Here is a 71,941-nt window from a genome sequence, read left to right on the forward strand (position 1 = left end):
GGGAGACTGAGGCTGTCATATATTTGATAGTTTCCCACACAGAGCTATATCACCAGCTTTATTTAGCTGTTGGCCAGGAGATTCCCCGACCGAAAGCTAAAAGTAAACAATAAGGTGGGGATACAGATGGTGTCATTACCTAAATATGGGCAATGTCCATATTTGGGAAATGACTTGTCACTGGATGGACAGGCCTGATGGGGAGAAGCGAGAGATTAGTTCTTCACCAGGTCTGCTCTACTTTTTACTGAGAGTGCACCCTTTATGAATTCCCCCGTATGTGTGACCCCTAAAGAATATTTGCATGCAACACTTGATATTTATCATGCAGACTTTATTACTTTTCATTTTATGGACTGATTAACTTATTGCACTCATTGTTGATTCACAAACTAGTTTATATGTTTGTACCTATTTACCACTGGAAGTTTTTTTTTTATGTTTTTTTTTTGTTTGTTTTTTTTACAGGTACTGATTTGTAACGCACCTATTTATTATAATGCAGCACTTTTTTTACATTCATATTACAGAAGTGACTTTTATTCAGCTTTTCAGGGTCAGATTTGTAGTTAGTAATGCACAAAGACACATTCTGTAGGTGGGATTCATAAAAGTTGTTGTGAACACCATTTAGAGCCGCACTGAAATTGTTGCTGCTTGTGGCGGATTCATGTACTTGTCACAGGCAGGTCCATGAATCTGTTCATGGCTGGAACTGAAGTCAGAATTCCACACCTTGCTCCCCCCTTCACTCCCTGGCCACTGCACCAAACACACTGACGGATGCATGGCTGGGGAAATTTGTAGTAGGGGTTGACAGAGCCTGAATCCCCATTACTTTTCGCATACACACAGATGCCAGTTTCCCAGCACAGGCATACCCCGCTCTGAGCACTGGTGTACCTCTGTACGCCAGCTCAGAGCTGTTTTTAATTACCCCCAGTTTCCTAATCTGAACTGGTGGCAGTTCTTTAACTACTTAACCTCTGAAAGATTTACCCCCCTTCATGATCAAGCCATTTTTTGCTTTTTGGCACTGAGTTATTTAACTGCCAATTGCACAGTCATGCAATGCTGTACATAAATTAAATTTTTATCATTTTTTTCCACACAAATATCTTTCTTTAGGTGGCATTTGCTCACCACTGGGTTTTTATTTTTTGTGCTATGGCTGAAAAAATACCAAACATTTTAAAAAATAATATTTTTACTTTCTGGTATAAAACATATCCAATAAAATTTTTTTTAAAAAAAGTCAAATTTCTTAATAAATTTTGGCCAAAATGTATTCTGCTACATATTTTTGGTCAAACAAAATCCTAATAAGTGTATATTGATTAGTTTACGTGAAATTTATAGCGATACTGAAATTTTTATTTATTTTTTTAATACTAGTGATGGTAGCGATCAGCGGCTTATAGTGGGACAGCGATAGTATGGTGGGCAATTTGACACTGACACTTGATATTTTGTGGAAACCAGTGACACTAATACAGTAATCAGTGCTAAAAATATACACTATCACTGTACTAATGACACATTCAGGGAAGGGATTAAACATCTAGGGTAATCAAAGGGTTAAATATGTGCCTAACCAGTGTTTGTGTGCACTTTGAGGTGCTTTCACAAAGGGATGTGACGATTTTTATTTCCTGTTTTGCAAGGAAACAAAAACCCGCACATGCCCACTAACAAGACAGAGCTCTGTGTTGTTTACATTAACAGAACTCTGCCCTGTTCTCCTCCTCGCCGATTAGCGGGTGCCGGCGGTCAATCATTGGATGGCACCTGCTGATCGGCTTGTGTTGTGGTTAATCACAGCACAGCCAGGGTGCTGGCCGTGCACCCTACCTGCAAGTGGTGGATCACATACTAGATATGGGAGGCGGTCAGCAAGTGATTAAGAATCTGTCACTGCCACAGAGATAGGTTCTTAAAGGGGAGCTAAAGTCACAATTTTAAAGACTGGGAGCAGGCAGGCTCTTTATTATTATTAATAATAATAAGCATGTTATACTTACTTGCTCTGTGCAAAGGTTTTGAACAGAGCGGTCATTAACGTTCGCTTCTTGGGTGTCCTGCTGGTGTTCTTGGCTCCCCCTCTTCTTTGTGTGCCCCCTATAGCAAACCCCTTGCTATGGGGTCACACATATGGGCTGTGTGCATCTATTGACACACAAAGTGTGGTTCAGCCCTACCTCCTGCTCTCTGCTCACAGCATTTCATTGAAAGCAGCAGGAGCCAATATACATGTGATTTTGCATTTCCGGGTAGGGGGCGTGCATGAGCTGCGTGCGCCCTACCTATGCCACCATTCGTGGATGTGAATCACCGGGTCCCGGATGGTAATTACCCGCTGGCTCCCGACATTTACCGAGCATCTCTGATGGGGAGGAAAATTGCTTTGTTTACAAATAATCTTCCTCCCTGTCAGCTTGAGCACACAGCTTGATCAGTGTGCTTACAGTGAAGAACACCCCCCCCCCTAGTAAAACACACACAGCACACAGTTAACCCACCCTTTGATTGCCCCTCACATTAGCCCCTTCCTGCCCAGTGCCATTAGTACAGTGTCAGTGCTTTTTTTTTTTTTTTTAGCACTGATCACTATTGGTGTCACTGGAGATATCAGTGACACCAATTTAGTTCCCCTTCAGTGTCAGAATGTCCGCTGCTGTCCCACAAAAAGTCGTTGATTGCCACCATTACTAGTAGAATAAAAAAATCCCATTAACTATACCGCCATTTATAAACGCTATAACTTTCACTTAAACCAATTCATTTACACGTATTGAGATTTTTAGCAAAGACATGTTGCAGAATACATTTTGGCCTACATTTATGACGAAATTTGATTTTTTTAAACTTTTTTTACTGGACATGTTTAATAGCAAAAAACCCAAAATATTGTTTTTTTTTTTCTCAAAATTGTTGGTCTTTTTTTGCTTATAGCGCAGAAAATAAAAAACACCCAGGCAATCAAATACCACCGAAGCAAAGCTCCATCCTTGGGAAAAAAAAGCACAGAAATTTCATTTGGGTACAGCATTGCATGAATGCGCAATTGTCAGTTAAAGTGACTCAGTGCCGTAATGCAAAAAATGGCCTGGTCATGAAGGGGGGGTAAATCCTCAGGAGGGCAAGTGGTTAATATGCAGGCTGATGTGAATGAGCCCTATGAGCTCATACACAGACAAAAAAAAAAAAGCCCAGAACCGGAAATGACATCGCTCCGATCCTCCAAGGACATAGAGATGAGTGGAGGCCATCTTTTCTTCACTCATCTCTATGCCCAGCACCGGGATCATTCGATGATTTCTAAGGTAAGGCAGAGAACTACCGAGCAGCGGACGGTGGCGGCAGCAGTGGCGGCGAGGGGAGGGTTTTTTTTGGCACCTGTATTGTTGCTTTTTTTCATTTTGGCCGAATCCTTTTGGCCACCGAAATTTCAGTGCATCCCTATCAATTATTCAAAGTAAAATACTGAATCTTAGGTAAATACTGCACATTTGTTAAAATAGTGAGATAAATACTGCGGGAGAAAAAATTAGATAAATCGTTAAAGTCAAGTCACTAAGAAACACACATTCGTTTTTATCACCTGGTGTTTACTGGTGGTATTTTAGAAATGTACAAAACAATTAGAGGAACTCTGTACTGGCCAGTAAGTGAAAAGTATACAGTACAATGTATCAATGTGAAAATGTTCTCCTCTGAGCTCAGGAATGAAAATAAATTGTAACATTTCATCAGAGAATGAAAGCACACTAGAATGTTTTCACGGTTTCATAATATTGCTGTGCACCTTAAGTGGAACGTCACTCACTCAATCAACATTAACAATTTTTAATTCTTATGCTGTTAGTATTAGTAAATGGATAGGAAAGTATATCATACTTACTTTTTTTAAACTTTCTTTACATTTCTTCAGTTACTTCCTGGTTTCCATGCCTAGGCAAATTATGTCATACATCCCAGCAGGGGAGGGAGGATTCTCAGCTCAGCCAATGCCTGAGCTATGGGCAGATGGATTCCAGGAAGTAAATGCTACATGAATCATCTGCCCTTACTCAAAATGGCCACTGCCAGAAATGCTAGGGGTGTTTTTCAAAATGATTTCTTAGCAAAATCAAGCATGGAGATATGAATGGATGGGTGAGTTTGCTATGAATATTAACAATGAATTAAAAAGCATTTTTTAAATTAATTTATTCTTTGAGATAATTACCACATGAGTTATTTTAATTTAAAATTTCATGCAGTATTTATCGCTTAGAGAATTGACCCCATAGCGTTTTACAGATCTGAATGCAGCAGTGCTGTATGCTATGGGCCCAGTTTCCATTACTCTGCAAACTAAACCTGATTCACACCTGAGCATTTTGTAGCATGAAGCTTGAAGCTCCAAAACGCTCAGGGAGGAAAAAAATCAATAATGCTCTATGGAGATGGTTCACATTTCTACTCCAAGTTGCCTGAAGCCAAATGCCTGAAACGCAAAAAAGTTTTGAAGTTTTAGCTCGATTTGGGTATATTGGTGCATTTGTTAAGCGTTTTTTTTTTCCTCCATAGAAATGCATTAAAATTTGTGCATTTTTTAGTGTTTTTGTGCGTTTTGATGGCGTTTTACTGGTCAAATGAAAAAAAAGAGACTTTTAAATAAATGTTAAATAAATAGAAAGTAAATAAAATTAATCATACATGAATGATAAAAATAAATAAATATGTAATAATAAATGAGTAGCTAATAATAATTAACCTCTAATTTTAAACGGAATGCCACCCAAAAGGGGAAGTTCCACTTTAAGGCCTCCTCCCCTGCTGCTCATTTGCATTTGGTGCTTTTTTTGCGGGGGTGGTGGATACCTGCTTTTGACAGGTATCTGTTCCCACTTTCGCCAGGATCGCCTAGTTCTCCTCCTTCCCCTCCCTCCCTGCACATCACAGGTCCCAGAAGACTGAGACCATTCACAATGCGCACAATATGACTGGAGATCCTCTTTAACCCCCTAACCCTAAAATAATAATAAATAAATATTTTTTTAACACCCTAACCCTATAAATAAATAAGAAGACAATAAATAAAATATTAACCCCTAACCCAAACCCTAACCCCTAGTTTCAATACAACCTCTAACTCCCAACCCTAACACTAAACCATTACCCCTAACCCTAAATACCTTAACCCCAACCCCTAATCTTAACCTCTAACACCTAACCTTAACTCTAACCCTCTACCCTATGAAAAATAATGAATTAATAATAATATTAATAAGAAAGAAATAAAAGCTGATGGAAAAGCTAAAAAAAACTAGCAACAAATGATGAAACGCATCCATTTTCTCCATTTGCTTTTAAAAAACGGCAAAGCTCAAAAATGCTTCAAAAGAGCTGTACAAAAACGCAGGACAAAACACACAAAAATGCGATGCTCATGTGTGAAGGCCGCCAAATTTTTTTTTTTTTTAATTCTTTAGTCAATCTTACAACAGTTGACAAAAGAAAGCATGCTGAATAAAACCAGGTGCAAAGCACAAAGTACTTGTTTAAATACTTTAAAGTGGTTGTAAACCCTTACACATAGCCAGAGAAGTGACTGGCCCAAGGTGATACAGAGAAATAAAACAAATCCTCTTACATAAGTTGTACCTGTTTATCTATTGCCCTCTCATTCACAGCTATTCAAAGTTTACACATCAAAGGCTATTTCTCAGCTCCAGAAGGGACATCCAATGTCACACATTGCACACACAGCAGAGCTGAGTGTAATTTGAGACCCCCCCCCCACACACACACAAAAACACTTATCGAGAAACATGCACAGCCACGGCTGTCAAATTGTGTGTGTTTCGGGGGGCATCTCCTGGGATTACCTGGTGAGCATAGACTATCAGAAGTGACTTGTGCAGATAGCAGGGGAAGAAGAGCACAGACAGGATTCATCCTATATAATTTGGAAAGAGGCAAGTACACATTATGCAGTAGGATATGCTTTGTTCATTTTTAATTTCAAAGGTTTACAACCAACCCTCCCCAGGGCATTCATAGCTCCCTGTACTCCTTCCTCAATCTAAATAGACTCATTTTAGTTTTGTATTGTGGCTTACTAATGTGGTGGCTTTAGGTTTTTTAATCTCGTTTTTCACTTGATAATCTGGCCAGTAACATCTCCTGTATTGAAGTGTCTGCACTCTAGTTGAAGGACTAATAGTAAATCTCCCCTACAATGCTGCTGTCTCTCTAAAACTGGTGCACTCAGAATCTGGTGCAGCTGTACATAGTAGTCAGCTTCTAACTTTAGCTTGATCAGTTATGCTTTGGCAGTAAAAGCTGGGGAAGGGTGTGTTAGATGTATTAGCAAATTTAAACACACTAACGAATAGAAGCCAAATTTCAGCTAATACTTTATAATCAGTTACAGCAAACTTTTTTTTGGAGGGTGGGGGATAAAGGTTTTACATAAATAAAAGCTGGTCTTTTTAAGCACCATTTTCTAGTGTTAAATTGTCTGTCTCATCCCTGCAACTGCAAGAAAGCTTGTTATGTTGAAACAGACTTACTGGCCAGATCGCCAGGTGATTATAAAAGAAAGAAACCCTAAAAAAGAAGAACAATGCAGCCACCACATCCAAGAATTGGTAAACTACAATATAATAAAATGTTTGCTTTTGGAGTTAATACCACTTTAAAAGTAAGTGGGGATAAAAAAAATGATAATAATCAGAGCAGCAAGGGAAGGTAAAGAAGGTGGGTGCAAAGCTGAGCAGAGTTAAAGTGGAGTTCCAGTCACACTGACAAAATAAAAGCCAGCAGCTACAAAAACTGTAGCTGCTGACTTTTAAAAAAACAGCCACTCACCTGTCCCTCGATCCCACGGTGTCCTCCCCGCAGCCCATTTCACCGGCCATCTGGTGTTCCCAGTGCCGGCATCTTCGGTGTGGGCACCTGGCTGTGAGAGCTTGCGGCTTTCTGAATGGTCCCCATAGTCCTCTGGGACCTGTCACGTATCCCAGAAGACTACAGGGAAAAAGGCTTTTGTTAGAAACCATGGGGCCCATACAGCCAACCTGACAGACCCCCCCCCCCCAGTTTACTATGCTTCTGTTATGAATGAACACAGCAGGTGATCAGTACCGATCACTCATTGTGTTCATTCAGGAAAGAAAGGGGCTGGTAAACGTGACATTTACCAAACTCTTCCCCCACTCTCCATCCTGAAGGATCCTAGTGTGTGCTAGCTGCTGCCGGTGGGAAAGAGGGGAGGGTAGCCAGCAGCACTGTGGAGATGAGGACACAAAGGGGGGCCTGGGCATCAGGGGGAAATGCATGGTGCACAGAGAGGGTGACGGGTGTGGCGTGAGGGGCTGGGGCAATTACTGGAACCGATCCCCTGTATGGCTCTGTCTGCAGCAGCTTAAAGCTAGCAGAAGGGAGAGGAGAAGAAGCCAGCTTTCAGCTGCTGAAGAGAGAGCCTTACAGGGGATAGGTTCCAGTAATTGCCCCCCTCACTGAATTTTCCTTGATGAAGCCACATGACCCGGTGACATAACGCGTAGGGGAGGGGTTCTGATGTCACAACACTTAAAGCAATATACAGCAAGTATTCAGCAACATTGAAAAACTTTACTGTGGATTAAAATTTCAACAATTTTATGCGTTTTTAACTTTTAAAATGTGAGTGCACCACTTTATTTATGAAATTAATTTTAAAGAGGATAAGGCACTATATTGTTTTATTACATTTCATGGCTATTACATCTATGGAGAGAAATCCCTAAGGAAGCAAGGTGACCCCCTAGTGGGAATAGGGATATTTCCGTCCATCCATTCAGCTCCAGGAAAATCCATAAGGAAGCGAGGGGGCCCCCTGCTGGAAAAAGGGAACACTTCATCCATCCATCTCAAGAAAAGACGAATAATCCTATCCATTTACCACTAAGTCCAATTTAAGAGACACAAGCTTTGTATGACCTCACTTAATGGTTTGGTCATATACACCAGGTGAGAGCACAACTGGTGAAGGTGATTTCTTATGATTGGTGGACTGCACGGTTATAACGGACTTAATAAGGACAGTTTGGCAGCAGTAATATAATTGCAGTGATATTGATATATATTTTTGTTTATGCTGGACTATTATTTATTTAATTTCTATTTAATATTCATTTAATCACAATTTTATTATTCTACTTGGTAGTGGAGTGTGACACTATTTCTGACAGTATAAGTTAAAAAAAACGCCTGCCCTGCTGCATCACTTACTCACAGTATTCTGTGAATGAGGACACTACAAGTTCTGACAGTCTTTGCTGCTGTCGGCTTGTAATTCTCAGTTAACTACTATGGCACTGTGGAGCGTGTGAAGAACACTGTGCTCGACCTCTGCCCTTCTCACCAACTAGTGAAGAAGGACCAGCCAATGTCACACCACGCTGTCACTCACGTAACAATGCCACTCTCAGCTGCACCCTGCACAGATATTTTCAGGTCGTGGGACCACATCTAGATTCTGCAGCTTGAGAGTGATTATCACTGGGTAAGTTACCTAATCAATTAACTCTTTAAGCTACTACCACCTACTTTTGACTGTGAAGGAGGAAACTCATAAGCTTAGCAATAACTTTGAGTTTAGAATAAATATCTACAACACACACTGTCACCAAAGACAGGTATGTTCAGAGGATTATATTACAGTAGTACTCTTCAAGAGACAGGGTTTCTTTAGTTTGCATTACAAGCTTTAGAGACAATTTCAACACTTTTCCAAATAGCGTTTAATAATTAAAAAGGTCAAAAATGGTGCAAGTAAAACATTACAGAAAAAAAAAAGGCGTTACAAAGAAATAAAGATAACAATAGAGCAACAGAGAATGAAGAAGGCGTTGAAAATGAAGAATACTTGCAAAGTCCTTGGTTTTAGCAGAGTCCAATTGTCCAGAGACCATCTGACCAATCATCCGGTTAATGTCAACATGTTTATGACCAAGTTCCAAATATAGATTCTTATAATCCATATTTCTGAATACTTACCATTTACAGAAGGGGACTCCAAACTTTCTAAACAAAGGGCCAGTTTACTGTTCTTCAGACTTTAGGGGGGCCGCGCCATTGGGAGTAGAAAATGTCCCGGCATCAGTGGGAGTAAACAATACTCCATCGTTGGTGTCAATGAGGGGAATTGTGCCCCATTGATCGTGTGATTGGGAGGAATTGTGCCCCATTATTGTGGTCACTGGGTTCCTTTGTTGGTGTCATTGGTGAGATGTGTCCCATTGTTGGTGTCATTGGGAGGAATTGTGCTGCTGTATTGGTGTCAGCGGATGTAATAGTGCTCCAAGGGCTAGATAAAAGCAAGCAAAGGCCTGTATCCAGCCTCAGGGCCGTAGTTTGGAGACCATGGGTTTACAGTCTGCTACCATGCAGATTATTGTCCAGCATGAATTTAGCTTCAGAATGGATATAAATATGGCAGGTCCTGGATATCTATTTTTCATAGGAGGGGTGTGGAGGCCTAATCCACTCTGCTACCTCCAAGCATAGGGATGTTTTGGTTCAAAATGCTACGCAATAACTGAAGGAGGGAAATATATCTATATTCTGGGTGTGCTGTAATCATTTTTTGAGTTATGAAATATGCCTAAGTTTTAGAATCTTGGCTAATAACCCTTCCAGCACAAATGTGGAGTTGCTATTTCCTTCAGCTGAGCCATTTACATCTGCGTATCTGTTAGGCTCCATGCACACTGGGCATTTTAATAACGCTGGTAACATTAGCTGTGTAAAGTCACGTTAAAAACGTGAGTTTTTCAGCATTTTTTAATTAGCATTTTGCAGCGTTTTTTAGAGTTTTTTTTGGTCAAAAACCATCCAAAAACAGTGGTTTATGGTGATTTACCGTGTTTAGCAGCGTTAGAGCGTTTTCACAGGTAAAACATTTTTCTAGAAAGCCACTAGTTCTGGGTTTTTTTTTCCAGCCAAAAAATGCCCCTGTAAAAAAACGTTGACTACAGTCTGTGTGGACATGGAAACATAGGATAACATGCTGGGGGGTTTACTTGCTGTAGAAAAAAACATCAAAAACCAAAAACAGCAGCTGTAAAAACGTCCAGTGTGCATGTGGACATAGTTCTCTGGATTGCTCAAGCTAGCGAGGGTGACAGTTTTATTATGGTTTCCAGACTGAAATTGTGGATTGGGTAATGAAGATGTCTGTGTTTTTAATCAATGGATTAATAATAAGGTCTTGGCAGTTTGTGTATTGTATAAAGTGAAGGACGGAGGGGGGGAAAGGACTTGTGACAAAATGGCTGACGCACGCACGCACGCACACACCTATTCATGTGCCCTGTGCGCATGACCATTACAGAGCGCTGTGGTAGTTCATTGAGTCTTCCTATCAGTAAGTATCTGCTTGCCCGTATGGGATGTAAGGGCACGCAGACACAGAGAAACTAACAGGTCAGCAAGAGGCCTGCATGGCACCAACAATCTGCTGATCGCTGGCGCAATGCTTTAGAGGCTCCAGATTCAAAAAATATTAAATGCACATTTTTGTACCTGCAAAAAAAAATTAGCATTTATTATTTTTTGTTAAAATGTGAACTTATACCTTTAATTGCCAATGTGAATGTAGGCTTAGGGGTTAATTTACTAAAGGCAAGTAAACTGTGCACTTTGCAAGTGCAGTTGCACTCATTTCCATTTTTCCCCAGAACTAAGTGAGCCTAGGTTCACACTACAGCAGTACGGTAAATCCCATGTGATTCGCACAGGAACCGCACTGCATTCCTGTACAAATCACATGCGATTTGTATGCAGTACAATTAGAGCCATACATTTTGCATGACTCTATTCGCAACGCACCTGCACCAAAAACGTGCAGGACCCTTTTTTGGTCCGCACTAGAATCGAATTCTGCACATCGCACTGCGTTTTGCGGACCGATGTCAGGATGTTTTTAACTTAACATTCACACCCGCATCGGTTCATATGAAAGGGGTGCTATTGTGATGCGGTGTGGAATTCGCACTGAAAACGCTGAGAATTCCACACCGCATCAGTGTGAACTAGGGCTTAATGTGGTGAAGCTCTGCTGATTTCCATCATCCAATTATGTGCAAGCAAAAATACATTTTTTTTTAAATTTTCCTTGCACCTGATTGGGTATTCTTTCCAAACTGAAGCTTCACCACATTCACTAAGCTCTGGGGAAAATGAGTGCAACTGCACTTGAAAATTGCACAGTCTATTCACCCTTAGTAAATCAACCCCTTGATTTTGGTCATTTCTATATAAATTATGTGGATTACATGTGGCCTCCTCACATCATTATTACAGGTGGGAATTTCTTAGGCTGAATTCACACCTGAGCGTGGCAACTTTCAGGCATTTGTATTTCAGAGTTTTTGAGTGTAATTAGAAGTGTATTATTTTCCAACTTCACGTGTTTTTTTGTTTAGCCAATAGAAAGCACTAGGGGGAGGAGAGGTGAAGAATTGCTGTTTCGGCAAAAAACATGCTACAAAGCTCTTGTAAAACGCTCATGTTGTGCATTTTCAAGTGTTTCCTATTGAAGTCTATGGGCCCAATCTGCCAAAAAGAAGCTCCTCTACTTTTTTGAGCGACAGGTGTTTTGCTACAGGCGACAGAATGCTCAGATGTGAACAGGGGTAATTGAAATGAATGGGATTTGGCCTGTTGAGCATTTTAGAGCTTCAAGCAGAAAGTTGATCAGGTGTGAACAGAGCCTTAATGTCACTGAACAGGACTAGAGATGAGTTTAGGCAACCTGCGAACTCTTCTCTACCTGAAATCCTGGTAATTTTTACTCCCAATAAACTGTGAGGCAAGTCATTCCCACCTTGAGCCCTACCCTTTTGTTTACAAGACACGCTGTGCAGAAATTATCTGGTCTACATTTTGGCAAGGTAGGGGTATAGTGTAGGTGGGTGATGCTGAATCTTCTTCCATGCTCCCCATTAACTCATTGGGTGCCATGTCTGGGTCATATAAGAGGACTACCCCCAAAGTTGGTTCTTCTGGGCTACGCTAGGCACCTGTAACAGGAAAACTTTCAAAACACTGTGATATGGGGTAGTTCGCGCTCATGGTAGTTGTGCTTATATAGTGAGTCCACCCTAGACAGGAACTATTTTTTAAGGGGCCAGTAGCCAACTTTTATTAAAAACAACAGAAAGTAAAACAACAGTCCAATATAAGGTTTCCCACACAAGGCATCTTCTTCAGAATACAAATACTGGAAAATGCCAAGCCACCTGGCTCATAAGCTCACTCAGCTTCAATTGCAGTACCATGGTGCACCCCTTACTAGTCTCTTAGACTGTGTTGTCCAGCTCTCTTGGATACTTGGCTCTCCAGCCTTTAGTCACAACACCCTGCTGTATGGTCCACCTCTCGCCCATGGATTGGGACTCTCCTGACACCACGATAGGAACTGACCTGACTCCTGGAACTAAGACCTTTGTCTCTTAGCTTCTGGCTGGGCCCTCTGACCCCCTCAGTGAGAGGTTTCGTGTCACCCACTGAGAGCAGTCTCCAACTGGGAACACTGAGCTATGCTCAGACCTGACTATATAACAACACTACACACCTGTGTACGCAGCCAGATTGCAGGTGTATAGCAAAACCAGGACACAGGATTAACACCCCGGTCACATCAAAGCCGATTCTGAAATCAGACTTACAGCGAAGTCGCACGATTTCAAAATCGGGTGACCTGCCGATTTCAGGTGTGATTTGCAAGACATCTGACACAGATGTCTATGTAAATCGCAACAAAAGTAGTGCATGAACTACTTTAGAAATTGGTGCGGCTCCAACCAAGTCGGAACCGCTTCGATATGACTGCTCTGATAGCGAACAGTAGGGTGCGACTTGGCATATGATTTGCAAGTCGCCTGGCATGCAAATCGCATGCCAAATTGCACCCGATGTGACCAGGGGCTAAATGTTTCAATCCAGAGCTGTAGAATCCAGAGAAAGCTAAATCCACAGCTTTCCCTGCGCAAAAACACTAGTCTTTAATGTCGCAATCACCCTAAATTAAATCCTGTGTCCCATTTTCCTATCTTCTCACAGTGACAGAGTCTCGTCCTGTCATAACACATATAGGGTACCTTCAATCTGCTGTTTTCACCAATGCCCTGTGACAAGGCTGAGGTTGCCGTCGGGGAATACTCAACCTTAAGACAGGCCTTTACTATTTGGGATGAATGTACACCATGTACACTTGCGCCATAAGTTAACTCTCGGGTCCTCATTTCAATGTACATCTTCCCACTGTATCGTGCAATAAGGTGGGTCATGCCAAACACAGACCACAGCCACAGGGCCAGCGTTTTTCCACTACTGGTTCCAGTAGCAGCATGGGGCCCTGCCATGCACATAGCTCCAACATGCACTTCACTTTAACTCTTGAACTTCTGTAGCTCTGTAGAGAATGAAGATCTCTGCGGTGCAGTTCCGCTACAGTTGCTGTGGGAGACAGAAAGCGGTGTAGGGAGTGCTGACATCATCTTCCTTGCAGCTAGAGGCAGTTCCACGTATAACAGGTACACGTTTCCAAGAGGCTGCATATTAAACTTCCATTACCATCGGTAACCACAGACTTGCACTTCACACTGTATTAACTCTTGCGGAGTTGTCTTCATACCCCAATGTGTTACATGACCCAAACATTAAACTATAGGTGCTGGTTACTTTCATTACACCCCTTTGAGTAACTTCAGACCAGGCGGGAACAAAGTTTCAAAGCTTTACTTGGAAAAGTGCAGAATGAACATCTCAAAGTCCAATATAGGATTATTCATATGTCCCTACTCCTAATTCAGTGCTGCCCTGACATACATTTAGGTCCATATATATTTGGACACTGGCACAATTTTAGTTTTTTTCAGGTATTTACCAAAACATATTCAAGTTATAGTTATATAATGGATATGGGCTGAAAGTGCACACTCTCAGGTTTAATTTGAGGGTATATCCAAATTAGAAGAAGGGTTTAGGAATTCCAGCTCTTAAGAGTAGCCACCCCCCTTTTTTCAAGGGACCAAAAGTAATAGTCTTTGGTCATGTCCATGAGTTCCAGACTGCAGGCAGTCATTGCCAGTAAAGGATTCTCAACAAACTATTAAAAATGAACATTTTATTTATGATTATATTAAATTGTCCAATTATTATTATTATTATTATTAATAATACTGTATAATAATAATAATTGGAAAATTGAATATAATCATAAATAAAATGTTCATTTTTAATAGTTTGTTGAGAATCCTTTACTGGCAATGACTGCCTGCAGTCTGGAACCCATGGACATAACCAAAGACTAGGTTTCCTCCTTTCTGATGATTTGCAAGGCTCTAACTGCAGCTGTTTTCATTTTTTTGTGGGTCTTTCTGCCTTTAGTTTTGCCTTCAGAAAGTGAAATGCATGCTCAATTGGGTTGAGATCAGGTGATTGACTCGGCGATTGCAGAATATTCCACTTCTTCTCCTTCAAAAGTTCCTGGGTTGCGGCGTGTTTTGAATCATTGTCCATCTGTACTGTGAAGCACCGTCCAATTGACTTTGCTGCATTTGGCTGAATCTGGGCTGACAGTATATCTCTAAACACTGCAGAATTCACCTGGCTGCTTATGTCTTCTGTCACATCATCAATAAACACCAATGACCCAGTGCCACTGGAAGCCATGCATGCCCATGCCATCACACTGCCTTCACCATGTTTTACAGATGATGTTGTGTGCATTGGATCATGAGCTGTTCCAAGCCTCCTCCACACTTTTTTCTCCCTCTCATTCTGGTACAGATTAATCTTAGTTTCATCCGTCCAAAGAATGCTTTTCCAGAACTGGTCTGGCTTTTTTAGATGTTTTTTGTTAAAGTCTAATCTGGCTTTTCTATTCTTCAGGCTTATGAATGGTTTGCACCTTGTGGTGAACCCTCTGTATTTGCTCTCGTGAAGTCTTCTCTTAATTGTAGACTTTGACAATGATACACCCACCTCCTGGAGAGTGTCCTTCACTTGTCTGGATGTTGTGAATGAGTTTTTCTTTACTATAGAGGGGATCCTACAATCATCCACCACTGTTGCCTTCCATGGGTGTCCATGCATTTTTATGTTGCTGAGCTCACCAGTGCATTCTTCTATCCTCAGAATGTACCAAACTGTTGATTTGGCCACTCCTAATGTTGCTGCTATCTCTCTGATGGATTTGTTTTTAGTTTTTGAAGCCTTACAATGGCCTGTTTCACTTGCATGGACAGCTCCTTTGAACGCATGATGTAGGTTCACAGCAATAGATTCCAAATGCAAATACCACACTTACAATAAACTCCAGACCTTTTCTCTGCTTAATTGGTGAAGAAATAATGAAGGAGTAGCCCACACCTGGCCATGAAACAGCTTTTGATTCAATTGTCCAATTACTTTTGGTCCCTTGAGAAAGGGGGGATGGCTACTCTTAAGAGCTGTAATTCCTAAACCCTTCCTCCAATTTGGATTTACATACCCTCAAATTAAACCCGAGAGTGTGCACTTTCAGCCCATATCCATTATGTAACTATAGCTTGAATATATTTTGATAAATACCTGAAAAATCTAAAATTGTGCCTGTCCAAATATACTGTATACGGACCTAACTGTACCTGCAAAAGGTAGAGTCCATGTGCTAAAGGTTTATCAGTGGCATTTCCCAGCAGCTGGTGTCTTCATGGTGAACCCTGAGTACAGAGGACTTTCTCTGTTTTGGCAGCAGCAGATGACATTCTGGTCATACTCCTGGGTGTGGCTTTCCGATCTTTTTCTCTTCTCTCTCAGGGGCTCCTCGGCCTGAGGTTTTCTCTTCTGGGCCACTGTCTCTTTTTTATAGCGCAGGATCAGTAGGTAGGACCTAGAGATAACTCGCCAAAAACTAAAGAACCAGGAAAAGCATTAACCCTTGCCCTCCCTTCCAGGACAGCACCTAACTATAGTAAACTCGGTGTAGAGCTATTCATCTTGCGGTCATCACAGAGGACAAGGGGGCACTCTTTACGTCTGGAGGAAAAGAGATTTAATCTCCAGACACGGAAAGGTTTCTTCACAGTAAGAGCTGTGAAAATGTGGAATAGACTCCTCAAGAGTTGGTTCTTACCAGCTCAGTGGATTGCTTTAAAAAAGGCCTGGATTCTTTCTTAGATACACAGAATATAACTGGATACTAACATTTATAGGTAAAGCTGATCCAGGGAATATCCGATTGCCTCTCGGGGGATCAGGAAGGAATTTTTTCCCCCAACAGGAGCAAATTGGTTCATGCTTTGCTGGGTTTTATGCCTTCCTCTGGATCAACTGTGGGTATAGGATAATTATTTTTTTTATGGATAAACTGAATGGACTTTTGTCTTTTTTTCAACCAGACTATGTAACTAGAATATTTTTCAACCTGCCTACACACGTCACCAGAATAAATAATAAAAAAAAATGTGAGTTTGGAATGTCAGAACTCCTGACTAAACAAGACACGAAAAAAGGAGGTAAGCACTGGATATGTGGAGGTTAGGAAAAGGAGACCAAGAACTGGAAAGAAAACAAACGTGAAATCATTTTATTTGACTGTTTGCATGCATTAATAACATCCTGTTGTGTATATCATATGGATTACTCAGATTTAATGAACAATGCATGACAGCACTGTGAACGCTCACCCTATGTGTAACATAAGGAGGACCTGAGGCACGGCACTGCTGACTAAACCAAGCTGAAGTGACCTACTTAGCACCCAGCTGACCCGACCCCTATTTTACACATTGGGAACTGTGGACAATTGTGACTGGAGAGGGTCTTTTTTTATTTTGGAAGAGGGGGAGCCGTCCACACTGCCAATTCATGGCTGTCCTCCACCAACAAAGATGGACGCCTCGCCGCCTTCCCAGAAAGTTCGAGAAGCCCCATCCCGCGCCCTCCCTAACCCACTGGCCGCCTGCTCCCCAGAGCCGGGGGCTTCCCCTCGCGCGTGACGTCAACGCGCATGCTCACGGCGTCGGGGCGGGTAAAGGAGTGTGCGTGCGGCACAGCTGAGTCTTCCATTGGGCTGCGTGATGTCACGTCGGTTGTTGGACAGGTCGGAGCGGTGTTGAAAATAAACAATAAAGAAGCGCGGGCGGCGGAGGAGGGGGAAGCTGCAGGAAAGAGAAGAAGAAGCCCAGACAGGTCTATTTCTAATCCGAGCGCCGAGGGGAAGCCGGCTCCATTGTGTGTTGGACAGGGCAGCTATCGCAGCAACAAAGGAGGGGGCTATGGAGAGTCATTTTATATTGAGGGTGAGCGTCTCCTCAGACCAGGGCGGCAGGAAGTACATGGAGGATGTCACCCAGGTGCTGGTGGAGCCGGAGCCGGGGGAAGGAGAACTTTCCTGGGAGGAAGAGGAGGAAGACGACGACGACCAGGAGGGAGTAGAGGACTCCCCGAGCCGGACTCCAGCCCACAGCCGGAGCGCCCCGGGGAGGAGCGGCCAGTCTGTGGCCTTCTTCTCGGTGTTTGACGGACACGGCGGACGGGAGGCCGCTCACTTCGCCCGGGATCACTTGTGGGGCTTCATTAGGAAGCAGAAGGGCTTCATGTCACGGGACCCGGAGGAAGTGTGTGCCGCCATCCGTAAGGGCTTTGTGGCTTGTCACCATGCGATGTGGAAGAAGCTCCGTGAGTATTACACTGTGTGTATGGGGAAGGGGGGCTCTTTAACCCTTTTACTGCATTTTCTTTGCACTGAAAAAAAATCATTTTAGGCCTGAAGATTACACAAAACCCCCAAAACATGATATATTTTCTGAAAGCAGACACCCCAGAGAATTAAATAGTGGTAGTTCCAATTTTTTACGTGTCGCGATTATTACTGCAAAGGTCTAGGAAATGTAAAATTTCAGTAAAAACACACACGTAAGTGAATTTTAGGGCAGGCAAAAACTACAAATTGCCCAGTTTTTGGTAAAATAGAAAAGATAAGGTTGCTCTGAGTAAATAGGTACCCTGCATATCAAACCTTAAATTTGTGTGTGCCAATGAAATTGTGACAGACTTTCAGTATTTTCTATAGGCGATTCTTTAACACCTTCCCACCTGGCCTATAGCAGATTGACAGCCAGGCAGGACATTCGCTGTTGTGACTGGGCCTCATGTGACGTCCTGTCAAAACAAGTCGCTCACGGGGCCACACAGAGTTGCGATCTGTCACAGACTGTTCACAGGACACTGCTGATGACATATCACTACACCGGCTTGTTGTCATGTCATGTGACCGCTGTGACCAATCACAGCAGATCACATGTCAATTGTATACAATGGATGGCTTCCTGTCATGCCATCCATCATATACAATTATGTTGTTAGCTGGTCAAGGCAGTCATGATACAGACAGGGCCAATCACAGCCTGTCTGTATCATCATCAGCTTTGCCTAATCACAAAAGACTGAATGAATCAGTTTCATTCAGTAACAATGATTGCAAATATCAGTGAAATACATTGGTATTAGAAATCATAATGTGTTTTAAAAAAAAATCACTTGCCCAGTATAGTTCAATGTTACTATGGTAACATTGTATTGATTTGGTTACAGTGTGCTGAAAAATAAAAAGTAAAAAATAGAGAATTTAATAAAAAATAGAAACATTTTGAATAAAAAATAAACATTTTATTATTATTTTCACCAAATGTAGCAGAATACATTTTGACTTAAATTTATAAAGAAATGTTATTTGCAAAATTTTTATAACCGAAACAAAGAAAAGTAAGTTTTTTTTTTTTGTTTTGTTTTTTTTCCCCAAAAGTTTCAGGTTTTTTTTATATAGCAAAAAATAAAAAACTGAGCGGTGATTAAATACCACCAAAAGAAAGCTTATTTGTGTGAAAAAAATAAAAATGTCATATGGGTACAGTGTTGCATGACCGCACAATTGTCATTCAAAGTGCGACAGCGCTGAAAGTTGAAAATTGGCCTGGGCAGGAAGAGGGTATAAGTGGCCGGTATTGAATTGGTTAAAAGCCCCTGCAGGTCGTCAGTTTGGCGTTATGGAGGAGCAGTTGTGCTAGAATTATTGCACTGACTCCGGTGTGTGTGTGTGTGGCGATATGTATCACAATCATCATTTTCATGTGAAGGCGCCCAGATGTGCGTGTTTACGTTCTTATATATGTAGGGGGCGCCCCAAATGTTATGTGCTATGTGATGACTTTTAGGTGACAGGTTCTCTATCAACACATGCAGGGTCTAAAATTCCCTGTGTGCCTCCTCTGGTCTCCACTCCACATTGCCTCTTGGCTGTACTAGCTGAGACAGTGACAGTGGTGACCTGGAAGTGATGTCACACACATCGCCTTCCACGTAACAGAAATCCACCTGACAGTAGTCTGCCTGTCAGTTTTATACACAATCCCGGTGGCTGCAGCCACTGAATTGTGTATAAACCCCTTTCCCCGTACAACGTACTGACCTAACAGTGAAAAGCTCATTCACACCACATGTTATTTTCTGCATTCCAGACGTATGAAAAGTAGGTTACAAGGTTTTCAATGATACAGTTCACACCAGTTCTTGCAGTTCTAGTGCATTCTCTTTTCAGGAAAAAAATGTAGAACATGCTGCATTTTTCCTGCACAGAACTGTACTGGTATGTGGTGAAATGCACCTACATACATCAAAAACACACCAGACCCTAGTACAGTGAAAAAAATAATGGGAAGGAAAAAAGCACTTAGAACGCATATGGAATCTCCTCAAGGAGAAACTGATTTGGATGACTTTTTTTGATGTGAACTAGCCCTCCAGACTCATTCGCACAGGTATCTAAATTCTTAGACTCCACGCTTTGTGATTTGGAATCGCTGCAATTCTGCCCTCAATTCCAAATTGCATTGCAGTTGCTACACAATGCAGTATGCGCGTTTGGGTGCCATTATCCTTGGCATTTGATGTGATTGTCACAAAACAATTGTGGCAACCAAGCTTTTAAAAATCTCACCGAAAAACAAACGTGCATAAGGTAGCCCATTCAAGTGAATGGCCTGGCCCTATGTGACACACACAATTGTGTGAGAATTGCTCTTTGAAAATTTTGTAGCAGGAGCGCTTGTTTCCACTACACAATATGTGAACTGGGCACTGGGCTTCATTCTGACAGCTGTTAAATGAATATTCAAGTGCAGATACCTTGTTTTCAATTGAACTATTCACACAGGTGTATAAACCTGAACTGCATTCAAATCTGTAACACAGAATCCAAAAATCTGCATCTAAGAACATGAACTTAAGTGTGAATGTGCATTTATAAGGGTGTACATTAGAGTAACCCCTTTTTTGTTGAGAAACATTCCCCTTTGGGAGGTCTATGTACATTGCAAGGATTTTAACAAACTTTGTTGCAGATTCCTACTTTTTGTTCTGAAGAAATAGCGATTTGTTCATCTTTCTGCTGAGTTAATCTTTTTATCAGAGGGGTTTTATTATTCTCAATCAGCTGCTGCACCTGCAGGTCTCTAATGAGGAACGTGGCAGGGTCTGCATTCCTTTTAGATGTGATTTTTCCCTTTGAGAATCTCTCACTAAAATGACATTTTTGTTGCAGGGGATGCTCAAAATCTGTCTTGTATCTTAGTGCAGACTTCTGGGAAAATCAGTAAGCCAATCACACAAGCAGGAATTTACATTTCCGGGGGGCGTTCTGTACACCATCTGTGTACAGAACACCTCCAGGCTTCCACATAGCACGGCATTTTATAGAAAACTATAGTGCTGCAGATTGAAATAAAAAAGGTAATTTTTAATGACCTTCTATTACATTATGACATGTTGCAATTGAATAACATACATTTTTTTTTTCTCTCACGCAAGTGGGGTTACCCTTTAAATCTAAACAAAGGGGGGAAAAGAAATGATCGTTATGTACACATTTAAACTTTGACGTGATTGTGTCCATGCCGTTGCTGCGTTTGCATTCACGCCTATGGACTGCCTGCACACAGTTCTGAGGATGATGCATTCACATCTGCCAGCAGTTCTGCATTGAGGATTGTGCTAATTGAGAGCCGTCCTCCTTTGCTAAGCAGCTTTTTGCTGTGCGCATCCACCTCAGAGCTGTGCGCAAGCAGCCCATAGACAATGCCACACATTGACATGCGGGTACACAGATCTGAATACGCAGTATCTGATTTATGGATCCGTGTACCCACTCCTGACCATGTTTCAGATTTTGACATGGGACTATGTCCATGCAGCTGCTTTGGGTGCCTCTTCTTCCATAGGCTGCCTGCAGCTCTGAAGTGTATGCACATGCAGCCGAAAGCAGCTAAGCATGGAGGATGAATCTCAGCGCTCATCAAAATGAGCCCTTAGCCATTCTAAGAATTGTACGCATTGAAACATGTGTAAATGTTTTTTTTTTTTTTTTTCTTTTATATGGTGGACCTGTTCGGACCCCTCACTCACCCCTATAGTCCAGCGGGTGTAAAACTCCTTGTGCGTTTACACCTGCCTACATCCAATCCATTCTGCTATAAAAAAACAAAACAAAAGTTTTGAGGGCAGCCAGGTGTAAACAACAGAGTCCATTTACACCCAACTGCCCTTAGAGCAGAGCGGGCTCAGTCTGTGTCTGGTCTGCATAACGTGAGCAGACACGGAGCTGTCATCTGCTCGATCTGCTGCCATTTGATACAGCATTAAATAAAAAGTCTAGGTATGATCTGTACCTGTGTGTATTACAAATTTTCAGTCACGTCATAGTGTGAAATGGCAGTCATGTATATCATTTTCTGAAGATGTTTCCTGTGTACGCAAGAGGTATTGTACCAAGAGGAGAGCTGCAGTCAGTATATGGGAATCCATGTTGAGGAGTTGACATAACCCAATTCCAGAATGCAAATCTCATCCCATTCAACGTGTGGTTGAGGCATACGATTTTGATTGTGAATTGAGGCTCAGTCAATATTGGATAGATAGTGCTGCGCTTCTGGGAAAAGCAGACGCCATGATTGGGGGAAAAATACAAAAGGATGTTATGGATGCTGTTACCCACCTGTATCTTTTTTTTTTTTTTGGAGGTTGTGCTTTTAACCAGTGGTTCTTGCACATAAGATTTACCCAATCAGCTGTCTCGCCAGTGGATCACATAATAATTAGAAGCTTCACAGCCTCTATATGGAGTGTATTGGCTGAAAACTTAAATTGAACTTTTTTTAGTTGCATCGATCTAATGCAAGTTGATTGGATGTGTGCTATCACTGTGAATCTGATTGCATTGTGGTACAGCTAGTGAATATTTTCAAGAAGCTTACTAAAAGGTTTATTCACATGGCGCTGCAGTCTAGAGCTTTTTCTCCTCATATTTTTACATCAGGGAGAAATAGAGAGCGGGTTGAGGTCCTTCTTCAGGTGCCATATCACTGCATGTGTGGCATAGTCACTTCCTATTGGCTGTCCATGGATGGGGTTCTCTCAGGATCTAGAAGAGGAGTGATATCACAACAAGAGAACAATAGAAGAGCAGCTGGAAAGGAACCATCTGCAGCACTGGGTTGGCAGCCCTTGCACCCAAAAACGGCCCCAGTGAGGTACCTGGATAGTGAACTTGAGTGATTAAAATGTCAGCTAGCCATGCATGGCTTGCAATTCATTCCATGGGTGGACCTGTCAGCACCACTTGGCTCGTCAGTAGTAGATTTTTCAATCCACTTTTGTCAAAGGAGCTGAGGGAACATTCTTGACCAAACAGTGACTGAATCCAGTCAGATGCACTCATTGTTTAGATATTCTGACAGCTGCAGGTGCTTGCTGTCAGAATACAATAGCCTGGTACAAGCTTTACTGCATCAGCTAAAAACGGACAATAAAATCTTGCAGGTTGGGGGGGGGGGGGTGAGTTCATATTTTATCCACAATGGGGCTTTAAAATCCTCACTAGTAATAAATCACCTTACTAATATACTCTGAAGTAGTTGCTTTACCTACATCAGTACAGTTCAGTAGTTTATCTTGACAGCTGGTAAATTTGGAAATCCGCACACTGTTTTATTAAAGGAAGTCTGTAGGGTCCCGTAAATGAAAATTATTGGTGGTGTTAAAATTACTGTTTTAAGAGCAGTTATTTTGTGCGTGAGAAGAACCCTGGATTTTATTCCTGTTCTAAATCAAGGTTAATCCCTGCTTCATGTTATTTACACCAAAGCCTCTGCTGACTCCTTGATTTGTAATATTGATAAATGTGGGGGGCTTGACTGTATATGCCAAGGCATTGTAAGCAGCTTGGGCTGGAGATGCAGAGTTAATTAGGCAAAAAGAGAACAGGTACTAGTTACCAGAAAGTGTTTATACACTGACCGGTTAGGCCCACAATAGACAATTAGAGCTGTCATAGTCTGACATCTGTTGGCCCATGATATGATGATTGGCCACTCACAATGGCATACACACTGCACTCCTCATCTTTTCCAGAATTTTTCAGAGCATGCTGGAAGATAACGCTTTGACTAATGCTCCAGATTTTTGGTCTTTCAGAATGAGCTGATAGTTCTAACCCTTTCACTGACATTAGCATGTAAACAAGCTCCTAGCTGCTGTATTTTCAGAGTAAGCTGTTGGCTTTCTTGCTGAAGTGATTATACAGTGTGCAAGAACCCTGATGTCTCCTTAAAGGGAACCTGTCACCTGCCCTTTCTATTAACCACTTCCTGTGCATAGGACGTACTCCTACGTCCTTGGATGATATCTTGGTCGTCGCTGCAGCTGTAGCAACAATCAAGGCATCATTTATTAGATCTGGCGATGCCCTTTTGATAGTAAAAGTATTTTGGGTGGCTTTAGAGCCGCTGGATTACTTTTACAGGCAGAGGAAGGGGTTCTCATTTTACCAAAATATTAGGTATTATATTGTTTGGGTGTTCTGAGTAATTTTTTATCAAAAAATGCATATTTTTACACATATGAGAGATATGTCAGAATTTTCCCGGACTGGAACTGGTTAAGGTGTTTGTTTATGAAACGGAGATCAGCAGCAATTCTCAGGATCGCTGCTGATCTTGGTTCATTAGTGGTTTATGAAAAAGATGATCAGCAGAGAACATGTTCTCCGTTGATCTTCTCAGCACCCAGAGAATCTGTCGTTGATGGAAACAGCCAGTTTATGAAGGTGCAATGTCAGCCCTTCACTTGGCAATCTGTGTGAAAATTCTCCTTTCCAGATTCTCCAGCCCACAGGTGGAGAATCCGGGAGAGAAGGGAGAATCGCTGGAGTACTGAGGAGGAAGGTTTTTAGACAGCTTTGTGTTTCACTGATCTCTTGTTACTGTAATTTCGCAAGATTACAGCAACAGTAGGCATTTTTCAGAGTTCAAAGTAGGGATGCACTGATATACTGCCTGCTAAAATGTATGGGATGAAAATGGGGTCATCGGCACTTTGCCAATAGGGAAAAAAGGAGCTGATCATGGAAAACATGTTTTTTTTTCCCCCCTCATTTAGGGTGCGTTTTTAATAGGTTATGTGACTCAAAACCGCATCAAAGCGCAACACGTGTGTTTTTGATGGGTTTTCAATGCATTTCAGGCCTGTTTCCACACCAATGCAATTTGGGGTTTTTTTTTTTTTTCTTTGTTTTTTTTTTTCCCATTTTTGCAGTGTGTTTTCTGCATTTTTTTTTTTTTACCTTTTTTTATGCAGTTTGCTGTTTTGTGTTTTTTTATTTTTTTTTGAATTTTTTTTTTTTTTTTGGCCAACTTGTTGCTGAGCAAATTAAAAATGCTAAACGCATGAAAAACACAGCACGTGCGTTTTTAATGCGTTTTCAATGCATTTCAGGCCTGACCCTTTCCATATATATATATATATATATATATATATATATATATATATATATATATATATATATATATATATATATATATATATATAATTTTTTTTTTTTCTTGCCAAATATGCACCAAAAATGCAGTGAGCAGGATTTTTCCTTTTTTTTTTTTTTTTATTTTTAACACCACAAGGAAAGTGCAGCAGACCAGTGTGAATACATACATTTAAAGGGATGCATTTTTCTTGGACTTTTTTTTTTTGTGCGCTTTATAAATGGCTGTGTGAAAGCAGCCTATTGGCTGGCAAAGTGCTGAAAATAAATTCATATTTATTTAAATTACTGATATTTAATTAAAAAGTCGACTATAATACAATTTTATTTTTTTTACATTTTATTTATTTTAAATGGTCTGTTTCATTTTTTGGCCAAATGCAAGAATTTTCATTTCAGTGCACCACTAGTTCAAAGTGTTTGTAGATTGCTTCGTTTCTCATTAGAAGAAGCCATGTACGCTGCTTCATAAACAGGCACTCCGAAAGCTGTCAATAGTGGTACTTGACAGCTGCTCGATAAATGTGCATCTATATAGGAGCCTTGTGATAAGACTAAAGTTAAGTTTAAAAAAAAAAAAAAGGAAAAGGCAACAATTTTAAAATTATCAAAATAATAAAAAAAACTCCAGGTTGTGGGTGGTTTTTTTTTTTTTTTTTTTTTTTTTTTAATATAAGATGAGTCTGCTTAAATTAACAGTTGCACCACATTAGAGCAACAATTCCAGAGCCATCATTCATGTGTCTGGTATCTATCTACTTGATGCAGTATCATACTTTATATTTTACCACAACATTGGGTACTGTGTGTGCACTAATTTGGGGTGGATAAACAGTGACTATCTTCTGACAAAGATTTGTAGCTGCTTTCAGAAAATATCTGTTGTGTCTGGGTAATCCGTAATATTCAGGTCTCAAAAGTTGCATTTTAATGTGTTTTTTAAAAATGAAACCATGTCTCTGACAGTGAAAAGGTTAAAGAATGGTATGAAAATGATGTATATTAATATGCTAAAGAATGGAAAGGAAGTTAAGTCTGCTGTTTTTAGCAGTATTCCACAAATGTGCCAGTTTTGCCTTCATTCTTTCTTTAGTTTTGTTCAGAATAAATAGTTTGTAAACTTGTGGATAAACAAGCTTTTCCAATGTGCATAACAAGGCAAACCTGAAAATCCTTTGGGTAATTGGTTTGTGCAAGACGTCTGCCACTCAAATAATAGCAGATTGAAACCAACTGCCTTAGCTTTTTCTATATTGAAGCTTACTGTACTTCGGTCTTTCAGTGCTTTAGCACTCGGCTGACAGGATTCTTGCCAGGACATGTCTGTCTGAGCAGTTTCACAACCATTTACTGAGCCCTTATTGGTCACATGTGTCTTGCATTTGTATAGCACAGGTGTAATTTCCACTGTCTTTCTGATGTCACCACCAGATATAGTGAAGTGCAATGCAATCTAAAACCGCCACCTATAAAAGCCTCCTGAACATTTTTCATTGCCTAAGGCTGTGCTTTTCTGATGGGGGGTGGGCAAAGTCTAAAACTACCCAGAGGTGTCAGAGCTTTGCCAATCAGAAAAGCACATCATAGGGACCTTTCCTACTGGCTCTCTACTATGGTGGGCAGCCTCACTGGCACAATAGAAATGTGCAAGAGGTAGGAGGGGGTGGGCAAGCTTCAGCACAATCAGAAAGTGGCAGTGCTGTATCTGTCAGAATGGCCTGATATGTGTCATGAAGATTTAAAAATGTAACCCAGTAGAAAAGGATTTAATTGCCATATTGGCAGTAAAATAATTGCTAAATTGCTGCCATTTAGGCTTCGTACAAATGGCAAATGTCTTGCTGTTCATTTTTTTGTCTGTTTTGGGCACAGATCGCAACAAATAATGTGCGCCTCATTAGGTCCCTTTCACACAGGTGTTATTTCAGTCAAAACAAAACTGATTCTGTTTATATCAGTTTGCACATCCATTTTCAGTTCAGTTTACCTCAGATTGTAGTTCAGTTTATTTGCTTACCGACCCACCACAGTTGATATACTGTGGCAGCGCGGCAGCTACTGGCACTACAATATACTGGTATGTTGCAGCCTTTTTCGGGCACATGGATGTGCTCCACCTGCCTACTCCCCTGTGATTTGACACAGCGGGAGTTTTTCAACAGATCAAATCACAGCTGAGTCTTGTGTTGACAAACGCAGGGCTCTATACAGAGGGTATGATCACTTTGCTTCTTTTCCCTTTTAAGCAGGGAAAATAAACAAGTTGATCTGTAGTAAAAAAGTGGCACATAGTATATACATTAACACTTGTTGGGTACACAACCCCTTAGATGTTAACCCCTTCCCAGCCAGTGTACACTCACCAGCCACTTTATTAGGTACACCTATTCAATTGCTTGGTAACACAAATTGCTAATCAATCACATGGCAGCAACTCAATGAATGTAGGTATCTAGAAGTGGTGAAGACATCTTGCTGAAGTTCAAACCGAGCATCAGAATGGGGAAGAACGGATTTAATTGACTTTGAACATGGCATGGTTGTTGGTGCCAGCCAGGCTGGTCTGGGTATTTCAAAAACTGCTGATCTGCTGGGTTTTTCATGCACTATCATCTTTAGGGTTTATAGAGAATGGTCTGAAAAAGAGAAAATATCCAGTGAGCGGCAGTTGTGTGGACTAAAATGCCTTGTTGATGTCAGAGTAGAATGGGCAAACTGGTTCGAGATGATAGGCAACAGAAACGCATGTCAATATGGACCAGAATCTGAGGAATGTACAATTCACACAGGTTCACCAAAATTGGACAATAGAAGATTGGAAAAACACTGCCTAGTCTGAGTCTAGATTTCAGCTGCAACATTCAGATGGTAGGGTCAGAATTTGGCATAAACATGAAAGCATGGATCCATCTTGCCTTATATCAACAGTTCATGGCTGTGCAGCTGACAGATCTGCAGCAAATGCATGATGCATGTCCGTATGGAACAAAATTTCTGAGGAATGTTTTCAACACCTTGTTGAATCTATGCCATGAAGAATTAAGGCAGTTCTGAATCAAAAGGGAGTCCAACCCGATACTAGCAAGGTGTACCTAATAATAAAGTGGTCAAATTCATCACAAGGGGCACTAAAAATATAGGGAACTGAAGTGTGATGCAATTTCATAGGCGCACACAAATGTAAGGTTTAGCATGTTGGGTATCTATTTACGCAGCACAACCTCATCTTTTTCTATTTTACAAAAAATGTGGTAATTTATTGCATTTGTTTGCCCTAAATTTAACTTAATTGTGATTTTTACTAATATTTTGAGTTTATTAGACCTTTGCAATAATATCGTGTGACAAAAAATTTACACTATCACTATTTTTATTCTGTAGGCTGTCTGCTTTCAGAAAATATATAATATTTTTGAGGTTTGTGCATTCTTAAGTCCTAAAATAAATTTTTTTTTTTTGTTTTTTGTCTTTAGCCCTGCTGCGGGCAAGCAGCAGAGCTCACCTGTCAGGTGGAAGCAATTGAAGCAAACTGCCGCTTGATTGCTTCCACACAGCCCACAGTGTCCGCCTCTCCCCGCTATATGTCCCGGGCTCTACTTGCCCATCGGCAGGTGCTGTGGGATGTGATATAGGGGAGGGAGGAGTAGAGTGGACACATCCACTCACCTCCCCTCCCCTTCTCCTGATCCAGACGTGTCATCACTTCCAGGTCCCCGTTCGACAGATTCCCAGTCATTGAGGCCGGGAAAGAATGTAATGTGTACTGTATTCTATTCACGGGAGACATGCAGGGTCTTTTAGACCCTGTAATGCTCAAAAGAGAACCTGTCATCACATAAAATTTTAAAATGGAAGTTACACACACAAACTTAAAAGCACGTACTCTGGGCCTACACATGAGAACGTGGATTGCAATACACATGTTGCATATTGCAGCGCACGCCAGAATGAGAGAAATCGAGCACCAGAACACCACCGTACACTATACTGATGACCTATCTGGGGCTTTAAAAGTTTCGCCTATAGAAATTATAGGGTACTAAAGTTTGTTGCCATTTCACGAGTGCATGCAAATTTAAGGTTTGACGTGTTGGATATCTATTTACTCGATGTAACCTCTTTTATATTTTACAAAAAAATGTAATTATTGCTTTTTGTTCCCTAAAATTAACATAAGTGTATTTTTTACTGCAATTTTGTGTTTTCTAGACCTTTGATAATATCATGTGACATAAAAAATTGGAACTACTGCTATTTTATTCTCTAGGGTCTCTGCTTTCAGAAAATATACAATAATTGGGGGGTTTGTCTCATCTTCAGGTTTAAAAACGATTTTTAAATAGTGTGCAAATAACACAAAAACAGCTCTGCCAGCGAAAGAGATAAAGGATAAGTCTGACACTCCCCTTTCCTGACGAGCAGCCAATCGGTGCTAATTACACTGCAAGGTCTCTCCCCTCCCTACTAGTCCCCAGGTGCGGTGCTGGAGACAGGTGGGGGGGGGGGGGGAGGAGATAAACAGCACAATGTTAATAATATTAAACTTTTAAGTTGCTATAAAGCCCCAGACATTACTTAAAGCAGATTTAAATACGGTTATGGTTAACATTTGTGTTTTTTTTTTTTTTTTTTTTTAAATCTGGACAAATGGATTCTCCTGAGGGACAAGTAGATTGGGACACCGATTTAGTCCCTGGACAAGTAGTTTTTGAAAGAGAAAAAAAAAAAAAAAATTTCCACACCCCCGCAGAGTAGGGAAAGGTTCTAACAGGACAAATAGGGAGGGTGAGTCTCCCTAATGGGGATATAGACAACAATAACAACCTAATAGGCGTTCTAATATCTCTCCACTCTTTCCAAAATTAAAAACAATTTGCCTTTTAGTTATACTTTTAAGTAGGTTTGCAAAGATACTAAGCATTTGCACAAGTACCCATGCAAATGCTCCAATACCTGAAACCTCATACATTTGCAACACGGTTTTAGCCCATCCAAAATTAAGGGGCTCAAATAACACTGCAAAAACTCGCTGTCCGAATCACATGCAGTTTACCTGCAGATGTGATGCGATTTGCAGTGTGATTTAAGCCATTCATTTTGTATGCGCTCAAATTGCACCGCAAAGGTATAGGTAATTGGTATTGGCGAGTACTCGAGAACAAGTATTGGTACTCGTACTTGCAGATGTAACAGTATCTGTGCAACCCTACTTTTAGGGAATGCTAAGGTTTAAAGCATCTCTATACAAAAAAAAAAAAACTCAAGTGCTAGATTACTTTCCATTAGTTAAGGTCCATTGGGTTTTGATTCCCCCCCCCCCCCAAGATTGATTTTTCTTTATTCGTACCCTGTATGATTTCCCTCCATACAACTTCTTATCCTGGAGTGACAATGTTTTCTGAATATCAGGCTGTCCTACGCAGCAGTATTGTCATGCAAGGGAGTGTGCTTACTGGGCTACGAGCCAACACGCTGATGCCCAATGTGCCTGCACCTTGAGATCCAATTCTTTTTCTTTTCTGAGATCCACCCATATAACCAAGTTCTGGCCATTCCTCAAGTGGTTGCCTGTGGCTTGCAGATGCCTTCTTGCAGTTAGATTCACCAGAGCGACTAAAGGACAATTTTGGTACAAGCTTTCCATTATGGTGTGCAGCATACCTGGTCCAGTACTTAATTCTGTCACTGTTCCAGCTCTCTTCACTGTGTAGCCCTGCCCAGAGCTGCACAGCCGCTTTTTCTTTTTTTCTTTTTTTTTCCCCTTATTTGAAAGCATTCCTACTGACTTTCTCCTATGAAGAGCCATACCAATGGCAGCCTCCAGCCATCCTGCTGAGTGTGGCTCATACACAATGTAAGCCCATTTACTTACAAAACATACCGTAACATTTTGAAGAAACTCCTCTCTTTAATTTAGTTCTGTTGACTGTCAGAACAACTTGATATTTGAGTCAGGGAGGTACTGAAAGTTGCTACAGGTATGTGCAGGTGCCACTGGGTTCATGACAATCTACAGCTTTTTTGTGTGTTTAGGCCTCATTCACACTGGTGCTGCTTATGCCACTGAGCGTTTACCTGCATATAGGTGTGGTCCGTTTAGCTGTGTTTAGAGAAAATAGAATTCTTTGCTTCAAGGATCAGATTTTACACTCTAAACGCGTGTAAACTTGGTTAAACCTGCTTGAACACAGGATAATATCTTGGACTCAAGTTATGCTGCTTGGACAACATTTTGAAAAGCTAAATACAGGAGTGCCAGCATAAATGAGGCCCTAGGCTCCATGCACACCGGGCGTTTTAATAATGTTGGTAACGTTAGCTGTGTAAAGTCACGTTAAAAACGTCAGCTTTTCAACAGCGTTTTGTTCTCTTTTGCGTTTTCTAGGGTTTGTTTTTTTTTTTTTTTTTTTTTTTGCTGCCAAAAAAAAACGCCCGTACCAGAAAACGCTGATTACAGTCTGTGTGCATGGACACATAGGATAACATGCTGGGGGGTTTACTAGCTGTAGAAAGTAGAAAAAGTCAAAAGCCAAAAACATGAGATAGATATATACACACACCACTTAAAGGCAGTGTGTTTTTAAAAGTTGTGGTGTGCCAGGGTGTATGGCTGAAGAAATCAGCCATAACCCGTGTGTGGTGTTGTGTTTTTTTTTTTTTTTTTTTTTTTTGTTTTTTTTTTCTGCCGATTGACAGCTTTCTGTTGAAAGCGGCTCTCCAGCCACAGGGTCACTTTCTGTAGCGGCGGGAGGGGATTCCCGGCCAGCTGAAGATGGAGGCGAAGAAAGACTCTATATGGTCTTTGATCGCCTCTATCATGATGGAGGACTGTAGCGATGTCATGGTGTCACATATGGTCGGTGGCGGAAATGAACAAATTTTTTCTTTTTTTAAAGCAAAAGTTTTTTTTCATTCTTTGCTCTTAAAGGTAAAGAACATGCATATTCCTATTAAAAGGAATGTTTCCTTGAGGGACAATGTTACAAAAAAAACAAAACAAAAAACCCCATCCCTCCATGCTTGCGCACAGAAGCAAACGCATACGTAAATCGCTCACGCATATGTAAACGGTGTTCGCAGCACATGTGTGCGGTATCACCATGATCGTTAGAGCAAAAGCAATAATTCTAGTGCTAGACCTCCTCTGTAACGCTAAACAGGTAATCTGTAAACAATTTTAAAGTGTCCCTAATGGAGATTTTTAGGTACTGTAGTTTGTCACCATTCCACAAGTAGGTGCAATTTTAAAGCGTGCCATGTTTGGTATCTGTTTTTTCGCTGTAACATCCTTTCATATTTTACAAAAAAAATACAGATTGATTTTTTTTTTTTTTTTTAAATCATAAGTGTATTAAAAAAAAAAAAAAAAAATTATTTTTGCATTTGAAAAACATCTGCAAATACCTTGTGACACAAAATTGCAGCGATCGCCATTTCAGAATCAATTATTCTGTTTTTATATTTAATCTGTTCTTGACATGTTGATGTTACATCTTTCACTTGGATGATCTCAGTTGCACTGAATAAATACAGCTGGATAAAACAAAAACTGTGTCTGTCTTCATTTCAGGCTGCAAAGTAATAAAAATGACTATTCCTTTTTTTTTTTTTTTTTTTTTTTTCCCTTTAAGCTCTACACTAATGAATAATATAGCGTCTTTGATTTCTTTAGCTGAATGGCCAAAAACAATGACTGGACTCCCTAGTACGTCAGGAACTACTGCAAGTGTTGTTATTGTGCGTGGAAATAAACTATATGTTGCCCATGTTGGTGATTCTGGCGTTGTATTTGGGATTCAGAATAGCGCTAAAGAGACTGTGAAGGCCTTGGAAGTGACGCAAGACCATAAACCTGAGCTCCCGAAGGAACGAGAAAGAATAGAAGGGCTTGGTGGCAGGTATTTGGTTTTTTTATTTATTTATTTATTTCCCTTCTACATCCAGTCCCTGGTCTGTTGGTGTCCCTCATTTTTAAATCAGAATTTACGTAGAATTATGTGTTAACCATAAAGGGAGCTTGTCATTTTACAGCAAAATAACGGAGTTAGATGACCAATATTGAAGCAATCAGTTGTCAGACTCATACTTGGTCTAAGATGGTGAGGTTAAATGTTTCTAAAACTAACCATTTAATTCATACACTGTCTGAAGAGATCAGTCTCCATCTGAGGCTTCCTTCAAAAGATATATCTGAATTATACAGTACAGGACTTGTATCCTGTTTGTATCCTGGTATAGACCTTGGGCTATGTATCGTTTACTTCACTGGCAAAAGGTTTCTGGGAATACCCCTAGGTACACCTTCCTATAACCCCATCAGCTCTTTGGGACACCAGTTTTTTCCTAGTGTTGGGTTACACAGCTCTTCTATGGAGCAGTTTCTAAACCTTCTCTTCCTTTTTAAACCCTTTGTTTTTTAGGCAAAACATTAAAATATTATGCTTTATATCTCATTGTAGCGTTGTCTGCCTCATTCAACTCTGACACTTCTGGTAAGATCCAACTAGTGGTGTGCTGAAACCCAAACTGAAAATACAGGATGCACTTGGCCGAAAACTGAAATGAACAGTTTTTTTTTTTTTTTTTTTTTTTTTTTTGGTTTTTTTTAATGTGGCTGACGTTTTTGCATGAAAGTCTATGGGACATGACTTTGCATGTGAGCTGCCTTGACAACCAAAACAGAGAAGCCATTATTGGCACATTTCTAAAATACCGATAACACTCTTTTCGGCCGATTTTATATTGGTGCATCCCTAGATCCAACATCGTATTGTCTCAGGGCATTTTCTTGATCAGTTACCCTCGATGTACATCTTGGGACCCAGATCCACAGGAGCAGGGCTGGCCTGTAGGGTTTTATTTCAGACACTGGATCCTGTGTTTTAGCAGTCATTTGACACATGGTGCAACAAGTGTAGTTAGCTGCAGGGTGCTATACTGGTCCAGGCCTGTGGTCTATTCCTATGGAACCCAGACCCTAAAGACCCCCTTTGGGGGTATGTCCACTGTGTCGTAAAGTTTTTGTTCTCCTTTGGGAACCTTCAGCGTGGATAAGAAAGTAGTTTTTTGTTTAAATATGACTGGGTTGTGCTTTTACATGTGGTATTTTATTCAGTTTAGTGTGTTATGCCCGTCTATAAAGGGCTCTATTGTGTTGGCAGTAGGTAGCATTTTTTTTTTTATAATGTTTACCTTTTTGACTTTGGCAGGTTTTTCCCACACAGTTTTGCTGCTTGCGTGGTAATGTACTTTAGTTTCAACATGTCTACTAACTGATGCACTTCCTCCAAGATTGCAAAAAGCACTTTGGCCAATTTGTCAACTGTCTGCCTTTCTAGAGGCACAGACACGAGACATTGATCAGCAAATAGGTTATAGTGGCTGCTTTCCCAAGCATGTAAATACCCTTTCATTCTGCAGTTCACATTATTTTGTACCCCACAGGCGATCCCCCTCACTTAGCAATGGTTGAGACAAGGAACAGAAGAGCTGAGAAAAAGGGCCTAAATAGCACTCGTGCTGCAGACAGCACTGAGGAACACCAGCGAAATGCTCTGTGGTAGCTGTTCACCTGGAGTGTAGCAAGGCAATCTGTTGTGCACCTGAAAGGAAGCTGCCACATGGTTTTTACACTGGCAAAGCTTTTGAGGACACTGCGAGTACTTGGCTCAATTCATAGCACTTAGTGTGGATCCTGGTTGCTCTCATTTCTGATATCTGCATGAGTCAATTCTGTCAGTATTCCTCACAATCTGTGGTAATAGCCTGCCCCTTCTAGCACACAGCAGGTGAGTGACAGATTCAGATGTGCACATTTCTCAATGAGACTGTGTAGAGGTGGGGAGTGTTTATTCCCTCCACTCAGGTTTCAGATTGCAGCTTTCTGTTATGTGCTGTGCAGTATGTAACATCAGAGCCCCGCCTTTTGTAAACTTAGAAATACCATTGATCTCTGTATTTTAAAAGGCTCTTTGGTAGAGAGTGATGTAAATAAACAGGCACAACGTATGCGGTAGGATTTTGATTCATCACTGTTACATGAAGCTAGTTGCTTAAGTTGGCTTATGTAAGGGGCTAGTTTATTTCATCTTCAAATTTTGCATTCAACTCTTCTTCTAATACAACAATAAAAAGTGCACTGTTGAGAAAAGATTTTCCAAAAATCATTGCCAAGCTCTATCCAGAGGAATAAGAGGTCACAAAAAGGGGCCTGTTCCCATGGTTTTTCTTGTCTCAATCTTAAACCTATCATTGTAGTAACTGAACAATTTAAAATTTCCCTTCATTGAGGTTCTGAAGATAGGTAGGTAGTTTTGAGATGCTCCTAAAAGTACTTTACTTTTGTAGGCCCTGTTCTGCATACCAACAATCCTGTATTCCAGAACTGTACCTTTAAGAAGTATGAGATTATATATAAAAAAAAAAAACTTCACTAATGTCTCCCTTTTTGTGTACCTGTCCTTGAATACAGTACTTCTGTTTTACAGGGGGCAAAAAAATGAATAGCCATAGCATTTTGGTTAGAAACCGAGGACACAGTGCCTCTATGTGTAAACTGTATAACAATTTATTGTTAAGTATGTTAGGCAATTCACATCTTTTAAAAGGTACACAGGCTCATAGAGCTGAGGTGTGGAAAAATGTCTATTGCCAGGTGTAGGAAGGGATCATGGGCCGATCAGCATGAGGCGCTACACGTGATGGGGTATGGATGCAGAAGCCCGACTGAGTTCCTGGTATGTCCGGAGCTGAAGGTGTAGGTGTCTTGCATCATCGGGATTCATGCTATCACAGCTTGCCCTATTGTCAACTGGATTACCCTCTGCCAGATCTGGAACTTATTCCATTTTACAGTAATCTACATGGACTGCTTGATCTATGCGCCTCCCTACTCTCCCTTTTTACTAGAGCAACCATTTGCCCTAGTATCTCGTCATTTGTTCTTTGAAAATGTAATCTCAGAATAAAACTTAGAATTGGTTTCTGTGGACAACTGCTCTAATTTAATTTTAAGGGAATGTAATTGTTTCTGACCTTGTTCCTTTTTTTTTTTTTTTTTTTTTTTCCCCCTGTAGTGTTATTAATAAATCTGGTGTGAATAGAGTGGTTTGGAAAAGACCTCGTTTAACACACAATGGTCCTGTAAGAAGAAGTACAATAATCGACCAGATTCCTTTCCTGGCTGTGGCTCGTGCCCTTGGTAAGCAAATCATGTATATGACATAGGTAATTTTCTTTGCTGTCCTTCCACACTCTTAGCTCTTCCCCTGGCTTATAGTAATCTGTTAAAATAATATTTTGCACAGTCCAGTTTACTGTTTTTATTGTATGGAGATTGTTTTTCTTACACACACATCATTAAGACAGTTGTGCTGTTCTGCTAGCCACAACAAACAGTACAGCATGCTGTAAATTTCTTGCATTTTACAGTCACATCTCAAGAGAATCTTGGCGGTTTTATGTTTAGGACTAAAACATGCAGTCTAAAAATGTACTCTTGCAAATATAAACTACTTCATATTTAGGGTTTATTCAGTCAGGTGCTACAATCTGTTCTCCATGGTGACCATTTTTGGTGTGTGTCCACCTGCAGCCCATAGACTGGGATACAGACTTAGCGACTACATAGATGCAGTCACATGTACACAGGTACACAGCACAATGTCTGCATTTTGAATCCTTGCGCTCGCTCCTGACCTACATGCTGTAGCCCGCTGTTGACTGAATCTGGATCACAGGAATACAAAACTAAGTGCTCTCTTGTGACCTACAGGAAAAGTATGGCCTGAAAACATTGGCCATACTACTTCTTTTAATGGCTTCTTTTAGATTTGATGTATGTATGTGTGTAATTAATTAATAAATAAAACATTTTTTATATATATATTTTATAGTGGCCTGGCCTAGTCCTGCTGTGGATTGTTTCAGGTTTAAAGAAAATAATTTTGCAAGGTACTAAGGAACTAATAAAGTTTTTTTTCCAGGGAGCAAGCAACAAAGGCAACTGGAAGACAGGCCAGAGAATTACTTAACTACTTTCCTGCTGCCCTATAGTAGAACTACTGCTGCAGGGTTGTGCAAAATTGTGTGTGTCTGTGCAAATGAATTTTGAAGTGCAGACTTTCAGCTGTAATTCAAGGGGTTGAACATACAAATAAAGTACAAATTTTAGGAACTGCAACCATTTTTATACACAGTCCCTCCATTTTCAGGGGCTCAAATGTAATTGGACAAATGAATTAAATGTTCATTTTTAATATTTTGTTGAGAATCCTTTATTGGCAATGACTGCCGAAAGTCTGGAACCCATGGACATTACCAAACACTGGCTTTCCTCCTTTCTGATGCTTTGCCAGGCTCTAACTGCAGGTGTCTTAAGTTGTTCTTTATTTGTGGGTCCTTCTTTTTTTTTTTTTTTTTTTTTTTTTTTGCCTTTTAGCAAGTGAAATGCATGCTCAATTGAGTTGAGATCAGGTGATTGACTCAGTCATTGCAGAATATTCCACTTCTTTTCCTTCAAAAGCTCCTGGGTTGCTTTTACAGTGTTTTGGATCATTGTCCATCTGTACTGTGAAGCGCCATCCAATCAACTTTACTGCATTTGGCTGAATCTGGGCTGACAGTATATCTCTAAACAATGCAGAATTCATCCATCTGCTTCTGTCACTTCAATAAACACCAATGACCCAGTGCCACTGAAAGCAATACATGCCCATGCCATCACACTGCCTCCACCATGTTTTACAGATGACGTTGTGTGCTTTGGAACATGAGCTGTTCCAAGCCTTCTCCACACTTTTTCTTCCCATCATTCTGGTACAGATTAAATTTAGTTTCATCCGTCCCAAGAATGCTTTTCTAGAACTGGTCTGACTTTTTTAGATGTTTTTTGGCAAAGTCTAATCTGGCTTTTCTCCAAACTTCTTCCAGGACAGCCCCTTGAGATGTATAGCTCCTCCCTCCGGGACAAGAAACACGTAAGCCCAATACTTTAAAGGTGAACCTCCAGGCCTCCCTCAGTTTTTAGTGTTTCCTGCCGGAAGGCTAGGTACACGTTCGAGGAACCTGTGGGGGCTCTATGCTCAAGGGGCAGCCCGGAATAGTGTGGAGCTCCCGTTTTGGTACTTGCCACCTCTCCCGGCGCGATCCCTCTATGGAGAGTGGAGTGGGACTGCGCTCCAGATGCGCTTCAGTCCTCGGAGGAGAGGAACGTCGGCGAGGTGACCCTCTGGACTCCTGGGGAGTTTCGGGCTCTTACTGTCCCCCTCTCCGGCACAGACATTACAGTGAGTGCAGGGACTGCCGGGTGGGAGGAGGGTCAGACGCAATTTCTAAGGGCGGAACACTGCGCTCCAGTGACCGGAAGAACGGCGCAGTCATGTCATCGGCGGGCGCCAGGAGACGCTGGCTGCGGACCATGCCAGTCGGGACATGATGGAAGCTGGCCCCTCTAAGCAGGTGGACCCCTGTTCCTTTGGGGACTGGCTCCTCTCAGGTAGGCTTGGAGACTGTGTCCCTCTTGCTGACTCCTGGGTGGGCTTCTTTTCTTTCCCTTCCCCAGTCTGAGTGTAGGTGACAGTGGTGCACACTTCCCATTCTCTCCCAGCACAGTGGTGTTTGGTTGAGGAAACTGGGGGCTGACTGTCTTCTGTGTTGTGTTGTCTTTTTTTTTTTTCTTGCTTGTAGGTTAAAGGCCAGGACAAGATCCAGAGTCGGGCCCTTAAGAAGTGTGCAGCTTGCGCAGTTATGTTGGGTTCTACTTGGGAAAAACCCTTATGCCGCAATTGTGTGGATAGCCTGGTTAGAGATGAGTCTTTTACAGCCTGCTATAGGGTTCTCACCTCCATTAAGGATGACATGACGGCTACGTTCTAAATACAGACACTGCTGGGGCCTTGGACCCAGTCGGCCGGTATGGCAGTATCAGCAGGGGAGGACGAACCAGAAGAGGACCCTAGGTCTTTGGCTTCTTCGCAGGCGGGTTCGGGTTCAGAGGAGGACGATGGTGAAGCTAGCGCCTCCCAGAGGTTCCAGATACAAATTGGCCCTGGATGATGTGGACGACCTCCTTTTTAAAGCTATCTACGAAGCCTTAGAGATTGAGGAGAAGGAAGTTTGTCTAAGTATGACCTCATGTATCAGGGTCTACATGCAAAAAAGACTAGGGTTTTTCCGGTCCATAGTTCCGTGGTTGATACCACTAAGCTGGAGTGGGAAAACCCTGAAAGGAAGACTTCTTTTTTTTTTTTTTTTTTTTTTTTTTCAGGTAATCTAAAAATGTTCTTTCGAAGAAGATGGATCCCAGCCATGGAACAAAGTTCCAAAGTTGGACGCCCCATTATCCAAAGTTTCCAAGAGGATGGACTTGGCATTTGAGGATATGGGGTCCGTACAGATCCCATGGATAAGAGAGGGGAGATCTTGCTTCGCAAAGCCGGGAAATCATCTATTAGCTTTAAGCTGGCAGGATCGGCCACCTGTGTTGCCAGAAATCTTGAATACTGGCTTAGCCAGTTAGACACATCTCGAGGCAGGGACCTCCAGGCAGCAGATTCTAAAGTCCTTACCTTTACTGTTTTTAAAGAGAGGTTCCTCGCGGATGCCTCGGCCGAATCCGTTAAGCTAGCCACAAGGACTTCGGCCCTGGTGAATTCAGCCAGGTGGACGTTATGGCTAAAGACCTGGGCAGGGGACTCGGCGTCCTTTGTGCCTTGCCCTTTACAGGCGATAACCTTGTTGGTCCTGGTCTCGAGGGGGCCCTGGAGCCTACAGCCGCTTTAAAAAGAGAGCATTTCTGGTGAATAAGAAGAAATCTTACTCCAGGAAGGTTTTTTTGTTCAAAAACGTAAGTCCAGCAGATCAAGGATGTTCAGACCAAGAAACATTGGACGACGCACAAAAATAGTGGAAAAGGGGGGATTTTATTCAGTCCTCCTCAAGGCCCCTCCAAGACTCAATGACTCAAGCGTTCCAGTGGGAGGAAGACTGGGGACCTTTCTCCTTCAGTGGGCTTCAATCTCCTCAAACCCATACATTCTGGACTTGATAGGAGTACAGGTTAGAGTTTGACTCCTGTCCCCTCACCAGGGAGTTCAAGCTCTGTTACGAGTTTCCTCCAGTGAGGCTGATCCCAGCAGTCCTGCAGAAATTTCTGTTAGAAAAAATTTCATTCTGATAGCACCGTTCTGGCCAAAAAGGCCTTGGCTTTCTCTGCAATGGAGCCTGGTCTCTGTTCCCCCTTCCAGAGAGGGAAGATCTGATCTCTCAGGGTCCTGTGCTACACCCTTGAGTTTGGCAGCGTGGTTTCTAAAGAACAACTCCTGAAAACTCAGGTGTTTGCTGACAGCATTTTAAAGACTTTAGTGAGCTGCCGTAAACCAGTCACCAGAGCTATCTATGCTAAGGTCTGGAAAAAAATTAAACTCCTGGCTGCTAAGTAAGGGGCAGGGCCCTCCGCTTTCTCGGCAGTGTTGGATTTCTTTCAGGAGGGGGCAGATCAGGGGCTTTTGGTCAGCACCTTAAAAGTGCAGGCCTCAGCCCTTAATGTTTTCCTTCAGATCTCCCTCCAGCAGGATCCCTTTTTTTTAAACAAATTTTTTCAGGGCCTTTTCCAAGTCCAGGCTGGCAGCGGTCAGGTCTTGTCCAATTTGGGATCTGTCTTTGGTCCTAAAAGCCTTGGCCCTTTGTCCCTTTTGAACCTCCTGGAGAAGTCTTCAGTTAATTTTTTGACTCTAAAAACTTTTTTTTTTTTTTTTTTTTCTTTCATGTAGCAATCACGTCAGCCCATAGGGTGCAGGCACACTTTCCATTAGGGAGCCCTTTTTGCCTGTTTTTGAGGTCAGGATTGTGCTCAAAACAGATCCGGGATTTCTCCCCAAGGTTTCCTCCTCCTTTCATAGGTCTCAGGATATAGTCTTGCCGACCTTCTGTTCTACTCCCGTAAGCAGGGAGGAGGAAAGATTAAGTTTATTGGATGTTAGAAGGAGCCTTTTGGTCTCTTAGTAGATCCAGAGAATTCAGGAATTCGGATTCTTTTTGTTTTTTTTGCAGGGTCACAGAAGGGTTCCAAGGCATATAAGTCCACCATAGATAGGTGGATTAAGATGGCTATCATGGAATCGTATATTTTAGTCTATTAGAAATTCCTCCCCTGTTTTTGTTTAATGCACACTCCACTACATACTTTTTATGAAGCATTATCGCCTGGATCTCCTTTCTAGCGAGGATCAGGCATTTGGGTGCAAAGTCCTCCAGGCAGTAGCCCCGCCCTAGTCGGTATGTTCTTGATTATTGTCTCAAGGATCTGTCCTGGAAGACATTTGAAGAAAACCAGAGTTGGGCTTACTGGTAATTCCTTTTCTACGAGTTTTCCAGGACAGCCAGGATTTCCCACCCCAAGGATGTACGGTAATGTATATTTTTTACTTAATTGGTTATGTCCTTTTCGGTGTTTTCCTGTGGTTCTTGAGTAAAACTGAGGAGGGAGGCCTGCCTTTAAAGTATTGGGCTTACGTGTTTCCTGTCCCGGAGGGAGGAGCTCTGTCTCAAGGGGCTGTCCTGGAAGACTCGTAGAAAAGGAGTTACCAGTAAGCCCAACTATGGTTTTCTATTCTTCAGGCTTATGAATGGTTTGCACCTTGTGTTGAACCCTCTGTATTTGCTCTTGTGAACTCTCCTCTTGATTGTAGACTTGGACAATGATACACCCACCTCCTGGAGAGTGTCCTTCACTTGTCTGGATGTTGTTAATGGGTTTTTCTTTACCATAGAGAGGATCCTGCGATCATCCACCACTGTTCTCTTCCATGGACGTCCATGTCTTTTTTATGTTGCTGAGCTCACCAGTGCGTTCTTTCCTCAGAATGTACCAAACGGTTGATTTGGCCACTCCTAATGTTGCTGCTATCTCTCTGATGGATTTGCTTAGCTTTTGAAGCCTTACAATGGCCTGTTTCTCTTGCATGGACAGCTCCTTTGCATTTGGAATCTACTGCTGTGAACCTACATCATGAGTTCAAACACCACACTTGGAATCAACTCCAGACCTTTTACCTGCTTAATTAATGAAGAAATAACGGAGTAGCCCACACCTGGCCATGAAACCGCTTTTGATTCAATTGTCCAATTACTTTTGGTCCCTTCAAAAAGGGGGATGGCTATTCTTAAGAGCTGTAATTCCTAAACCCTTCCTCCAATTTGGATGTACATACCCTCAAATTGAACCTGAGAGTGTGCACTTTAAGCCCTTATCCATTATATAACTATAGCGTGAATATGTTTTGGTAAAATATCTGGAAAAAAAATCTAAGTGTGTGTGTGTCAGAGTTGTATCCGAACGCATCTGAGCTAATCCCTAGTGGCTTAGAACAGTGCTGCTATCAGTTTGTTATGGATGTATGTGGCTTGCAGAAGTGCTATGAAAGTGCATGTGGCTGGACTTGTTAAAGCAGTATTATGTAGCTTGCAACAGTATTTGCATATGTGGTTGATAATAGTGTTTGTGATGGTGTCTAACAGCACTATTTTATGAAAATTTATAGTATGTATAAGCATGAGTTAAAGCGTAGCTCCACCTAGAAGGGGAAGTTCTGCTTTAAGCCATTGTCACCTTGCGGGGGGGGAGCGTGTACCTGAATTTGACAGGAACCTGCTCCCACTTCCGCTGCGACCGCCTAGGCGATCGGAAGCAGAAGTTGTCCCCCTCCCTGTAGTCTTCTGGGACCTGTCACATGTCCCAGAAGACTAAGAGGCCATTCACAAAGTGCAGCACTTCTCGTGCATGCTCAGTGGGCACCCAACCAGCCATCCCCTTCCCTAGAAGGAAGCTGAGATGAGACTGTCTTACCTCAGCTCCCTTCCTTCCCTTCTAGGGAGGGGGGTGGCTGGTTGGGTGGGTTCAGGAGGGTCATTGCGGGAGGAGCACTGGGGTACCTTGGGAGGTGCTCTCAGGGATTTGTTTGTTTTTTGGGGGGGGGGGGATAGGAGGGTTGTTGGGGTCTTTTGGGGGTGTTTGTGTTTGGAGGGGGGGGGGGGTAAGGTTGGTTTCCATAGGGGAGGTGCAGGTGTGGTATGCACACAAAGGACACTTTTTTTTTTTTTTTTTTTTTTTTTTTTTTTTTTTCCCGATGTTTATAGTTAATCAGACAACTCTTTGCTACAGGTTATCAGTACGGCTTATAGTTTTCAATGAACTTCCACAGCGCTGTGGAGCTGGAGCGCCGTGGTAGTTCATTGAAGCTTCCTGTCTGCTATCCTGTACAGCAAATTGATCTTCTGACAAGTCTGCAGGAGACCTCCATGGCATCAGCAATCTACTGATCGCTGGTGCAATGCTTTACAGGCTCCTTTTTTGGACAAAAATTATGGAGATATATATAATTTTTTTTAACCTGCAAAAAAATGTGCATTTATTATTTTAGGCCAAAAAGTGAACTTATCCTTTTTAAGGACAGAAAATGTTGTTGGACTTACCAGTTTGCATGTTTGTCTGTAACAAGGAAAACTGCGTGAACGCCTGTTTTTGCTTTTCAATCTTACCCCCCCCCCCCCCCCATAAAGTAAATCTGCTGGGTAGGGTAGTAAGCAGGTTCTGATGCTATGCAGAAAGCTTTGTAAATATTTACTAGTGGCTTAAGTACTAAAGTCCATTTGACTGACTGTGTCTTGAGCATTTAATTAGTCGTGCATCGAAATGAAAATTCTGGACCAAAACCGATAATTCAGAATGCACTTGGCCAAAAACCTAAATTGACTTTTTTTTTTTTTTTTTATAATTGTATTTGACTCCTTATTTAATTAATATCATGAATTTTTAAATGAATATGAATTTAAAAAATAAAATTCAGTAACTTTTAAAATAACATGTATTGAAAGTAACACAAAACAAATTGGACAGAAATTAAAATTAAATATGTCTAAAATTAAAAAACTTAGAGGCATTGAAGTCAATTGGGGGGGGGGGGGGGGGGAGGGTGTTGCTTTGAAGTCAGTTATGATCGGCATCCCTTCCTTCTTTTCAGTCTCATCCAGCTGCTGCATGTGGTGGGTTTTTTTTGTTTTGTTTTTTTTTTTGCCTCCTATTTAAATGATGCACATTTTACCTTGGGAATCGTGCAGTTTTGTTTATGTGGACAGAGCAATTTCTTTTGGAAAGGCTCATGCCCCCTAATTTTATCAAAAACCCATTATGTGCATCAATACTGCAATGAATTGGTTTGCTATTAATTGCATAGACCAAGTGTACTTTGAAGAAGAAAAATGTTGGTTGCTTTTGAAGTCTATTAATTTGTCTACAGTTCACCTTATAACCAATGGTGTTTTGTTTTCTGAATCAATGCTAAGGCAATGAAAAAAAAAAAAGTGTCTCACACCACTTGAGAGACACCAGATATCTCTTGGGATATACTGCCACCTATAGGAACCTAGTGCCAATCAGAAAACTATAGGTCAGCCCAGGATAACCCTTCTATTGTCGGCATGCTTCATATTATTTTTTTTATTTTTTATTTTTTTGCTAGTATTGTAAGAGTGTGTACTGTATGTCTTTTCAGCTGTGTAAAATACTAACCTATTTTTGCTAGCACTAATCTTTCTGTAAAATACTAACCTATTTTTGCTAGCACTAATCTTTCTGTAAAATACTAACCTATTTTTGCTAGCACTAATCTTTCTAATGCCGACCCCTTCTTCTTTCTTCTTTTTTTTTTTTTTTTTTTAAAACATGAGACTGTGATATGAGCAAATTTGTAATTCATAGTTTAACTGCAGTTGGAACACAAAGTAGACCTGTTGTGGTTGCTTTTCATAGAAATTCTTGTGATTTTATAAGAATCTAAAACAAGGGAAGGATAACTTTTAGGTTAAAATGTTTCGCCTACATTTTATAACCTATTCAGTGCAAGCATATTTAACTGTTTTATGTTGTGTGACTAACTGTTCTCACTAGTCTCTGTCCTAGTGCTAATGAAACACATGATGGCCTGTTAAGCTGCAGGTATGTTTCTGGACATGTGTACAGATCCTCCTAATGAGCAACTATACTAGTGTTTTTAAAGTGGAACTTCACCCAGAAGGGGAAGTTCTGCATATTTACATCCTTTCCCCCTTTTTCTGTAGAAGTGGCCCTTTTTGGGAGGGGACAGTAGGAGGAGTGGGTATTTGGTTTTGACAGGTACCCACTTCCACTTCTGGTCAGACCAGCTCCTGTGATCTGGGCGCAAGTTTGGCCCCCCTTCCACACATCACAGCTCCAAGAAAACTGCAGGACCACACACAGTGCAGAGCAGCTTGCGCGTACGCAGTGAGAAACTAGGAGTGAAGCATTTGTAGCTGCTGACTTTTAATTTTTTGGGGGGAGACTGGAGCTCCTCCTTTTTAAGTTGCAATATATGGTCACTGTAATTCAGGTGATTTTCCTTTTTTTTACTATGGACGAAATGTTCACTTTCTTGCAATATAGATTTATATAATCTTAAATCTTTGAATTGTGGAGACAATAATGGATTAATGTTATATCATTTTTCAGGTGATTTATGGAGTTATGACTTCTACAGTGGGGAGTTTGTGGTGTCTCCTGAACCCGATACAAGTGTGCACACAATTGATCCTCAGAAGCACAGGTTTATCATTATTGGCAGTGATGGCCTTTGGAACATGGTCTCTGCACAGGATTCAGTTTCATTGTGCCAAGAGCTGGAGAAATCCTGCGCATATGTGAGTAAATATTTTTGTTAACCAATAAGTATCACTTCATTTATTTACATTTTGTGCCCTTAAGCTGACCATACATGGATTGAAATTAGGTCAGTTCAGCAGGGAGTGGCTGAATTTTTGATCCACATGTGGCTACTGTGGTTGTTGTAAATTGACCCCTTTCCACCTAACGGTCAAACAAATTTAATGCATAAGCACAATTTTTTGCAACTTTGAAATGTGTTAGCAAAACTGTACATATCACCACAACTACTTTTGTGCATCCAGGTGGATTATACCTTGTTTTTTTTCATGACAGATTGGGCTTTCATTTGGTGGTAAATGGTAATGGATATCTCCTGATGATGATGATGATATTATCATTTTTTTTTTTTTATCAAAGGAAAACTGGCCCAAAATAGTAAAAAAAAATCTCTAACTGTATATTTCTTGCTACTACCATAACTTGTACCACCAAAAAACAACCCAAAATAATTTCTCCTGCCCTTGATGATTGCAGCGATAATACATGTGTATATTAGTTGTTTGTACCCTTAGTACAGCCCAGAAACAATAGTGTGCATTTTGCTGCTTTTTTTTTTATCCTTCCACTAACTGACATATACTAAAAGATACACAAATATGCAGCCCCATTAAAAAAATCCCAGTTCGTGGGGCTGCATATTTGAGTATGGTGTGAAGGGGTTCATTTGTTCAATTGCCCTGTTGGATGAAAGCTGCTTGATCAGCGCTATAGGCTGGAGCACTGATCTGTGTGTTCTGACAGCAGGGAAGTCTCCCCACTGTCAAAATACAATAGCACAGCAGAGAGGATTCCCCATTCCCATAATAAAGGAGCAGCCGCTCCATATTTGCTCTAAAGGCGCACATTTTATCCTTTTTTTTTTTTCTTTTTTTTTTCTTCCTGGGGAAAAAAGTGCATCTTACGGAGCGAAAAATATGGTATTATGGTCCCTTTAGTGACTGAGGGTAAAACAAATGTTTAATGTCTGAACACAATTTTGACACTTATGTAAAAATGGACATAATGTCACAAACACTATGTGTGTCCAGGTAGATCACGTAACTTTTTTTTTTTTTTTTTCTTCCCTTCTTCTGGACAAATTGGGTTTTCATTTAGTCGTAAATGGCAATGGATATCCCCTGTTGTAGTTTTTTTTTTTTTTTTTTTTCTTTTTTTTTTAATTTTAGCCGTATGTTTCTTGCTACTACCATAACCTACCACTAAAGAACAAGCCAAAATAAATTTTCTTGCTGCTTATGATTGCAGCGATACCACTTATGTGTGAGCTGTTTGTACCCATAGTATAGCCCAGAAACAATAGTGCGCTTTTTTTTTTTTTTTTTTTTTTTTCCCCTGCTTCCCCCAACCTACCTAAAACGTGCTGATACTAATTTCAAAAATGCTTATAAAAATACTGCCCAAAATATACTTACCATGACATTTAACCTTTACTTGACTCAAACACTAACCACTGGTTAGTCTTCACTAACCTAGATCAAATCTTGATCTAGCTATTTTTGTATTTTGTATTTTATTTTTTAAACACTTCTTCTTTCTTTTTTTTTTTTTTTTTTTTTTTATTTACATTTTTCTCCCTGCAACAAGAGTGAGATGCAATGTATCTTTCTCTCTATTCAGAGAAAACACGGGAGAACTACACAGTGACCACTGTGATAGCCAATTGGATACTTTCACAGCGATCAGATGACCCAGAATCGGGGGTCTTGGGTCCTGATCATTAGTAAGGGACTTGGTACTCCCGGTGAGAGCCTGGTCTTTATGTGTGGGATTTTATACATCACTGCACTCCCAGCACAAATGCCCACTTCAGTGAAGTTGCATATGTGTACTGTTGTTGGGAAGGGGTTAAAGTGTGTTTTATCATAGGCTACTAAAGGTGGTGGTTAGTATATTTTCACTACTAAAACTGCTAGTTATTTTATAATGTGGTGATCAATTGGAAAACAGTGTAAATTACACATGTAGTAGTACTTGCAAGTTAAAAATAGTGTAGTATGACCAAAGGACACACAAATGGAGCTTTGTGTAATCACACGGTAAGCAGGGGCATCTGTAACAGACAGCATAATGTCAGTGTGCAGTTCATTGGTATTGCAACTCAACACTTTTGGGAACGGCATTCTGACTGCACTTCTATGGATTAAAAAAAGAACAATTTACACCATTGTACAGCAGCAAACAGTGTAGCTGACATCCTAATATATATACCCAGTTGTATTATATTAGTATAAATGTAGAACCAGTTGTACTCCCAACAAAATCATAAGGCTGCTGTAACGTTTTGATGTTTGGTACTAGTAACTTTACAGTGATTTATGAAGGCAGAATATTTTTTTTACCTCAATGCATTCTCTGCATTAAGGTAAAAAAAACACCTTCTCCCACCCCCCCCCCCCCCATACTTACCTGACTCTGCTCTCGTGCAGCTTGTTGGGCTGAAAGCAGAGGCTGTCTCGGCACGCTCTCCTCATTGGCTCAGATACAGCAGTGGGACAAACACAGCCAGCAAGGAGGGAGCGGGGCCAAGCCACCCTCTGAGTCTTAGCGACACCGAGTCTGCTTGGCTGTGAGCACACACGACTGCCCCCATAGCAAACTACTTGCTATGGGTGCACTTGGCAATTGGGAGGGACCAGGAGCACTGGCAGGGGACCCCAGAAGAGGAGGATCGGGCCTACTCTGTGCAAAGTACCTTTCCGGTCACTTTAAAGGATAAGTTCACCTTTTGTAACATGTTACTCTTGCAGCTTCCCCCCGCAATGTCACCACTACGTGCTTTCAGTAAGCTTACCTGTCCAGTTGTGTATTCTGTGTCGAAACTTGTGAGAGGTAAACCATTTTCATATTCTAACTATTTGACTTTTAGGGAGAATGTGGGCAGTCGTGTGCAAAAATACTGGTAAATCGGGCACTGACACAGTGGAGACAACGCATGTTGCGAGCTGACAACACAAGTGCTATTGTCATTCGCATCTCTTCTGATTCAGAAAAACATAGATGTTGTGCTAATGAGGAGCTGCTAATAAATTTGTCTGAGAGACCACGCTACAATAGCCAGGACATGTACCTTATGTCAACATCACCTTGTTCCACACCACCAGTCAAGGTAATAAATGTGTAAAATGATATTCCTCAAGGACACTTGGATTTGAAACAATTTTTATACCTATTTATTTTATAGAAAAAAAAAAATTCTAACAGTCTTACTGTAAGTATGGTAAATACAGTGTTTTTAATGCTGCTTTGGGAAGACTTTAAATCTTTTATCTGAGCATGTGGTTGATCACATTATGAACAGTTTTGTACCATAAAGGGAACTGATTTTTTTGTGTAGTTTTTTTCCAGTGGAAAAGAAGTATTATTTATGCTTTTGATAAATGATTACATATTCTAAATATGGTACTGGTAACCTCTGGGTTTTTAAACTAACATATATAAATAACACTGAAGTAATCTTCTCTATAAAACAGAGTATTTAGGGCCAGTTCACACCAAAACGCAGTGCAGTTTAACACACTGCAGGTGAACATATTGCCTTTGTGATTTGCATGGGTTAATGGCACCCTAGAACTGGACTGTGTGGGAACGTTTACATTTTGGTGTAAACTAGCCCTTATGAGTTAATAATTTAAAGTGTGGTAATTGTTAACACACTTTTTAGTGGATGAAGTGCAGTTCATCTAATAAACTGTACACCCTAGGGGTAATGAGATTTTCCATTGTTTTTTTAAATATTTTTTTTTTTTTAAGAAAAACTTTTGTGTGGTGAAATGCTTTGTATGAATTAAATGTCTTTCTTGACACCGCTATATGGAATACTACTTTTTTTAGAAAGCTTATCTTAAATTTTAAAGCAATATTAAACCCAAAAATGTAATATTGCAGAATAACAATCATTAGATTTGGTGGTTGCATTTGTTTGTTTTTTTTTTTTAGTTTGTTTTTGTTTTTTCTTGGTGCTCTGGCCAGTAAAATGCATCCTGTATTATACAGACAACACTCTGGATGAAGGAGCACAGTGCAGATTTAGATGGCAACTGTAATTAATTGAAATTAAATGAATCTGAACTGCAGCTAATAAGTTATCAGTTGCAGCAACTTTTTTTTTTTTTTTTCTCCATTTGGGATCAAAGTTTTTCATAAATAAAAACTGACCACTTTGAGTACCCTTGTCAGTGTTAGGCCTCATGCACACAGGGTGTTTTTGTAGCCTTTTTTTTATTTTTTTTTTTTATACCTGCTTGCAAACAGCTCTCCATGTTTTGTGTCCATGCATATGTAGACTTTTAGACTACTTTTAGTAGCAGTAATGTTTACCAGCATGAAAGAAAAAAATCCAGGACCAGTGTGTCCAGGGGCAGCAGCATTTTGGCAGAAAAAACACGATGCGGCTAAACGCGTCTTAACGTTAGGCTCAATTAGCGCTTGAGAATTCATTTCATTGTCCACAATAAAAATGTATTCTGGCCACCAAAATTAACGAACACCATATTACTTGATGCTTGTAAAAGTGTTAGATACTTTTGCAAGTGTCAGCGGTTTTTTCTGCTAAAACGCTGCGTGTGTGTGTGTGTTTGTGTGTGTGCGCCTGTGCATGAGGCCTTAAATGGTCTGTATCATCTCTGTAACTGCAAGACTGCTTTTCCTGTTGAAAAACAGACTTCTTGGCTGGATTGCCAGATGAAAATAGATGTAATGGCTGCATTTAGTTTTTTTCTTTTTTAGGCTTGCTTCTAAGAATTGGTAGCTGCAGTATAAAAAGTATTTGATTTTGGGTTTAATACTGCTTTAACATTTGTCTCAGAATTTAGTACTGTATTTAAATTAATTACTGTTACTTTCATCCTTTTTATGATAGGCTTTCTCTTTAAAATCACATAAATGCTTTGGCTCTAGGGGGTTGGTCCTGATGCCATGGAATTTCATTGAGTGAGCTGGGTATTCTTTTGGGTGCTGGAGGAGTAAGCAAAATCAGTGTTATCTAAGTGGCTACTTTTAGCTCTCTGTGAATTTAATTTTCAATCCGTATTATTTAATGTATGTTTTCTTAAAAAACAAAGCGGTTTTAATATTTTATCATGATAGTATGAGGAGATTTGTTGTTACATCATGATTAGTGTCTTCAAAGCAGAACTAAGGTGTGGTTTGTTTTTTTTAATGCAAACACAAAACACGGGTTTATTTACTAAAGCTGGTTCACTCAATCACCTGCACCTGTGCATTGTAGCCAGTCAGCTTCTAATGCAGGCCATAGATGGGTCGAAAATCGGCCGATTTTTCTTTTAAAAAAACGAACAATCGGTCGTTCAAGTGGCCGACGTTACCACCAATGGTAAAAAAAATCGGCCGATTTTCATCCCGTCTACAGCCGGCAAAAAGTGTCCCTGCAGAGAGCTCCGCTATTTCTGACAGTTCTCTGACAGTTCCTTCACATTTACAGCGGTTGAAACATTGTATCTATTTGTTTCCATTTAGGATACAGATGTTTTTATTCGGAAACAAATGGATACAATGTTTCAACCGCTGTAAATGTCAAGGAACTGTCAGAGAACTGTCAGAAATAGCGGAGCGCTCTGCAGAGACACTTTTTGCTGGACTGGAATTCTTCTTATTTTCATCCTACTTCTTCTTCATCCTCATCCTCTTCTTCTTCTTCATCCTCTTCTTCTTCATCCTCATCCTCCTTCTTCTTCATCCTCATCCTCCTTCTTCTTCATCCTCATCCTCCTTCTTCTTCATCCTCATCCTCCTTCTTCTTCATCCTCATCCTCTTCTTCTTCTTCCTCTTCCTCTTCCTCCTCTTCTTCCTCTTCCTCTTCCTCCTCTTCCTCCTCTTCTTCCTCTTCCTCCTCTTCCTCCTCCTCTTCCTCTTCCTCTTCCTCTTCCTCTTCTTCATCCTCTTCTTCATCCTCTTCTTCATCCTCATCCTCTTCTTCATCCTCATCCTCTTCTTCATCCTCATCCTCTTCTTCATCCTCATCCTCTTCTTCATCCTCATCCTCTTCTTCCTCTTCTTCTTCATCCTCATCCTCTTCTTCATCCTCATCCTCTTCTTCATCCTCATCCTCTTCTTCATCCTCATCCTCTTCTTCATCCTCATCCTCTTCTTCATCCTCTTCTTCTTCCTCTTCATCCTCTTCTTCATCCTCTTCTTCATCCTCTTCTTCATCCTCTTCTTCATCCTCTTCTTCATCCTCATCCTCTTCTTCATCCTCATCCTCTTCTTCATCCTCATCCTCTTCTTCATCCTCTTCTTCATCCTCATCCTCTTCTTCCTCTTCTTCATCCTCTTCTTCCTCTTCTTCATCCTCTTCTTCCTCTTCTTCATCCTCTTCTTCATCCTCTTCTTCATCCTCTTCTTCATCCTCTTCTTCATCCTCTTCTTCATCCTCCTCTTCATCCTCCTCTTCATCCTCTTCTTCATCCTCTTCTTCATCCTCTTCTTCATCCTCTTCTTCATCCTCTTCTTCATCCTCTTCTTCATCCTCTTCTTCATCCTCTTCTTCATCCTCTTCTTCATCCTCTTCATCCTCCTCTTCATCCTCTTCATCCTCCTCTTCATCCTCTTCATCCTCTTCTTCATCCTCATCCTCTTCATCCTCTTCTTCATCCTCATCCTCTTCATCCTCATCCTCCTCATCCTCATCCTCTTCATCCTCATCCTCTTCATCCTCATCCTCATCCTCTTCATCCTCATCCTCTTCTTCTTCATCCTCTTCCTCTTCTTCTTTTTCTTTTTCTTCCTCTTGCAGGTCACTGCTCATGCGCAGATTTTTTTTATCGGTAAAAAATCGGCCGATTAGCCCATTAATGCCGCGAAGATCGGCCGATTTTTTTTCCAACTTTACCAAAAAAAAAAAATGGCCAAAATCCCGAAAAACGGCCGACCAAATCGCCCACTAACGATCCGAAAATCGTCCGATTTTATTTTCGGCCGATTTTCGACCCATCTATGGCCTGCATAACTTCACCTTGTTAAATTAAACTTTAGCGATAAACCTGGAAACTGGTTTGTATGCAGAAGTTCATGAGAGAGTGAACCAGTTTTAGTAAATAACCCCACTGTCTTTTTCAAAAGGTTACTCAGCTGCTGTGGAGGCATATCAGCATTTCCTGGAATTCTGACCTTTTGGGTACTTTCACATGTGGTGGACCTGTTTAGCGGATCTGCTTGCTCAGCAGGGAATATCCCTACTGATCCCCTGCTGAGCAAGCGGATGACAGGTCTGTGTACACTCCACTGCTACAGAGCAGCTCTCTCTCCTGAACGGGCGGTTGGATGTCTGTTTCCATCTGACGTGACTTGACCTGATGGACAGAAGAAGAATTGGATCCCCATCTGTTCCTTTTTTGCGGATCGAATCGGATTTGATGTTGGCAGGTTTAAAAGGGACACATGTCAGTTTACACCCGCTGATCCATAGAGGATAATGAAGGTTCCTATCAGGTGTGCCTGAAAAACAGGCAGGCATCCTCGATCGGAGCGTCCATGTGAAAGAGGCCATTCTGTTTCAGCTCTGCAAGCTGTACAGCGCAGATGTCATAGGTTTTTTTTTTTTTTTTTTTTTTTTTTTTTTCCCACACATCCCTCTTAGTATTCTCCTATATTTGTATTAGATGCAGAGCAGCACTGTACCAAACAATCTGGCTCCTCCAGTCATGTCCTGTGTTCCTTCTCATGTGACTGACCGTAGCATTTAAAAGCACAAATAGCTGGTGAAAGAACAAGAGGATTTGGGTGGGTATAGAAACACCCAATCACACATCAAATTTCTGACAAAGAATGGTAATGGTACCTGCAAAAAACTCTGTGCAAACTGCATCACTTCCTCTAGCTGGAAGCATCACCTTCACTCCCACAATGCTGAAGAACAAATTAAGAAAGATGGCATATGGAAAAATTAGAAGTCTCTAGATAATTAAAATGTGTAAATGATGTGCATGTATACTTTCAAATCTGTGTAACATTTTGAAACTGTTTGCATTAAAGAAAAAGGCACTTTAATTCTGCTTTTACTATTTTCTAGTGTGTTAGAAATACTGTGATTTGTGTATTTTTTGTCCATGAATTTAAAGGCGATTGGTTGGTTGTAGTTTGAGATGGTTTATTCCCTATGTGAATTCTCTTGTGTGTACACACACACACACACGTGCATTTTATTACCAGGTTTGGCACTTTGCATTGCATAATAAATGTAGGGTATTCACATATAACTTTGTTACTGTAGGTCTGCTTTAAAGTGGGTGGCAAAAAAGTAGATGATACAATGTATTAAATGTTTGTATTTTGTAATATGCAGAATACATCTAGTCATGTGCAATTTTTATATATGCTGTGAAAAATTTGGTCACTGGCTGAGCATCTACATAAGCTGACAAGTAATGTCTTGCCTATTTATTGTTGCACTAATAAAGGATCATGGATTCAGATACTTTTTGTGAAAACATTGCAAAGAAAATAACCATTTATAGTATTCAGATAATAAAGTGTTTCCACAAAGACTATTGTTGGTTTTTTTTTTTTCTTTTTTCTTTTTTTTTTTTCTCCCACCCTACTGGGTTTAGCTGAATATTGCTTTTTTCCAAAACATGTTGCCTGCTGGTGACATTTTGTGACAAAGTTTTAAAATCAGTGCAGGTTGCCAATTTTTGACTTTCTTTAAAAGTGATATTTTAATGGTACTGGGATTTACTGGTGGGTTTTTTTTTTTTCTTCTAATGAGTGTCTGTTTATTTTAGATACTGGAAGATGATCCTTGGTGGAGACTTACTCTATCTGAGCCTCTTCCATCCCTTATTCGCCGAAATGCCTTCTCTGATAGCTGTAGCAAATGGGGCTGTGAGTCAGGCAAATCTAAAGCACTTGCAAATCCTTCACGTCCTTTAGGGGATTCTGGAAAGCCTGAAGATAGTGAGTGGGCCAGTGGATCTCCAAACATCTCCCCTTCTATATATCTCTTCCCTGGCACCTCTTCAGCTGTTGGTTCAAAGGGCACTAAAACAACAAGTAGTAATAGTCCAAAAACTGAAATAGAAAAGTTATCATCTTTGAAACGGACACTAGAGGAGTCCAACAGTGGACCTGCAGTGAAAAAACCAAGACGGACCTTAACTAGGAGTAGCAGTGTGCAGCCTGAAGGCCCATCTACCACACCGAAAAGGAGAAGTACGGAAAGGGTGATAATGAGACGCAGTCTTAGAGGCCAGAAGAAACTTGGACATCCTTTATTACATGAGCATAGAAAAAGTATATGTGTGTGTTGAATGTGCATTAAATTATTTATGCATATCCTGTTCAAATGTCACTTAACTGTTTGCAAACTCTACCGAGCCCATCACTTGTATTGATAAGTACTATTAAGTAGGCCACAATCTCTCCTTCCAGATGTAGGCTTTTTTGGATTTCCAAACTTTTAGCTGGTTGTGGTTTTAAATGGTTAACATTTTTAAACTTTTTTTTCTTTATAAATACGTGTATAAATACATACATTATGTTTAGATCATGTTGGATTCAGATAATTTTAAAATTGTACATATGAATTATGGATGTGTTGTATAAATTTTATATACTTCAGTGTATAAGTTAAGGTATCAACTGTCATTATGTCATTGGAGCTCTGAAGAGGGCAGTGTTTAAGCATTGTGTGTTTAGATATAAGTGTGGCTCATGTCTGAATTATGTCAAGGGAAAACATAAAAAAAAAAAACCCTCACTAATCTAATGCATAATTGGTATTGGGAACAGATTTTAACACAACGAATTTCAGTTCTAGAATTTGCTTTTAATTGAGCTTCTATTTATTGAGACATAAGTGGATCATGAATATATATATCTCTCCTCAAATGTGGATAAAAGTATAAAGTAAAACAATTTCCCATGTGGAGAAAGCTGATAGGGGTGTTTTTTTTTCTTCCCCCTCCCTTCCTTTCTTTTGCTTCTCCTCCTCCTTCATAGCCTACTTGCCCCTTCTCTACGCTTACATACCTTCCCTCTGCTCCTCTGTTTGTCAGCCCAACCTCTTTGAATGATCCAGTACTTATGAGTATATGGGAGCATGCCCCTATGTAGCGTTTCGTTCCCCTGAGGCAGTGGTGCTTTGGCCCTATCCGTACTGCAGTGTGTGGTAGCAGAGAGTGAGAGAGGTATGGGTAGTTGAGGACATGAACTATAAAAAGCAATTACTTGGTCATCACCGGGGTCACTTTAATTTGGCGCAGTAGAATTCTTCTAAAGACACTAAATGTGCCCATGGGCTCAAGCCTTTATAAACAAAGGGCCAATTTATTGTCCTTCACACTTTAGCTGGTTCGTTTGGGCGGTGCTGCTGGACTGGCTAGTGGGAATGAAAATTTTACTGGTATTAGTTGGAGTAAACATCACATTTGGATGTAAGGGTAGGAACAGTGCTCTATTCCTTGTGGCAGTGGGGGAAAATTGTATTCCAGCGTTTGCTAGGTGGCAGGATAGTGTATCGTATCAGTGGAAATATTAGTGCTCCAAGACCTGGAAAAAGGGCTGCAGTTTGGAGACTACTGATCTAGAGGATGGGTGCCTGTCCTTTGACAGAAGATGGGTGCCTGTCCTTTGACAGAAGATGGATGGTGGCCAGATTGGCTGGTGATAAAGCAAATTGCAAGAAATTTCTCCCCATATGAGGTCAGTTGAAAATGGGCAATTCTAAAGTCTTATCTGAAGGGGGGGGCACATTTTCAATACCCTGCTAGTTTTGAGCTCGAAGATGGTTCCATTGCTGGTAAATGTGTGCTTTTCATGCCCACCTGCCCTAACAGTACTCTGGATCTATTTATTAAGGGCTTAATCACACTAGTCTGTTGTGGTAACACTTGGCACTGCACTTGCACCCTGCTGCCGGAAAGGGGCGGTGTTATAGTGCCAAAATTGAAACATACATAATTTTTGGTGTGTTGGCAGTCCATTCATTTTAAATGACTGACATAAGACAACACACCCCTAGTGCAAATGGGTTCCAAGCTGTTATACATATTCTCTGCAAAATTGTAAGTTCACATAATTGGATGCCAAAAGTGTGGCTATTTTCCTACCACCTGAATTTATTAATAAAACTATTGTAAGCCTTTATTTCTCAAATAATCCTTTTTATATAGAACCCTGTTCTGCTCTCATCCCTAGACAGAACTTCACAACAGAGTAGCACTGCAATATACAGACCACAGCTATTATTAAGAGTATAATGGATTATAAAGCTACAGCTAGCTCCACTTTGTAGAAAATGTAACATTTTACACAGCACCTAACATTCCCAAAAGGGGTCTTATAAAAAAATTTAAATTCTATTGTTTTGAATTTAAACTAAAGTAGATCTGTTAGTATACCCCAGAGACTCCAGCATAACTTTAGTTACTGTCATTAATCGCATGTGCTCTGAATTCTAGATCATCATTGAACTTAACATATATAGGTGGTCTGGAATTCAGTACTTCTTGTCTGCAGAAAATAAAATAAGGGTATGTGTAGTGCAGTTCTGGAGTATCTTCTGTATGCTGAGGTTAATCAATTCTTCCAAGCTATACATTATAAATGAAGCATTCACTGCTCTTCCACATGAAAATCTTTGATTTGGTTGGTTAAGGTAAATTTACAGTCATTTGAGGGGACATAACCAACAGCTATTGTAATGGGCTCAGATTTTTAACATACATGAACTGGAAATTTATCTGTAGGAAATGGTCCAGGATGAGAAGAAATAAAATGATTTTCTACAGATGAAGTACTTCCTTAACAGGGCCTATCCATCTTCAATTCGTGCACAACTGCATCCTGAAATAAATGTTACAACATCCTAAATCTATCCTGGTTCTAGAAACTTTATAAGCAAAAGTGCTGCAGCATTTCTAATTTAAAATTTGTAAATTATATTTTAGTGAACCTTTGTATATATTACATTATGGCCAGTTTTTGAAAGAATGAACCGGACAAAGTACATGGAAATATGAGTGAATAATATAAGAATCTAATCAAACAAGTAGACTCTCTGAAATGTTAGTTTTTTCTGTACAAGTAGACTTTTACCAAAGTGAAGGTTCCCTTAATTTGGTAAATAAAGTGAAGCTGTGTTCATTTTTTAACCTCCCTGGCGGTATTCCTGAGTGTAGCTTGGGGTAAAGTTTCAGCACCACAAGCGGTAACCCTGAGCTATACTCGGGAATACCTTGCAGCGCTGCTCCAGGATCTGTACTTCTCTTACCTTGTCCTTCGTTCCCACGGTGTCCCCCCTGCAGTGTCCCCGGCCATCTCCTCCAGCCAATGTCGGCTTCTGGTCCCTGCGAGCGTCGGGACGTACGGGGGACGGAACCGGTGGGAAATTCAAAAATTTTAAAAGTGACATTCACTCAATACACTAAAATCACATAGTAAAACATTACTGTATCAAAGCATTTCACACACATTTTTGTCCCGAGTGCTTTGTCCTGTGCCCTGCCTGCATTTTTACTGTTCTTTCTGCCTGGAAACTGAGAAATGTCCATGGCGTCCAAAAAGTATCCCTTTTAGGTCAAAAGCGGTTTTAGAGAACAGTGATAGTAAATTAGAACCACTTGCAGAATTGCGTGATAATGATTCGTGGGGAAATTCATCAGACACTGTAAACGATTTTGTGACTAAGCTCAGTGATGTGCGAACTTGGCGCTATATTTCAAATTTCAGTGTTTTTGATTTGATTATATTATTGAATTAAATTTATTATTATATTTTTTATGATTATTTATTATAATTTATGATTTCATGTTTCAAATTTTATAATAGCTGGGATGTTTACTAGACTCTTGTTCAGACAGATTTCAGTGAGTTATTCCTAAGAATTACAGGCCTACAATAAAAAAAAAACCTTTTCATGCAAAAAAAAAAATGAGCACAGAAATACTGACATAATCAGACCGTTAGGGAGGTTAAATCCCCAGTCCCTTGCAAGAGAAGGGGGGGGGGGGGGATTTTTGCTCACGTTATTTAAATGAACACTGCTTCACCTCCTCAGTCACGTAGTAAAGTGAACATGCTCATTTCCTTTAGTAAATGTACTCTGACTCAGAACACGCAACTAATAGATATCAGAACTGCTGAAATAGTTCGTATGCAGTGATGGGAGGAGCCAGACGTTTCCTTTAATGGACTTAAATTTATACTTTGCAAGAATTTTAAGAAATTGTTACAGAGTCAAACCCATTTCTTTTCAAAATATGGATGCAGTTTTCGTGCTTTTGCTAAAATCTTCCCCGTTTTTAAATGCATTCTTGCCAGAACTGAAACTGCAAATGTGGTAATCTTACGGACATGTAGGGTGATGTCTGTAAATTGATCTCAACTTGTATGTATGCATATGGAAATGGAGGTGAACCAGAAAAAGTTGGGTGATTATTTTGGACAATGTCTACAAATTGTGTAAGGCTGCATTGGTTCCAAGTTTTTTGCCCCCCTTTGCAATTTCAGAAATCCCTACTATATGCAGCTTTGACATAGTTTGAAAAACAAGTTAAAAATGGACTGTTTAGTAACTAAGCGTATCTCTTAATTCTTTAAAAGGCTGAAGCTTCAAAACAACTTAAACCTGACATGCTTGGCCTTAACTAATTTTAAAACGTTTATAATAGTACATTCCTAAAAATAGCAGCCAGCTTATCCTTGCCCATAATTAAAAGGATGGACCAAATACAAAATTAATTTGGAAAAAGTCTCTCAAACATTTATATTTGGAGTTGCTACCTCATTAATTTTACATTTGGCAAGCTTTAGAAATGCAACTGAGCAACTAAATTCCATTCAAGTACAGCAAAAAGAAAAACAATATGCTACAGATTTTTATAAACAGTATGACTGAAAACACTTGCAACCGACTTTTAATAAAATCACAATCAACCAATGTATGGAAGTGGTATATTTCTGGTTACATTTTGTATCGGGAGCATTTTTATACTGGTTAAATGCTCTATTTTAATTTTTTTTTTTTTTAAATGCCACTATTGAAAAGATCAACTGAAACCGTTTACATCACAAAGTCAATTTAACGTTATAGGTTGTTAGTAAAAGTTATAAAATGTTGTCATATTTAGCATAATTCTGTCGTCCTCCAGTTCTCTGATCCAACTATATATTACCACTGGCTGGTACTTAGAGCTTTGTTAGCTAGTATGAATTTAATCCCGTTGTGTTTTAAGAAAAAAAAAAACGTATTTAATATGTAATCATGTTTTTGGGTTTCCATATTGCTGATGATTTTACACATTTAAGATTTTTTTCAAAACTGCTTTTAAGTTATTTTAACTGTTATTGATTGGGAGAAGTTGCCATAAATGACTTTGTACAGTTTTGTTCACTTAAATAAAACAAAAAAAATTAATCCACTATGTTTTTTTTTATTATGTCATTCTCTCTTCTAAAACTGAACCCTAGCTTTACCTTAAAAGGTACACAACACTATTGTTGGTACCACACTAAACACAAACTGCAATATGTTTAAATATAAGTAGTACCTTTTGTCTCTTGCTTCCTTTGTTTCATCTCTCGAATGCAAGCTTTTTTTTTTTTTCCTGCTATTCTCAGCCTTTCTGTTCTAGGGTGGCTATATTCATTCTCCAGGTCACCCTTTCCTGCTCGCCCCCCCAAGATGGACTGTACATTTACTTGGCCTATACATGTATTTAGCACTATGGGAAATGTGATATGCATACAGAGTGACCAAAAACAAAGGGCTCTACTCACTCTACAAAAAGTAGGGATGAGCTGCATCAATGGAGGATTGAAAATGCGCACATGACAAAAAAATGACCCTGGTATTTTATAATTTAGAACAATTGATGTAAAATTATGAGTGTAGTGTCACGCTAAGTCAGACAGTTGTACAGGCCTCTCCTGTATACTGAAATTGCTTACAGTGCTCATGGTAATCTTCTGATAGCAGACATCTGAAGCTACAGCATAGGAGAGCCCTTGACGCCGAGCGGCCGCACATTTGCGTGCAATTAAGAAGAACATATGTGCTGAGGGAACGCGCCCTGTGCGCTCCCAGCACACTTGTCCGGTACTCACGGAAAGGTCCCGATCTCCTCTTGCGATCGGGGCCTTTTCCGATCATGTGACAGCAATTCATGGCGGTCACATGACTCTAAAACCCCGCCCCACCTCCTTGCTTCTGAAACCCTTAAAGGGCTGGGAGGCGCCGGCACGAAGGGGTTAATGATAGCTTTAAGTGTTACTAAACCCACAATAGTAAAACCAGTCTGTAAAGCATCCTTGTCATACTCACTGTGGCTGTTTTATCCTGTTTTCTCTGATCTTCTTCCACAGTCCCCAATCCATCTGTTGATAGTACAGTGTCCTAGGAGACTCTCCGCACATGCTCAGTTTGGTGTAAATTACTAGAGATGTTTTTTTTTTTTTTTTGGGAGGGTGCATGTGATCAGCGCAGGGCCGATCAGCTCTGTCCAGAGGGTCAGGGGTCATGCAACCTCATAGGACAGTCAGAATAAAAGGAAAACTCCTACAAGATTAACCAGTGCTCGGCCGGACACCGATAGAAGTCACAAGACTGCTATACACTGCTGATGAGGTATTTAGCCGTTTATATTTACTAAAATATATGGATTTCTGTGTACTGTGGGAGACCAGATATACTGAATGTAGGGTCCTGGCTTTAGTAATACTAAGGTTGTCCAGCATCCCTTTCCTTCCCATTCTTACTGTCTCTAGTCTGCATTTTCATTTATTAGATTTTTTCCTTCAATCATGGAAGCTTTACATCACGTGAGCATATTAATGAACCCTGGCTAGGAATGCCCACTACTGCAGATTGACATTCAACCATAAAAGTATTGTTATGTGTCAAAAAACAATAATGCAGCGCTATACCCTCCTGTGAACATAAATTAAAATGACATGCATATACCATAAGCTATAAACATGCAAAGTAATATCCAAAACAACCAAATACATCCATCAAGTGAACAATGGTGACAGAAGTTGTATGTGAAGCCCAAACTGTAATATCCAAATCATAAGTCCATATTCATAAAGTTTGTGAAAAAGCCTTTAAATTAGTCACCCTGTGTTTAGTGAAAGACTGTAAAAGGTCAGCTTATCAGATCCTTAGACCGTTTGCCTAATAAGCAATGATCTAACAGTGCCTGTGGGTTATTGCGGGCCATATAACTCGTTTAATGCGTAAACCATTCCCGTGGGTTAAGCTTCGTCCAAGCATCCGCAGCTTCATATGAGTTAACAACTTTGTTTTTATACATTAAACGAGTTATATGGTTTTACACTATGGGGCGGTTTTGTGCTCTTTATTTTTAAGAGGTATTGTGTGACATTGCAAATCCCATATTGGAGAGAAGTGTTGATACCAGGGCTGAGGGTGGCCAGAATTACCCACAGCCACTGTTAGACCGTTTGCCTAATAAGCAATGGTCTAAGGATCTGGTAAGCTGCTGACCTCCTACAGTCTATTTCACTTAACATGGGGTGACTAATTTGAAGGCTTTTTCATGAACTTTATGAATACGGACTTATGATTTGGATGTTCCAGTTTGGGGCTCACATACAACTTCTGTCACCATTGTTCACTTGGATGTATTTGGTTGTTTTGGAAATTACATTGCACGTTAATAGCTTATATTATATGCACGTCATTTTAATTTAAGTTCACAGGAGGGTAAAAGCACTGCATTATTGTTTTTTTTTTTTTTTTTATTGATATTTAGGACTTAGTATCACAAGTCTTTTTGATGCTAGCAGCTTTATGTAGGGTTGGGTACTCACACGGCAGAGGTTTTTTTTATTGTGTTTACTATTTTGATATTTGTGTAACTCCTCCCAAGAGAATACTCCTTGCTTCTATCAGAACTGAATTGTGCCTATTCTCCTTTATTAAAACTATTGCTGGACAATTTTTACACAGCTGTTTTATCTGCAGGTTGACTATCTAGTTTTGTGCATGAAAACACTAAGGCTGGCCATACACTGTACAATTTTCTTACAATTTCTTCCCAATGTCCTTTAGATTTATTTTATTTATTTCAGGTACTTATATAGACTTGTCAATTTACGCAGTGCTTTACATATATATTGTAAATTCCCATCAATCCCTAACCCTCAAGGGGCGTACAATCTAAGGTCCCTAACTCACATTCATACATACACATACTAGTGCCAATATAGACAGGAGCCAATTCACCTACCACCTAGATTTACCTTCCACTATGTAGTGCAGGGGCCTGCCTAAGTAGATACAACTGAAAAGGTTGTTTAGGTTTGACCTCATATTATATGGTTTTTGGTAAATCTAAAGCAAAATTCTCTAGAAAATTGTATAATGTATGGGCAGGCTAAAAGTTCTATCTCCATAACCTGCAGATAAAACAGCTGTGTAAAAATTGTCCGCAATAGTTTTAATAAAAGGAGAATAGGCCTAACCAGTGTATACCTAACATTTAAAATTACTATGGGGATAGGGGGAGTGGTCAATTTGAGTGATATAATGTGAGCTAGTTAAAGTGCACATTGTTTTTGGAGGATTGTGGAGTTTCTGAGATCTGCTGACTTCACAGCCCTTCTTTTATGGATTTCTTCAAACAACAGCTGCTGGTTAACTCAGGCCAAGTTTGATACTTTAACAGTATTGCCGGTGGAATTGGGTGGTATCCCAGCTAATGTACTTGTGAATGTCACTTCGACAGCTCCATCAAGCTGTGTCTTTAAACGGCAAGCCAGTAAATGCCCTCTGGGTACAGGATCCTGCTTCATAGTGCCTTCCAGTTCTATTGGCTGTGCGATTGCAGGATGCTGTAGAGGTCCAAAACTGTGGCAAAGCTTTGCTTTAACCAGTCTTTAAAGTAAATGGACTATCCAGACCAGATACCTTTTCAGGAGTTTCCTCTGGTTTACTGGTCTCTAGGTAGATTGTGTAGTATCTGCCTGTCTATGTTTGTGCAGTTATTCTCTTGTTTGCACTGGCAATGGTACAAAAAGGGATTAACCTGGCAGAATTGATGAAGACATACTGGACAGGGTTGGAGTGCCTTTCCCTCTATGTCACCTGAGAGGCAGTAGGGCATGCCTGCTGCAGCTGAGAGCCATATGGGGCACAGGCTTCACTACCTAGGGCCTGTCTGCAGTGACCTGCTGTTTTTGAGTCCGGTATCCATCTGCACAGTTTGTGAGTAGTCCGTGGAGACTTTGTAAGTGCATTACTGCTGTTCCACCATTGTTGGCTGCAAAATATATAACTCTAAGCACAGAGGAGATTTCCAGGCACTTGTGAGCGATTCCAGTGCAATCCTCTTGTGAGTACTACTTTGCTTGCAGTGCACCTTTCAGTAGAGGGCACTCCTTCCCTCAAAGACCTTATGAAGTAAACACTGGAAACCCTTTACCAGTCTGTCATTGTACGTTCTGAATATGGGATTTGCCGATGTGGACATTAACTAATAATTGATGGATCACATGAACCAGCTTCCCCTTGTACTGAAGCTTCTGTTACACAGTGCTTAATGCCAGTCACTTGCTCTCATGCATCACTCAGGTTGGTACAGATGCACAGACCACTTTGGCTGAAGTGATGGTTTGCAGAGTAGATCTCTAAAAAGGTGATCCTCTGTATGCCCTTTGTGGGCAATTCACTTTGGAGTTATGTTGGACGAACCTGCTAAAAACATAACTGGTGTAACAGTACAATTTCCTACAGACCCAGAATAGTTTGAATCAGCCTCATCAGACTGCACAGTTGTTTTGTCTAAAATGCTCCACTCATACCTTCAGGACTGTTTCCATTGGTTTTCTAAGGCCCCTGCTTCTGTAGCAGCCGAAACGTCCTGGAACCCTAAAGAAGCCAAACACATACAGTGGAGAAAATAAGTATTTGATCCCCTGATGATTTTGAATGTTTTCCCACTCACAAAGAAATGATCAGTCTAAAAATCGAATGGTAGGTGTATTGTAACACCGAGAACAGAATAGCAGCAAAAAATTCAAAAGAAATGCATGTCTAAAAAATTATGCACTGATTTGCATGTTCATGAGGGAAATAAGTATTTGATCCCCTATCATTCAGCAGGATTTATGGCTTCCAGGTTTCTTTCATACAGGTAACAAGCTGAGATTAGAAGCAGTCTCTTAAAAAGAGTGCTGCTAATCTCATTTTGTTAATTGTATAAAAGACACCTGTCCACAGGAGAAATCAAACAATCAGATTCCAAACTCTCCACCATGGCAAAGACCTGTCTAAGGATGTCAGAGACAATATTGTGGACCTACACAAGGGTGAACTGGGCTACCAAACTATTGCCAAGCAGCTTGGTGAGAAGGTGACAACAGTTGGTGCAATCATTCGCAAATGGAAGAAACACAAAACAACTGTCAGTCTCCCTAGGTCTGGTGCACCATGCAAGATCTCACCTCATGGAGTGTCAATGATCATGAGAACAGTGAGAAATCATCCCAGAACTACACGTGAGGATCTTGTCAATGATCTCCAGGCAGCTGGGCCACAGTCACCAAGAAAAAAATAATATAAAGATAATATAGTGTAGTATTTTTATTAAAAAGGGGAATAAAACAAAATTATTGCACTTACATTTACAAGGTGCTTTAGGAAGAACCAATACAAACAGTCATGTGATAATACAGCCCCACAGCTTGTGTACAGAGCTGGCATGCATTCCAGACAACCGAAAGTGACGTAGGGTATCTGACCAGAAGTGATGGTAACGGTGGAATGCATTTTGTACTCAACCTCACTTGCTACCGTCATCTACCCAAGTTCTGGGTGTTGAGCTGCAGCTATCTTTATTGGCCAATGCAGGATGATTTCACTCATACTGGGCACACAGGATCCGTACATTCTAAGAAAGACTCTGAGCAAGCAGTTAGGTATATTTTATTGTAGAAGAGATGTTTTATGTCTCTTCAGCAACAACAAACCTGCCTGCGCACAGTTTTTGAAACTGAGATTTTAATTTATGAAACATACCCAGTGCTTCTGATAGGGAGCATTTGACCCCTAAAGTATGATCGTGCTTGGGTCCAGTGCCTGGCCTCCACAATTAATGGCCTTCCCATAGAAATGAATAGGTAATCTTTATTGCATACATGGGCAGGCAGGTAAAATTCTGTGAAGAGACCCCGTAGGCCAACAATGAAAATCTCTGGATTAAAGACTTGTTGGATCTGATGGGTGAGGAAACATATTTTATTGATAACTTTACAGAAACTCAGAATTTGATTTACTGGTAACTGTATTTCCATGAGTCTTCCAGGACAGCATATGAGATATAGTTACTTTTCCCAACAGGAAACGCATCACCAAATATATTTTAAAAAGGAATTCCTTTTGCTACACTGGTCAGTTTTAAACAAGAATCAAAAAGGACAAAACCTGAATAAAGCATATACAAGCAGAAAAAAAAAAACCCAAAAACATGGGTGGGAATCCTGCTGTCCTGGAAGAGTTATGGGTAAGTCTAACTCCGTATCTCCCAAATGGTCTTTCAGGACAGCCCATGAGATGATTAGCCAGAAGTTACTACATGAGGGCAGGACAATAAATAAGCTTTGAGACTTCTCCCACAGGGTTGACCATACATATTACAGACACAGTGTTTGATAAATAAACAAGTGAATAGAGATGATAATAAACATCATTGGGGTTTTGGATCGGATTTTCATGTTCAGTATAAGGAAGTGGAACACATATATGCCAAGCATTGACATATATTAAAAATGGGCAAGGTCTTGGGACCACTATTGCCAAATAAACCAGTGTTCATATATAGAAAGGCTACTACGTTTGGAGATAGAGTGCTCAAAAAAAATCATAGACCCACCATGTAAATTAGAAATGTTTGGGAACAAAAAGGGTTTCTTTTCATGCCACAAATGTTTAGCATGTAACAGGGTGAAGAATAAGTTCAGGGGACTCACCAAATTTAGAACAAATGGGAAGTTATTTGAGATTCCGACTTTCATCACACACGAGACAACTCATGTTGTCTATGCATTAGAGTGCCCATGTGGTCTCATGTATATTGGACGTACCAAAAGGCATCTTAGGAAAAGGATTAATGAACATTTACACAATATACAGTTGCAAGAAAAAGTATGTGAACCCCTTGGGATTACGTGGAGTTTTGCATGAATTGGGCATAAAATGTGCTCTGAACGTCATCTAAGTCACAACAATAGAAGAACACAGTCTGCTGAACATAATACTACACAAACATTAAATGTTGCCATGGTTTAATTGCACATAACATGTAAACATTCACAGTGCAGGGAGGAAAAAGTATGTGAGCCCTAGCTTAATGACTTCTCCCAGAGCTAATTGGAGCCAGGAGTGAGCCAACCTTGACTCCAATCAGTGTGATGATATTGGATGTGTTGCTGACAGCTGTCCTGCCCTTAAAAAACACACCTGTTTTGGGTTTACTGGTTTCAAGAAGCACTGTCTGATGTGAACCATGCCTCGCAGAAAAGAGCTCTCAGAAGACCTACGATCAAGAATTGTTGACTTGTATGAAGCTGGAAAGGGTTACAAAAGTATCCCCACAAGCCTTGATGTTCATGTGTCCACGGTAAGATAGAGTGTCTACAAATGGAGAAAGTTTAGCACTGTTGCTACTCTCCCTAGGCGTGGTCGTCCTGTAAAAATGACTGCAAGAGCACAGCGCAGAATGCTGCATGAGGTAAAGAAGAATCCCAGAGTGTCAGCTATAGACCTACAGAAATCTCTGGCACATGCTAACATTTTTGTTGACACATCTACAACAAGGAAAACATTAAACAAGAATGGAGTACATGGGAGGACACCACAGAGGAAGCCATTGCTGTCCAAAAAGAATATTGCAGCACGTCTGAAGTTTGCAAAAGAGCACCTGGATATTCCACAGCACTACTGGCAAAATATACTGTGGACAGATGAAACCAAGATTGAGTTGTTTGGGAAGAACACACAACACTATGTGTGGAGAAAAAAAGGCACAGCACACCAACATCAAAACCTCATCCCCACTGTAAAACATGGCGGAGGGAGCATCATGGTTTGGGGCTGCTTTGCTGCCTCAGGGCCTGGACGGATCGTTATTGATGGGAAAATGAATTCCAGAGTTTATCAAGACATTTTGCAGGAAAACGTACGACCATCTGTCCGCCAACTGAAGCTCCGCAGAGGATGGGTGATGCAACAGGACAATGACCCAAAGCATACAAGTAATTCAACAAAACAATGGCTGCAGCAGCACAGAATACGCCTTCTGGAGTGGCCCAGTCAGAGTCCTGACCTCAACCCGATTGAAATGCTGTGGCATGACCTTAAGAGAGCGATTCACACCAGACATCCCAAGAATATTGCTACACTGAAACAGTTTTGTGAAGAGGAGTGGTCCAAAATGACTCCAGATCGTTGTGCAGGTCTGATCTGCAACTACAGGAAACGTTTGGTTGAGGGTATTGCTGCCAAAGGAGGGTCAACCAGTTATTAAGTCCAAAGGTTCACATACTTTTTCCTCCCTGCACTGTGAATGCTTACATGTTATGTGCAATTAAACCATGGCAACATCTAATGTTTGTGTAGTATTATGTTCAGCAGACTGCGTTCTTCTATTGTTGTGACTTAAATGACGTTCAGAGCACATTTTATGCCCAATTCATGAAAAACTCCACGTAATCCCAAGGGGTTCACATGCTTTTTCTTGCAACTGTATCTATCGGATTTAAATATCACAGTGTGTCCTTGCATTTTAGAAAGTATCATAATAGGGATCCTTCTTGTGTTAAATTTTGGGGAATTGACACCATACCCCGTTTTTGGCGAGGTTCTAATAGGGTGAGGGAATTATCTAAAAGGGAAACCAAATGGATTTTCCTTACTGATGCTTTAACACCTAATGGCTTAAATATTGAACTAGACATTCATTGTTTTATTAGTGATTGATTTTTTATGGTTATTGTCAATTTATTAAATTAATTGTTGATCTAAATTTGTTTATTAAATATTTTTTATTATTAATTTAATTTAAATTAGTTTATTCAATTTAATTTAAATTTTCATTTTTCATATAATTCCTGTTAATTTTGATTTATTTAAATATTTGTATGTTGGGTTTGATCTTGAATGTTTAAGTGTACAATAGGTTGCATTTTGATCTTGTGTAGTTAGTTTTTGTATAGAGAAGGTTTTAGAATGCCCATCAAACTTATTATCGATTAATTTTATGTCATCTTAAATTTATCCACAAGATGGCGATCATGAGCATTAATTACCTAACCAATAGTATAACCAGCTGCCTTATATAAAGCTGCCCTCTTTCATGTATGGTCACACCTTCAGAAGAAGTCGGGTTATGACAAAACGCGTCAGGGCGTGACCATTCGTGATGTCAGCATGCACGCCGGGACTTCGTTGTGAGAGCACATGATCGTTGTTTTAAGATCTTAGTTACCAATGTGCGGTGAGACTTACTAGCTGCTGTGATTGGCGGTCATTTTATTGGAAGTATATATACAATGTGCATTATCATGTTACTTAACCATTAGCCGCCCGGCCAATGGCCGTTTGGCGGCTTCAAAAGTGTCTCTGCACTCCGGGTGCACGCCATTTGGCGTGCTCCCGCATATGCGCAGTTTGCGCTAATGCAGAGCGGCGCAGCAGTGCGATCTGTCACCGGCCGTGCACCTCGGACACGGCTGATGACAGATCCGAGTACCCGCTCCCGTTGCTGGTACCATGTGACCTGCTGTGACCAATCACAGCAGGTCACATGACAGTTGTATACAATGGATGGCTTCATTCATGATGCCATCCATTGTATACTAGTGCCTAGCTGTGAATGGTCACAGCTAATCACATGCACATGTCATGTGATTAGCTGTGACCAAATCACAGCTAAGCACAAAAAAAAAAAAAAAAAAGCTGAATGAATCGATTTCATTCAGGTGAATGCTTGCTTATAGCAAAATAATTCTTTGCTATAAGCAAAGTGTGTAAAAAAAAAAAAAATACTGATCACTTCCCCAAAGTAGTACAATGTTACTATGGTAACATTGTACTACTTTGGTCATAGTAAAGTATGAAAAAAAAATCTTAAAAAAAAATAAAAAAATGTAATAAAAAATGAAATATAATAAAAAAAAATATATATAATTTTTTTTTTTCATACTGTCACCAGTCAGTGTCCCTGTTCACCGCCATGCCAGTTATATGATGACGCTGTACTGCACTGGTGACAGTATGTAAAAAAAAAAAAATAGTGAAAATAATTTTTTTAATTTTTTAATTTTCCGAAAAATTGACAAAAAAAATACAACTTCAAAAAACTCGCCATGCCTCTTATGAAGTACGTCGGACTGTCTACTCTGCAAAAAGGGGTCATTTGGGGATATCTGTACTATTCTGACATTCTTGGACCTCAAGAAATTAGATTGGCTGTCAGTACTTCAGGATTGATCAATATTCAGATCTATACCATAGTTTGCGAACTCTATAACTTTCCTACAAACTAAAAAATACATCCTAATTTGGGTTATTTTCACCAAAGACATGTAGCAGAATACATCTCGGCCTAAATTTATGAAGAACAACTATTTATTTGTAAACTTTTATAACAGAAACAAAGAATGTTTTTTTTTCAAAATTTTTGGTCTTTTTTTGTTAATTTAGCAAAAAATAAAAACCCCAGCGGGGATTAAATACCACCAAAAGAAAGCTCTAGTTGTGTGAAGAAAATGATAAAATTTTAGTTTGGGTACAGTGTTGTATGACCGCGCAATTGTCATTCAAAGTGTTAGAGCGCTGAAACATGAAAAATGGCCTGGGCAGGAAGGTGTAAAATTGCACGGTATTGAAACGGTTAATGTGAGTGCTTTTCTTAAAGGGGGTTTTCTATGGCAATAAATAATTGTTTTTATGGTATCACGCTATGTGGCGTTTTATTTTTGCCCACATATGGAATTGATATTTCTCAATCTGAATGAGGAGGAGATCGGAGTATGAGATACTAATAATCGATTGATTGGAGATCTTTTTGGGGTGCTGGCTGATTATCAAGTTTGAGATTTCACAACCATTCATTATTAAGGAGATTGATTGAATTCCTACTGATTTTCCACTGCTGGTTACTCACCAGCTGCTGGTGAGTGTTAAATCCAATGGGGTGTTAATCACTACAGGATTTCATGGATGGTGGATCACTTCATCATAAAACACTTACCACTGGAATTAATTTAACTTTTTCACATTATAATTTTATAATTTTTTTTGGTGGAAGTTTTTTCTTTTATCTTTTTATACCAATTGGACATTGTGTGTTAAGGACTGACCGGGGTAGCCTCTCTCCACAGACCAGAATTCCCCAGGGCGCGGAATCTAAGCCTCGACCTGCTTGTTCACCAGAGCCCCTGATGGTGGGGATGGACTTGGAGCAGGCCGAAACCAGGTCGCGGCCCCTGGGTGCAACCAGCTGTGGTAGAAGCACTTGCCGGTGGTACGTAGCAGGTGAGAGCCTGATGTGAGGAGGCGGAGTGAGCGAAGTCAGACAGGCCAGGTCGGTAACGGTGGAGGCAGGACGGTACAAGCGGCAGGCAGAAGGATAAACGGGTCACAGGCCAGGTTCGGTAACAGGAGATCAAAAGGTACAGGATTAGATAGGAGAATGGTCAGATAAAGCCAGGGATTAGAGCAAGAGATAGTCAACGAATCAGGGTCAGGCAGGGTCGGCAACAAGGCAATCTCTCAGGAACACAGGATACAGGAAAAGACCACAGTCAGAGCTTGTTTAAATAGGGTGCCCTGCGCTCTCATTGGTGCCAGACGCACGTCCGCGATCGTGAGTGCGCATGCGCGACCGCCGCAGACGCCCAGGTCCTAGTGCCCGCACGCAATACCGTGCATACGCAGACCCGCGGTAAAACCTGGGGTCCCTGACATTGCCCCCCCTTATGGGCAGCCTCCAGATGCCCAACCGATTTCTCCTTCGAGGTTGGTTGCGAAGGAATTCCTTTCCTAAGGGGAGAGCTTCCTAGAAAAGAAAGCTACCAGGTGCAGAAGTTCCTTTGCACCTACCCTTTGTGACCATACTTCTCCTACAGCAACTTCTGATGCGTCCACCTCTAATATATATGGTAATGATGCATCAGGGTGGCTTAAGATGGGGGCTGCCGTGAACAGTTTCTTCAGAGCCTCAAAGTCGGCCTGTGCTGCTGGAGTCCACTGAAAACGTACCCCCATCTTTGTGAGTTAGGTGATGGGGATACCAAGCCTGAGAAATTTATTATAAACTTCCTATAGAAACTG

At 40.6% G+C, this 71,941-nt stretch overlaps 1 protein-coding gene across 1 annotated transcript; it reads left to right on the forward strand.

Annotated features, from left to right (window-relative positions):
- The first annotated feature begins 17,056 nt into the window (after positions 1–17,056).
- On the forward strand, positions 17,057–60,001 carry PPM1D (protein phosphatase, Mg2+/Mn2+ dependent 1D). The gene is made up of 6 exons (XM_089676629.1): positions 17,057–17,703; positions 32,565–32,790; positions 35,968–36,092; positions 45,417–45,604; positions 48,496–48,735; positions 54,369–60,001. The coding sequence occupies exons 1-6, from the start codon at positions 17,301–17,303 to the stop codon at positions 54,891–54,893; spliced, it is 1,707 nt and encodes a 568-aa protein (XP_089532755.1). The 5' UTR covers positions 17,057–17,300; the 3' UTR covers positions 54,894–60,001.
- Positions 60,002–71,941: the final 11,940 nt, after the last annotated feature.

Source organism: Staurois parvus, unplaced genomic scaffold (genome assembly GCF_062004578.1).
Source record: "Staurois parvus isolate SC_StPar_1 unplaced genomic scaffold, SC_StPar_1.0 ptg000172l, whole genome shotgun sequence".
Classification (NCBI taxonomy): domain Eukaryota; kingdom Metazoa; phylum Chordata; class Amphibia; order Anura; family Ranidae; genus Staurois; species Staurois parvus.

Excerpts from the sequence above, each read along its gene's own strand:
- PPM1D (XM_089676629.1), top strand. The coding sequence starts at position 17,301 with ATGGAGAGTCATTTTATATTGAGGGTGAGCGTCTCCTCAGACCAGGGC. Across the intron at positions 32,791-35,967 it reads ATAGAAGGGCTTGGTGGCAG|TGTTATTAATAAATCTGGTG; the intron begins GTATTTGGTTTT and ends TTCCCCCTGTAG. Across the intron at positions 36,093-45,416 it reads GGCTGTGGCTCGTGCCCTTG|GTGATTTATGGAGTTATGAC; the intron begins GTAAGCAAATCA and ends ATCATTTTTCAG.